Source organism: Martes martes (genome assembly GCF_963455335.1).
Source record: "Martes martes genome assembly, chromosome: 11".
Taxonomy (NCBI): Eukaryota; Metazoa; Chordata; class Mammalia; order Carnivora; family Mustelidae; genus Martes; species Martes martes.
Window position 1 is genome coordinate 8,375,157 of NC_137899.1, and position 72,089 is coordinate 8,447,245.

At 37.6% G+C, this 72,089-nt stretch overlaps 1 protein-coding gene across 3 annotated transcripts; it reads left to right on the forward strand.

Moving 5' to 3' along the window:
- Positions 1–16,699: 16,699 nt before the first annotated feature.
- VSTM2A (V-set and transmembrane domain containing 2A) lies at positions 16,700–42,562 on the forward strand (the record flags this gene model as incomplete). 3 transcript variants are annotated; one of them, XM_080819008.1, is made up of 5 exons in its annotated part: positions 16,700–16,778; positions 18,609–18,775; positions 19,981–20,031; positions 23,329–23,665; positions 42,474–42,562. In XM_080819008.1, the coding sequence occupies 5 exons, from the start codon at positions 16,700–16,702 to the stop codon at positions 42,560–42,562; spliced, it is 723 nt and encodes a 240-aa protein (XP_080675134.1). The 3 variants fall into 3 exon arrangements, with proteins under 3 accessions (XP_080675134.1, XP_080675135.1, XP_080675136.1); XM_080819009.1 differs by lacking the exon at positions 42,474–42,562 and adding an exon at positions 42,352–42,428; XM_080819010.1 differs by lacking the exon at positions 42,474–42,562 and adding an exon at positions 42,214–42,260.
- Positions 42,563–72,089: the final 29,527 nt, after the last annotated feature.

Genomic DNA, 72,089 nt, shown 5'->3' on the forward strand with positions numbered 1-72,089 from the left:
CTCTGTTATAGAATTTGTCAGAGAGAAAATAACTTAAGATAACAGCTAGCTGTTTAATAACTCATGATATATTCATGACTAATCTAAACATAATTGTTAAGAACAAATGAATTAAATAAATATAAGATAAAAGTTTATAAATGAACTTTTCAGCAATATTTATTTTATAAATATGTGTAGTTTTCTGAGTCTCTTTGATAACTTCCACTCTTAGAATTTTGCTAAGTTAAATTAAATGCTGGGAATACATTTAATGTCTAGATTATATGTAATAAGATAAAATACTGAAACAGTAATGGCTGAATGTGTCTAAGTTTGTCTACATTTGTCTTATCACAGAGAAACTAAAGGTGTTTGTGTCTGTTGGGAAATATGTCTTGTGCCACACTGAAAGATTATACTGTTATAAGGAGGCGTCTAAAAATTATGCTTCTAGAAATTATGAAAATGCGTTTATAAACTTAAATCTAAACAATGCTGGTATAATAGAGATTTTAAAATTGCTTACTTTTTAGTTTTTGCTAGAAATTAAGGTTTCTAAGGATTAAGAATTCTTACTAATATGTACAGTTAAAGCTACTGGAAATAATAAGAGAAACATCTCTGTATTCAAGGAAAGTAAAACATACTGTGTCAAAGAAAAAGAAAGTTATAAAAGTTTTGTGGAAAAGGAATCTTTGGAAAAACTTTGTGTAAGTATGTGGTCTTACTTTTTAGCTAAGGTCAAAATGAATTTAATTAAGTGAATGGGCTTAAATATCAAAAGTAAACATGCTAGATTAAAATTTGGTTTTATCTATGTTAAAAAGACAAAGTTTTCTTGGGCTATTGGTCTGTTTTTGATAATAAGAGATTTTTTTTTTAAAGATTTTATTTATTTATTTGACAGAGAGAGAGAGAGATCACAAGTAGGCAGAGAGGCAGGCAGAGAGAGTGAGAGAGGGAAGCAGGCTCCCTGCCGAGCAGAGAGCCCGATGTGGGACTCGATTCCAGGACCCTGAGATCATGACCCGAGCCGAAGGCAGCGGCTTAAACCACTGAGCCACCCAGGCGCCCCGATAATAAGAGATTTTAAAGGTATTTTCTTTGCTTTTAAAGTCAGCTGCTTAGAAATATTTTTTTTTAAATTCTGTGTTCTAATAAAATAATGCCCTGTACTTAATGTTGTTTTAATCAGGTCTTTGATTACTTTGGAAAACTAAATCTTGTCAATGTTAAAAGAGCTAAGCTTTGCTACCAACTATATAGCCTTCTGTATTTTCCTTAAAAACTCTTATTTTTTGTAAATAAAATCATTTCATAATAATTTCTGACTCTATGTAATCAAATGTTCAAAATTTTTTTTGATATTTTTTACAAACTTCCCAAAACTGAATTTCTAAGTGAGATGTTTTTAACTTAGAACTAACTTTAATCGTGGTACCTGGTGGCTCAGTGGTTAAGCATCCACTCTTGATTTTGGCTCAGGTCATGATCTCAGGATCGTGAGATTGAGCCCTGCATTAGCCTCTGCACTGGGCATGCATCCTGCTTAAGATTCTAAGATTCTCTCCCTCCCTTTCCACCTCCCCCTCTCCCCTACAAGCCCTGCTCTCTCTCTCTGGCTCAAAAAAGAAAAAAAAAATTAAATAAAATAAAAAGAGCTAACTTTAAGATATGAAATATTCCAGAGGGTCACTGGAACATCTTAAAAGATCTGTTCTCTCTTCTTATTTAAAAAAAAAAAAGATATTAAACTAATTAGGTTTATCTGCTATGTTCAGCTACATGGGAAAGATTGTCAAATAAGTGATGATGAAATTCCTAGGTTATATCGTGTGAGTGAATAGTATTGATGTAAGTGTCCTGGGAATTGTATAAAATTCCTAAAATTCTGATATGTCCTGGTATAATGTTATCACTTATAATTCTAGTTATTATCTCAACATGTTGTGTGTCACAAAAATAGCCAAATTTCTGTGTCAATTGTATTAAAATGAACTCACATCAGATCTTTGATCACAAGCATTTTTAAGTCTTTTGTCATCTATAAGTATTTGTTTTATTCTGTTTTATGTGTTTCATCTTCAAAGATATTCACGGAAAGGAGTTTTGACAAAACAGGTGTCTGATAACTTTAAGATTGTAAAACTAAATAGGGTAAGAATTTCCAGAACTCATTAAAAAATGTATTCAAGCAAAACAAGTATTAAAGACATGGGACTACAAACTAAAAAAGATAATTATAATTCTTTATGACTTTTTGCTTAAAATATAACTGGTCCTCTAATCTTTTGTTTTCCAGATACAAATAAACCTTTCCTCTTAAACTAACCATGACTTATAACAATTTGGTAAATTATACTTTTGTAAGGAAAATAGAAAATTCACCTTTCTTCCTCTACCTGATTGCTCCAGAATTTGGAAATTCTTTTTTTTTTTTTTTTTTAATTTATTTGACAGACAGAGATCACAAGTAAGCAGAGAGGCAGGCAGAGAGAGAGAGGAGGAAGCAGGCTCCCTGCTGAGCAGAGAGCCTGATGTGGGGCTCAACCCCAGAACCCTGGGATCATGACCCGAGCTGAAGGCAGAGGCTTTAACCCACTGAGCCACCCAGGCGCCCCCAGAATTTGGAAATTCTTAGTGAGTATTCTTATTTTCATGGCAATGATGTAATTTATATAAGTTCAATAAGAATCTGTTTTCCTTGTAATAAGACATAATTAGAAACATTAGTTACAATACCAAGGCTTTGGCTGAATGTCACATTTGAGAAAGATATAAATAGACTCAGATACAACCAGACGGGTTTCAGAACCTAAGGCTGGCTTGATGGAGCTAATAAAACTCCTTGAAAAATTCAGCCTTGCTTATAGAGCACTTGTCAGCCTTACTAGGTGAATCAGGAGAGTCTCTTCTTAGCAGGCAGAGGAACCTCAAGATATTTTGGAGATCTAGAAAAGAGAAATTCACCCAGATGTAGAGGTATTGCAGGCAGAGTCTTGGCTGTGGTTTCTTTGCTTTGAAAATCTTTTAAAAGTTCAATCTAATACTGGGTGTTATATGCAAACAATGAATCATGAAACACTACATCAAAAACTAATGAAGTATTGCATGGTGACTAACATAACACAATAATAATAGTAAAAAGTTCAATCTGAGATTCCTTATGAAAAGTTCCAACAAAGCAGATTAAAAAGAACTTACATAAATCAATCACTATTCTTCTAGTTATTTTAGAAATAATTAGGCCAAGTTTATTGAAACTAGATATGGTTTGTAGGTGAATTAGTCTTAGGGTTATCTTTGATAAAAGTGGGGGCAATCATAGTATACTTCTGTGGATATCAAATTTTATTGCTATTAATTATCTTTTTCTACTTGTAAAGTGAACTAGATTCTGCATTCTTCTAGTTTCCTACAATATTTGGCTACTAACTCTCTAAACTAACATTTCCAAATTTCTCCCACCCTTCTAGCACAGAATCATTACAAACTAAAACTGGCCTTCTCCCAGCATCATGTAGGCCAAAGCTGGACAATCTGATATACACTCTAGATAAATCACCACAACAGCTCATGTATAGACAATCTTCATGCATGTTGCTGTGTGAGCTGCTTAGAAAGATTACCAGAGACATTCAAACTATAAAACAGAAAAATACATCAGACTGCCACTGCTTGCCATCACTTTGTCTAAATATCGTCCAAGTCAGACATCTAAAAATCTTCTCAACTGGTTGTTTGCAGAATTTAGAAACTGGGGTTAAAATCTGTCCCAATTATTAATCTTTTTGTTTTTCTTTTATTTCTATATAAATGCATGCCACAGGCCTAAGTTTGGGAGACCACCTTTATCAACACCTCCTGAGATGAGACACAGCTGTTCAACTGCACTAACCTGTTTTCAGGACTGAGCCCAGTTCAATGATATGCAGCAATCCACCAGACCGAAGGGGTTCAGAATGAGCCTTCCCAAAATATTCCACGTTGGCACATGGATTATTTTGAACAGAAGGCAATCAAAACCCACTTGACTCAAGAATAGCTTTTACTCCTTTAAACTACATAAAAGAATTTAGATAAGAAATCTGGCCCCAAAAGAAAACTATTCTAAGAGATAACTTCTTATCTGAATGACCTTTACTGTATGGCAGGACAAACATTTAATTACCAAACACTTGCTTTTCTTATCATCTTGTATATCATCTTCACCCACTTTGAAGCCCCAGACCCTTAGCTCATTCTCCAGCTCCCCAGATGGTATATAAACCTCAATTGCTTGGCTTGCCCTTGGGTCTCACATTCTTACGGGGTGGGGGGGGTGCATACTAATGTAATTAACTTTGTTTTTCTCCTGTTAATCTGTCTTATGTTAATTTGATTATTAAACCAGCCAGAGAACCTAGAAAGATAGAAAGAAAAAAATTTCCCTCCCCAATACTTTTTAGAGCACCATTGGCAAGATCATAACTTAAACAAAGGCAGGACACAACAAAAGTTAGGTAGTGCCCTACAGTTTGTTTTTATTTCTCTGTAAAGACCATTGAAATACTTCTTTTAAGTATGTAATTTCTTTACATATTTAAATCATCCTTCAACTGTTAATGTTGCCCCATATTGAATTCTATAACACTTTCCCTACCATAAAAACAATAGGCAAACATTACCAACTCTATTTCCCACAAAAATAACACAATTTTATATGCCTTACTTCAAACCCAATGAAAGGAAAATAAATCTAAAAGTTGAAGAAGAATCAAAGTGAATTATATGTCAATTTATTATATAAATTCATTAGTGATACAGTATTGTCAGTATTTCATTTTACACACAAAGGATAAACATTTTAATTATCTCCAAAGAAGAGATGTTTTAAATAGTTGATCTTTAATGTGTACACAGATTTACCAAAATTGTCAGTCTTGATTTCAGTTGAGGCCATCATACCAGGGTCCTAGAATTGAGCCCTGCTCCAGGCTCCACACTCAGCAGGAGTCTGCTTCAGGATTCTCCCTCTCCCTGTGCCCCTGCCCTCTCTCTCAAATAAATAAATAAATAAACCTCTTTTTTTTTTTTAAGTAAATTATTAGCTTTAATTCTGCAGGTACGTTTCTGTGTTTGGTGACAGGAAATTAGATGAGCTTTTCTTCTGATACTGTCTATGTAATATTCAGAGTGAGAATAGAGCATATTTGCACATCATAAAAGGACGCTCTTGTGGTTGGAGGTTTTAGGAAGTTGACAAAAGTTTGAAATACTGGGGCGCCTGGGTGGCTCAGTGGGTTAAAGCCTCTGCCTTCGGCTCAGGTCATGGTCCCAGGGTCCTGGGATCGAGCCCCGCATCGGGTTCTCTGCTCAGCTGGGAGCCTGCTTCCCTTCCTCTCTCTCTGCCTGCCTCTCTGCCTAATTGTGATCTCTGTCTGTCAAATGAATAAATAAAATCTTTAAAAAAAAAAAAAGTTTGAAATAGTAATTGAAGAGAATGTGGAGTGAGCCAATTAAAATAATAGATTTGTTAAGATTATGAAAATAATAATGCTACAGGTGTCATTAAGGGCCCATTTGAAGCTGGTGATAATAAATGTTCAATGATGCCAATTTAATGGTAATGATTTTGGATTTCTTGTTGCCTAGCTTTTTATTAAATAAAACTGCAGAAAAGATAAATATCCAAATCAGTAAATTATCACCCAGAGAATACCCATATAACCAGTTTCCAGGGCAAGAAGTAGAATGTGACCAGTTCCCATTGGACTCGCTTCATACACTTCTTCCTTCCCCAATATTGTCTTAAGCATTGTAGTATAGGTATACCTGTTTTGTTTTGTTTTGTTTTGTTTTAAATTTTATTGAGTGGTATGCTGTAGCACATATTCTTCGGAGTCTGACTTTTTGTGCTTATGCAGTGTATCAGTTTTGTAGTCTACGGTTGTGTGTGTCAATTGTCTTTGGTATTTGATACATGAATACACCACAGTTTATCTATTCTATGGTAGATATACATTCGGTTACAGTTTTGAGTTATTAAAGGTAATGCTACTGTGAATATTCTTACACAAGTTTCTTAGAGTACATATACATATTTTCTTATCACATTTGTACATGAGAGTAGAGTTGCAGTTCACAGTGTAAGTACATCTTAAACTTAACAGATATGTCAAACAGTGTTTCAAACTGGTAGCACTACTCTCACCAAATTGCATGAGTTCCCCTATGTTGCCTCATGTGTAGGTCAATGATTGAGAATTTCATTTTTAAAAAAAATTAGGTATTCTGTTGGGATATCTCATTATACCTTTAATTTGCATTTTACATTACTGTTAAATTTAACATCTCTTCATATTTTTATTGACCTTTATTCTCTTTTGTGAAGAAGTGTAAGTTCTTCCATCCATTTTTTAAAATAATGTGCTTTTTTTTAATCTATGGAAATCTTTATATATTCTGGCTATCAGTGTTTTATTGGTTATGTGTGTTCCAACTCTCTATTCCACTCTATTTTTTTCGTTCTTACACAACTAATGATGTCATTTGGTGAATAGAACTTCTAAATTTTAATGAAGTCCAACTTACTAATCAATCTTAGTGGTGCTGGTTTTTGTAACCTGTTTAAGCAATCTTTCTCTATACCAAAGTCAAGAAGATTTTCTACTGTATTGTACTCTGGAAACTTGAATATTCAGTGATCACAATTAGGTCATAGTCAATCTGGATTTTTTTTTCTATGTGCCATAAATCAGAGACTGTATTTTCCTTTATTTTTATGTAGATAGCTAATAGTCCAAGAATCGTTAACAGAAAGGATTTTTCTTTGACCATGTATGTGAAATCTCAGCTTTGTTACATACAAAAGTCCTTATACACACCAGAAGACTTCCAGCTTCTTTATATTAATTTCATTTTTTTCTATTTATAATCATGCCAATGTGATAATGTCTTGGAAAGTCTTTACACTGTCTTGATATATCTACCAGATCAGGTATTCATTTCTCTTTTTTCTTTAATCTTTGTTATTTTTGCATTCAAAAATTTCCAAAAAGAATTTCAAATTAGCTTGTCAATTACCACAAATACCTCTTGACTTGATTGAAATTAGATAGATACATACATTCTTTTGTCTTCTAATCCATGTAGATATGAATACTCATTCTATTTAGACTTTCTTTTACTTCTCCCAATATGTTTGTGTTATAATCCATATAGAGATTCTGTGAATTTTTCATTAATTTACTCCTGAACATTTGATAATTTTATTCTATTGAAAATTCTATAATTTAAAAATAATTTTGATATTCTAACCTGTGTTTTTAGGATACAGAAATAAAGTTGATTTGATATATTGACTTTATACCCAACACTTTTTTTCAAAGTTTACTTATAAAAATCTAAAAACTTATATTTTGTATTTTCTTCATATATAATCATATCAACTGAAAATATTGACAGTTTGTTTTAATCTTTTCTTATCCTTACATTTTTATTTCTTTTTCTTGCCTTAATATATTAGCTAGTATCTCCAGTACAATGTTGGATGGTAGTGAAGACTATGGGCATCCTTGTCTAAGTCCCAAACTCAGAGGCACACCTTAGTGTTTTGCTATTAAATATGATATTTAATGTTAGTAATTAATAAAAGTATTTTATAAGGTTAAGGAAGTTCTCTTCTATTTCCTGCATAACAGGAACACTTTTTACAGTAATCATTAGTGGATATTAAATTTTATCACATTTTTATCAACTTATCATGGTTCACTAAATACTCTGAGAAGCCAGCATCCAAAACTGAAAGTGACTTTAAGAGTTTATCTGTCTAGGTGATTAAAACTTGAATTTAAAGATGGCCTGCATTGAGAGGTAAAAATAATGAACTTCCATAATATGAAGGAAGATATTCAAAGTTAAACATAGGAATGTGGTATGTGTTTATTATGTGAAACACATTAACCTACTCACTCTCTGTCCCCTGAGAGGGCTCAGAAGATACCCCATTCACTAAGACATTGACAAATACCTCAGTCAAATATCACCAAGTTCCATGAAACTGGCTCTTTGGGGTCAGTCTTCCGTAGGGCATCATTGTAATGAGTTCTTTACGGGAATGATGACTTTGGGTCTGCAAATAACCACAAAGTTAAAATAATAAGCCAAAGGAATGCCATGGCAATCAGAGGGCCTCGACCTTCAGAGATTGGCCAATTGATCATGACAGACTTAAAAATTGAATACATGACTATGTTTCTAAGTATTATTCAATCTATACAAGTGGAAGGGGGGAGAACTTTTGTTTGAACAGAAACAAGTCAATACCAAAAATAAATTAATTAATTAATTAAAAATTTAAAAAGTCTTCTCACCAAGACCCCAGATACAATTTAAATAAAAAAATGACAAGTTCTACCAAACCTTTTTCTATAACTCCATGCTACATAGAGCATGACTAAATCAAATATGGAACGCTAGACCGTTATATTGGCCCCCATTCCCATATACATTTCATGAATATGGTCTCATGGCCCAAGTGTATTTTTTTTATTTAGTCTTTTTGTTTTGAACTAATACGAGTTTTTCTCTCAAACACCAGTTCCTTATTCTTCTGGGTCATAAATCACCATTAAAAAAAAAAAAAAAAAAAAAAGGCCCTGAATAGAGAAGTCTCCAGGTCCTCTTGAAGAAGTCTCCTGATACACCAGTGCCTCGGGACCTAAAATGCTACCATAACTTACCATATTGGAGGCTTATGGAAATCAGTCCATACACAGAATCTTGGATCTGATGAGCCTATGTACCAACCTCGTAGTTAGCTCCCTTGTTTCTGAATGGTGTTAAGGAAGATATATTGAGGAGTTTTCATGATCCTTATAGGACTCCTTGGCAAAAACAAGTAAGGCTAAAAGTTAAAATGATAGCACACTGAACTGAGAGACGGAAATGAAATCAGGAGTGAAATATGTCTGAAGAGAAACTGGGATGAATTTTGTGAAATAGTTGACCAACTAATGTGGGAGTTGTGGAGCAAATTGCTGAATGGATACAAGGTTTTGTAAGTGATGGGGGGGGTATATTTACTATTTCTAAGACACAACAGATCTAGGAATTGGCCGAGTCCACAATGAGACAAAGGAGGTGTGTGATTGAAGCAGGGTGAACAATATTTTATTTGATAAGAAATTAAAGACCGAGAAATTAGTATTTTGAAAACATCTTCCAACTGAATGTTGAAGTAACTAATGGTTAAGGGCAGGGGACACTTTAGGGATTAAAAGATAAAGTGTTGAAATCTCAATAAACTAAAAAGGGGAAGATGTTCTAAGTTGAATAACATGAGCTCCAAAGGGACACAGTTAAATTCAACTGGAGAAATTGGGTTGGGAAGTTCTAATCTTCAGTTATTTGAAGTGTTAGAGCAAAAGTGGTCTACACAGGTGAAGAAGTTTCTGGTGGTATGATATCAGGTGAACAAAACCAGGCTTTTGCTAAGCACCGAATGGGTACAAAAGACAAAAATGGTGGTGAAGAGGATGAAGATGTAGGAAGTTTCCTAATATTAGAAGACAGAACTCTAAGGCGCAGTAGAGAGAACCAGAGGAGAGCGCTGGCTGGAGCACAGGCATAAGGGCCGCATGGAGTGGAGAAGGCTGGCCTACATCTTCTGGGGAGGGCAAGAGGATACAGCTTGCTGGATACACATGTGGTCGAGTAAAGTCAATTGGCTGAAACAGTACACGAGAATGAAGGCCAGCTACCGTTTCCCCTTTAATCCTGGAATTTACTCCCCTTTTCCCTGTCCCATCCCACCCCCGAACTTTACTGCCACAGCACTTTGTGTGCACACACACACGCACACACACACCCCCTTCTCCTTTTATAATGGAGTAAGTGAACACACTTTTTGTAATTAATAATCAAGCCCTCCAAACGTAAAACAAATCCCAGGAAAGTCTAAAGACCTCCTTTATCTTTCTAGTCCCTCTTTTTTGAACTGCAAAGTATTTTTCCCAAAGTATAGTTTCCTGTACATAGGTTTCTTTAAATGTAAAGCCTTTTTGCTTCCTCTTAGCAACTACCAGGACTAATTGGTGATTCAGCCCAGCCATCAGGGGCTACTCCCACAGGGTCTCTGGGTTTCTCCAAAGAGAATGTGAGCGGACTCCTACTCTCTGTATTTAGAACATTCTGACTTGGGATCAAAATTTTCTTTCATCAAACGGCAAATGCCTTCACAACGAAATCCTGGCCATTTATAGGAGTCTTAAATAGTCTTTCGTCTTATACCTTGCAAGTTACACAGTCCTGATTCTCAACTTGATACTGAACCAAGGGCTCTATATTCCTCTTAAACTAGGCTGGTCATCTCATTTATCATCCAGAAAGGGCTGCTTTCAAAAGCCAAAGTATGTGCTATTAACAATTATGGGAGACAGTTGACATGAACCAAGACCATTCTATATTTTTAACCAACCTAGGACTTGTGTGATGTTCCTTTGGGAAAGGTACCAAGTTCTTAAGATGACTGGGATCGATTATTTAAGTTATTCAGCCCTTCCTCCTAGAGTCGGACTAACTCCAGTTAAATTTATTACCATGTAAAATCACTTATACCCATTTATTAACATACCTCGCTTAGTTTACTTAGTGATGAGTGTGACTTCCATACATGGTGGAGTCAGACCAAAGCCCTTTTCCAAATATAACCAACTCTGTGCTAGAACACAGCTAAATCTGTTACAGAACTCTCTGTTACCTTGGCCCCCTTCTTATAACATCTCATGAATCAAGTTTCGAGGTCCTATTTTTTTTCTTTTTAAATTTAGTCTTATTATTTTGAACTAACATCAGTTTTTCTCTCAGATGTCAGTTCTTTATTCCACCGGTACAAATGATTATAATTTGCCACCATTTGCCTGTGGGGAAACCCATACATTTCTCCTGAAAGATCACTATAAGGGTAATAAGATTTTGCTTTTTATTCATAAATAAATAGGATAAGATCTCAGGCTCCTGAGTGAAAAATAGGAATAAATGAAAATAAAAATAATAGTTAGCTTTTCCTGAACACTTTCCATGTATCTGACATTGTCCTCACAAAGTATGGAACAGGAAATGTTATTCACAGGGCAACTGGGTGACATTTGGGCAAGATAAGTCACTTGCTTAAGGGCATAGAGATAATAAATGCTACAGGGAAGCTTGAACCCAGTCCATAATTTTCAATAATTGGAAAACATGTATACTTAAAAATGTTTTAAATTAGGAAATATGTATACTTAAAAATGTAAGGCTAGTTAAACATTTGTAAATTGCTTTGTTTCTTGAAAGATGTTCAATAGCATTACTATAAATTATTATTTACTTTCATGCATATTGTAAACATAAGCAAAGAATTATGGGCAAACCAAGAATTGTAGACTCTACTAAAAATTGCTGCTTTACTTGTTTTTTAGTTTTCTTTCCCCCCAAAATTATCTGTTGCACAAAAATAGATGTAGAATGTAGTTATTCATGTCTAATCAAACCCATGGGATTTTTAATGAAAGAAAGCCTATATTGAAATTTAAAAATATCACAAACCCCAAGTTTCAATTGCAACATAATTTTGAAGCAAGAAGAAACGTTCCAGAGAGGGTAAATGCAGCGACAGCAGATTTAGCTCCTCTTACTTGATGGCTTCTAGCTATTGATTTTTTAGATTTTTTACTAAGGGTAAGCACCCAGGTTCATGTTAACTTTTTTGCTAATGAAGAAATGAGCAGACACGACTTATGTTTGATCATGAGCCCATTGTAATCTTTCCCAAGAGAAAAAAAGGAGAAAGGTAAGGGTCCACGGGTTTTGTGGAGGACATCTAAGCAGATCGTTATATTAACTTTTAGAGAAAATATGACACTTCCCTTTGCTGTTTGCAGAGGTCTCATCAGAACCGGATATTACAGTTTGAAAGTGACATAACATGACCTCATGAATAATTTGAGGTTGGACTTTGTGAACTACGACTACAAAGTTACATAGAGATTCACAGAATAGAAGCTAGATCTAGGTAATTTATATTTTGGTCATGTGTTAAAGGAAAAGATAAAGGGAGAAATGCCATGTAGAAGACCAAAATGACCAGTGGCCATAAAATGGGCAGTTAGTCAATATAGGCCACCTGGCTGTTTACAAAGCTGATCTCTTCCAGTGACCACTGGTTATTCTTCCTCTCTGGACTGTTTATTTTATAAGATGCAAGATGTGAGACAACCAGAAATTATATGGAGGAGAGTCACAGACTATTCTCAGCATCTAGAATTTCAGGTGACTTGTGTTCTGGCATCTAGGAGAGAGATTGGGTGCGATTGATTTTCTTTTTAGTGGTCATTTTTTCAAAATAACCTATAAGTCAAGAGCACGAACAAGTTTTGTTTGCTTGCCCTAAGAGATTTAATCCTCAGTCTTTCATTTTAAGCATTTTTGATCTTAGGATCTTGACGAAAGAAAGTCTTGATTTGGTTTTGGGACACAAGTGAGCAGCCATCACTTGTAGTCCCTGGCCTGTCATATGTAGAAAGAGCAGTATGGATTGATTGCTTACTAAGCTTGATTCCATTTCTGAAATCCATTCATTTTAGGAAGATGTGCTATATACATGTACAGAAAAAGATGTCATTTGTGTTGTTTCTGTTGTTATTATCTTGTCCTTGACTCTCTCATATCTTTGAAATTGTGACATGTGGAGGAGACCATACCCCAGCACTACCAGGGTATCAACTTCTATAATTCAATGGAAAACAAATTTCAAAAGCTTATCTTTGGTTGATACAAGTTAATGACTTTCTCCTGACTCTTGTTCTCTTCTGTTGAAAGAATTTCTCTGTGGGTTTTTTTTACTGCTTCCATATCTAAAGAGGTCTATTTCTTTTTATTTCCCCAAGTGAGAAAAAAAAGTACTCTAGGCATAAGGTGACAGGTGAAAATATTTCTCAAGGCCCTGAAATATTCTCTCCTATGCAGTTTTGAGCTTCTCCAAAGGTCATATTTGAGAACACAGTAGAATGAACCTCTTGGTGCATGGATGGAAATTATGAACAGTTCAACTAAACCTTCTTGCCAGAGATGTGACAAAATTGAGCTTATGCTTCTGGATCTATAAGGATGATCATCTAATTTCTTAGATGGTTTTATTTTAGAGGTTATTTCTAAATAAAATACTTAATTTGGTGTTTTCCCATTATTGAGACAATTTTAAAAGTTTACACTGGGCACTTAAGCCCCAATTTAGGACAGATTATGCAAGTAGAATATGGAAAATAATTTTATCATGAGCCTTTGTGAGTGAAATATGTTTTCCCATCAAGTTCAAAGTGAACAAATGCCCCAAAGCTGTCTTAGGAGAAAGGGGCAATGCAGTTGATAATCAGAGATCTTGAAGAACCCCTCTCCTGCTTAGGTCTTGGGTGGATCAAAGGCTCTGAAAGTGTTTGGGAAAGATTGTGAACATCTTAAGTCAACAGTGTTTGAAAGATAAAGTTAAATAAGTTTTTATATATAAGAAAAGAGTGCAATGCAATCTAAATAAGGTACCAAAGGAAGGCAATGGAATGAACTCGAACAGATTGACTTACACCTTTGGGAGGACCATATTGAAGTAAGAATTCCTATTACATATTATTTCAGAGGAAAAATAGTGTGGCGATACAAATATTTAAATTTTAATAGAAAAACAAAAACAAAAGTTAATTTAGAAGGCAAGAAAACAATTTAAAAATGAGATTTAAGATTTTATTTTTGGAACATTTGTTCACAGATAGGTTTTTCTTTGTTTGTTTGTTTGTTTGTTTGTTGAAGAGATTTGCAGTCATTTTTATAGGGTAAGGTACCAGCGATGATCCTTTTGGAAAAGGAGAAATGGAAAGAAATTGTCTCTCCCATTTCTGGATCCAAACAAGTAATCTGTCCTGGTAAGTTACCACCAATTTTATAGGAGAATGTGGTGTTTTATAAGGACTTATAAAAATAGTGGGACTTTGTCTCAGAATTTTGACATTTTGATATATTAGATATATTTACTTTGTAATTAAACTTTCTTATCATTTCAAACTGTTATTATAGAAACATTTTTGTCTTTAATAAGGCAAATGTCCTAAAGGAAATAATGCAAGCGTGTTTACCAACACTATTTACAGTCCTTGAGATGATACAACAGTACCATTTCATACCATACAATACATACAATATAAATGATATTTAATATAAAATTATTGGTTTCTCTTGGCAAAATTGAAAATAAAATACCTATCAGGCATTTTTCATAAGAAAAATCCTTTTCCAACTTGTGTCTTCCTTGTTACTTTATTTCTTCCTCTTTTCTTCTTTCTTTTGTCGCTTAAAAGCTTAGAGAGTAGTTTGAGATATTATCTGTCTTATAAAAGATTTTCTCACACTTTTACACTTTTTCAACTTATTTTTATTGTACTTTTATAGTTACAAAGATGAAGTTCCCCTTGAGAGAATTTGAGGTGTTTTTCTAAATTAATTCAGAACTTCCCTTGCTTAAAATGGATGCCCTTTTCTTTATATTGGAAACTGTTCTAACAGCAGATAACCTTGAAGTCAGGACATTTTCATGACATAGTAATCTCATGTTTATGTTAAATGCTTCAACTAAAGCTAAAATCATGAAATAAACACTGAGCATATCTTGTTAGGAATAAAACTTATATCTGGAGAGAATTAACCTCTGGGGATTTAATACCTGCAAAGTTTTGTTTATTTTCCAAATAATGTTAAGTATGGCATAAGTATATTAACTTGGATTGTTTCTATATTCTGAACACATTCTCCATGAGAGAGTATTTGCAGATAAAGAGACTTGTTTTCTTGAAATGACATACTTCAGAATCTTTTGCTCAATACAAGAAGGATATGGAGTCCTGTTGGCCTAAACATAAACAGATGTAAAATATTCCCCAGGACTTTCTCCAAATCTTATAAATCTTATATTGTGTCTCTATTCACAGTGAAAGGTAAATATATCTTCAGAAAATAAATAATATTCTATTTTATAATATTTTCTGATCATTTCTGTTATTGTTGCATTCAGCAGTAGAAGGCTAAGTGGCTTAAAAATCCAACAGCTCTCTTAAGGTTAATTTCTTTCTGGTCAGTGAAGGAATTAGCCAACTACAAATTCTTTACCAGTAAAATGAACATACATATACTGCACTGGTTTCCTGACAGCATTGTTAAGGCTGAGTCATATTTCGAAATAATTTTGAAGATTTGTGGTATAGTTGCATAGAAATAATAATGGGAATAAAATATCTGGTATTCTGCTCAGATAGCAAATGACTTTAATTTTGTTAAAAAGATCTAAATTCACTGGCTTATGGTTGGACTTCATAAGGACAAATGGAGTCTTTAACATACTGTTTGTAGATTTTTAAGAAGAAATAGAATATCTCTATCTCAAACCTTCTCCAGGGCAAATTTGTTCCAAATTTTAAAACTTACTGTACTTTTTTTTCCTAAAATAACATTCTTTATTCATATACCCTAAAGAACATTAAATAGTTATTGTCATGCAAAAGAAAAGCAAATAAACAGAAAAATCGTGCAATGAAGACCTTCCTGGTATTTAAAACCCCTCCCCCATTCCACAATACAGATGGGAGCAGAGAAGGCAGAGGGGTGTATGAATTTTTAAAAAATAATAAAATAAAATAAAATAAAAGTAATCATAGTATGGTGGGCTTTTCTTTCTGGAAAATTCTCTCAGTACGTGACTTTTTATACTTTTTGTCTTTTCCATTTGCCAGCTAGAGTGGTATGGTGCCTGCAGGAGCTGTTTCTCCTCTATTGGAGGCTGTTCGGCAATAAATTCGTGAGGAATAATAGCATGTGATCCTTCTAGTTAAAGCAGTTAATAACTGGTTAAGCGACATTTCCCTCAAATGACTGTTTTCATCGCCCCAAAGCAGTCTCCTTCACCCCATCCCATTCCTCCCCTCCTCTTCAATAATGCCCCAACTTCCTCCCCAAATCTGCAGCTCCCAGCCCCCAGCAACCCTACACCGCAACCCTACAACTGTATTGTCCTCTTAAGCACCGAGCGATCCCGTCTGCCGAGGCAAGAAAGATTCAATCGATGCGGAAAAAAAAGGCACATTGGAAAAAAAAATAAATGCTCCTGCTCTCCAGAAGGAAAACGTAGACGGAGTCGCCAAGCCCGGAGCCTGCGGCGGGCTGCCCGGCCCGAGTTCCCGGCAGGTGGGGAGCTGTCCGGCGCGCAGAGAGTTAAAGGCATCATCGCAGCCATTAGAGGGAAAAGTTGCGGCGCGGCGAGCCCGGCGAAGTCCTCCAGCCCGCCCCTCTTGCCCACTCCCCACTACCCGAGCTGGCTCGGCGTTTAGGGAGGGCAGTGATCACGCAAGCCGGAGCAGCGGGCTGACGTTGGCCGAGCTGCCAGGTAGCTGAAAGCAGGCAGCGAAGCCGCGGAGGCACTTCCCCGCGTCGCAAGCCCGAGTGTGGACCCGAAGCCTCTCCGAATCCGAGCCAGCGGGTTTTAACCTTCGCGAATTGCACTCTCCTCTCCCCCAGAGCCAGTCCCCGCGGAGCGAGCAGCAGGATGTTTGCAGTGTCGCGCGCAGGGCTCTGAGACTGAGCCTCTGAGACGTTTGCATTCCTTTCTTTGGGGGCTTTTTGGCTGTTGGCTACACTGATGTGACCCCCCCCCCTTTTTGGAATGATGGGGATCTTTTTGGCATATGTTGGATTTGTTTTCTTTTCCGTTTTATATGTACAACAAGGGCTGTCTTCTCAAGGTAAGTCTGTGCTCGTTGGCAAATATACATTTGCTTGCAGTGTGTGTGTGTGTGCGCGCGCGTGTGTGTGTGTGCGCGTGTATGTGTGTGTGTTCTCTATATTCAAAGAACGGCCAAGCAGATGTAGTGAGAGTCCTAGCAAGTAACAGTGGAATAGTGTTCTGTTTGGCGTTTTTCCTTAAAGTTTATTAAATAGTAGGCAAGCTAGATTTGAGAGCAAATCTACTTGGTTCCTGACAATGAAGTGGGTTCCCGGGTAAGCGCAAACACAGGGGTGTGTGTGTGTGTGTGTGTGTGTGTGCCTTGTGTATGTGTGCATGCACTGGGTAACCACTCATGCATACATAATCATGGCAAACAGAACTGGGGACGGGGGGCTCTCCATCGCCAGTCCTCCTCAGTGTAGGCAGCATTGGTTTAGTTTCCTTTTTCTGGGTCCTTGCGACTTCGTTTGCATGTGTGTTTATCAAAGGACAGACTCCTCTGAGGACCCATAAAAAGGCACGACTTGCATTCCAAGCAGCCGCGGCGGCGGCGGCAGCCTGCTGAATCCAGTTCGGGACTTCGCAGGCTGCAGTGATCGTTTCAGCACCATGAACAGATCACATCTCTACTGCCAAAAGACTGCATCACTTCTGCAAGCAGAAATGCCATGTTCCTCCTTCCAGCTTAAACAGAAAAGTCCTTTTCACGTCAGAATGTCTTCTTTAACATCTGCTACTTCCTTTAAGTACAAATACAGTTCCACGCCACTTGAGATCATTTTGATATTTCCTAAAATTTTGAAAAGACACACTGATGATGCCTCTCTTTAAAAAGTGGGGTTAAAGTGCATCCACCCTGAATCAGTCCTGCAGCCCCTCAGTCCTCCTGTTCACGAGTGTGCATTGTAACCGTGCACTTCCATCAGCCACAAATCTTTCCAAGATTACTTTTAGGGAAACATCAGCTCTTCACAAAGTATCCCTTGGACAAGAGAAGAACAACCACCCAGAGCATTCCATGTTAAAGAAATGCCTTCGAGAGTAAGGGAACATTTCATTTTTGTGAGTTTCGCCTTAACTCTGAATTTGTAGACAGGCAGTGTCAAGACTGATAGTGAAAAGACTGAAGAAAAAAAAAAATCTCTGGTGACTTCAATACAGTCTTTACTCTGAACTAAAACCAGGTGTGTGATTCTCAAATGCGATGATGTATGGCAATTTACCATACAGCTTGACGAAAACACATATGAAGGTTAATCTAGAAAGAAAGAAATGTTCACAGCTTAGAAAGTGTGCAAATTGTTTCACTGCTGTGGCCTTAAAATCACAATGGCTAATGATTGTTTTGATAGATCAGGCATGTGCATTTTGACAGGTAATCCTGATCCATTCTCTCTGACTTGAAACAATGAGTTAGTCATAGATTGTCTAGAAACTTAGAGGAAGAAGCTCTCCCTATATATCAGCTTGGCGGATTTATCAAAGATGTAGCTCATTGAATCCCTCTGTAAGTTTCGGGTAATGCTGCAATCTGACAAAAGGCATATGGATCTTACCATGGGCATCTTGGCTAACAGACATGAGTTATTTGGCATGCTTGTCAACCTTTCCATTATTCTGGACTTCATCAACAATAAAGTTATTTAGGCGTGATACCAAAAATGAACAGGAATGAGGCAAAGGAAAGGGGGTTGGGGAACCAGGCAAAGTTGGAGAATTCACAGAGGGGTTTTGTCGCCTTTTTTTTTTTTTTTTTTAAGTCCAAGAAAAATAGCGAGCTCTCAAGGTAGGAGACGTTGACAAGAGTGGTGTGGGTGTTCCAAAAGAACGCATTTCTGTTTTGCAGCAAAATTTACCGAGTTCCCGCGGAACGTGACGGCGACCGAGGGGCAGAATGTGGAGATGTCTTGCGCTTTCCAAAGTGGCTCTGCCTCGGTGTATCTGGAGATCCAGTGGTGGTTCCTGCGGGGGCCCGAGGACCTGGAACCCGGGGCCGAGGTGGCTGGTGCGCAGGTAGCGGAGTCGCGTCGCCCGCAACGCCCCGTGCGTCGGTCCCACTCACTCCCTCAGTCTTCTAGGTGCACCCAGGGGTACTGGACGTCCCTGGGGACCCGCCTGGCTCTCTTAGCGTGACTGATGCCAGGGAGTGAGCCGGAGTGTGTCCTGGTGACATTACGTTAAAACCATGGAGGAAGTCAGGGTGTGGAGTGTTTCCCGATTAAAACTGGGAATAACCTCCTCCTTTCAGTACCGGCTGTTGTTCAGCTGTCAGGAGGGGACTACTGTGTTGTTACATTCCAGGACACCCTCTGTCCTCCTTCCAGGACGGTGGGGTCGGGAGGGATTTTTCTGTGTCTCCATCACACACACACACACACACACACACACACACACACCCGTCAGTTCTCACGACTGAGGTTGGGAAAAAAGAGATTGGGGGGAGGGGGAGAGAGAGAAGAGGGGAAAGGAGGGGTAAGAGGAGGTGGGCGTTGGAGGGAGGGAAAGGGGGGAAGAAAGTGGGGGAGAGGGAGGAGGGGCGGCGGGAAGAGGCGGGGAGGTGCGAAGGTAGAGGCAATAGGGAGTGAGCTAAGGAGGGTACCGGGGCTGCTCTTGAACACACTAGAGAGGAGGGCGGAGGGGAGGGGGGCGTAGGGAAGGGGAGGTGTGGACAAAAGGAGTAGGGACTGGGGAAGGGAAGCAGCGGGGAGAGGACGAGAGAGCGGGTCGGAGCCGAGACCGGACAGTTCAGCAAAAGACGCGGCGGACTTGTCCAAGCGAAACAAGGAAATCTGGAAGAGACCCCAGGGAGGGGAGGCCGGCCGGGCAAAGACGCAGACTCCTGTCGGCGCCAACTTCCCCTCGCGCCCGCGCCCCTCCGGGAGTCCGTCCAGCCCTCCCGGGCCCGGCGTGTCGCGGGTCCAGATCCCAGCGCGCGCGACTCGGCAGCGCCCCCGTGCGGTCCTGCCGCCCCGCGCCGCGCGGGCCTCAGCCGGGGACCTGCGGACCCGCGGGCCGGGCTGCGCGCGTCCTGGTGGGTCTCCTTCCTAAATCACCCCGCCCGAGACGGCCCTGCTGCCCCGGACCGGGTCCCGCCGAGCCTCACCGAGCCTCACCGAGCCTCACCGAGCCTCTCCGAGCTGGCTGGGTGCTGCTGCGTTCCGGATCGGGACGGGGACCGTCGGGGTCCCGAGTCTGAGCATCGTCTCCTTCTCCCGCAGGTGGAGCTGGTGCCCGACCGAGACCCGGACAACGACGGGACCAAGATCAGTGTGAGTATCACGGCGACAGGCGACAGGGGACGCGCGCCTTTGTCAGCTGCCCGGCAGGCCCAAGCTGAAAATTGGGAAATTTTAGGTTTTTCAGAGCTTTTTAACTTACTGTCCCGGAAAAAGGCGATTTCACGAACGCAGGACAAGGTCCAGTTTTCTCTTTCTTACTTCACTGGGCACACAAAAATTGAAGCAGATTTAGAGTCGATACAATAAAATTATTTCAATATCGTAAATATTTAAACAATTACTAGAGAATTATTTGCCAGCCAAGAGTGTGACATTTTTTTCTTACTCTTCTTAGCACTTACATAACTGCAGGGGTATAGGACTGCAATATTAATATTTATTCAAAGTCATAGAAATAAGTTTCCTTTAAGAAGAAGTAAAACACTGACATATGAAGACCTTTCTAGGCAGGAAAAAAATATGTTGAAATTGTATTGAAAACAACTGAATTTTCAATGTGATTCATAATGTATGCAATGTATTCCTACTGACAATGCTCAAATCATAGAAACATAAAACCATAACGCAACATAAATATAAAACATAATTGGAGGAGGTTGGCCTATTGAAAATATAAAGATGTATTTTGACTTTTAATAATTCTATGTGAAATTAGAAATAAAAAGAAAATTGTATTTTTTTTTAACTATACCACCAGTGAAACCTCCTAGAATCCCTTTATATTGATAGAACTGGTTAACTAATTCATAAATAGTAAGCAAGTTTTCATTAGAAATGAAATTGTTATATAAATTCAGAAAGTACAATGTCTGCTTAGTATATAGGCTATAAATATATGTATAAATATATATTCCTATTATTTATTCATTTTAGGAATCTAAAAATCTAATGACCTTCATTAAAAAAGAAAATTTGTTCTGGAGCTGTTACAATAGTGAAAAAGTGGTATAAGATTGGAGTTACATAACAACTAAAAGTATAAATATATATTGTATTAACATAACCAAATTCTGATATAAATGCATAAATATCAAACAAAAGTACGACATAAAACAAAAACTACAGTTTATATTCATAAACTCACTGACTTTTTTAGAATATTTCAATTCAATTATTATGATATTACAGAAATTATTGTTTTCATACAGTGCTAGAAAGGCTTTACTGGTAAAATCAATTATTGACAATACTGACCTTAAATATTTTGTTTTTATAGATATATAGGGGCGAGGTTGTCTACTGACGACTCATGCTTTACCCCTCAGCCATGACTATATCCTCCAAAGACCAATAAGGAATAGCCCCACACATCCTGAACTAGGAAGCCATACAGTTAAGATACGTGATCATGTACATAGCTACTCACAGTATTCTCTTTATTAAAGATCATAAAGTCTAGTGAATCAGCAAAAGTTCTAGTTACAGACGGAGATAGAAAGAAGTTTAATAGGGTGACCTTGGTCATGTGCCTTAAACCAACAGTTGTTGACTTAGAATTCTCAGGAATGCTTTGATCAAATATTGATATGAGCTTTGCCTCCTTAAGAGGCAAACTTAATGTTTCCACATTAATCCAAATGAGGCCATTTTCTTTTATTATGAGTAGTAGTAGTTTAGAGAGGGAGAGAGAGAGGGAGGGAGAGGGGCAGAGGGAGAGAGAATATTAAGCAGGCCCTAATGGCCCATTGCAGAGTCCGGTGTGGAACTCGATCTCATGACACACGAGATCATGACCTGAGCTGAAATCAAGAGTCGGAGCTTACCTGACTGAGCCACCCAGACACCCCTAAATGAAACCATTTTCTAACAGGTCCCTGGATGATTCTAATGTACAATTAATGCTGAGAATCCAGGACCCAAATCCCCAAGCCTCAGTTTACTCTACTGTAAAATAATAATCATACACAATTCTAGGGACGCCTGGGTGGCTCAGTTGGTTAAGCGGCTGCCTTCAGCTCAGGTCATGATCCCAGCGTCCTGGGATCGAGTCCCACATCAGGCTCCTTGCTCGGTGGGGAGCCTGCTTCTCCCTCTGCCTCTGCCTACCACTCTATCTGCCTGTGCTCTCTCTCTCTCTCTAACAAATAAATAAATTTAAAAAAATAATAATAATAATCATACAACTACTCCAACTATCTCAGACTTTATTAGGAAACTCAACTGAGACTATATTTAAAACTGTTAATCCCCATTATTTTCAGAGTATGGCTATATTAATATGTAATTTCGCATACAAATAAATACAGGCTACAGTTATGGTTCAAATATTGATAAATATTTGTATATACAACTCTGTATGTTAAAAAACAGATGACCACTTCCCAAGTTTTCTTCATTACTTATGGCCGTTTGAAAGTGTATGTCTTCTTCACTTCATTTCTCTGTCTTTCAAAATCATGCACATCCTTGAATCCTAAGAGTCTTTTGAAATCCATCATCCTGTCAGTCATGGATAATATATGATGTATGTCAAATCTAACTGTTCTGGTAAATATGCGTATGGCTATATAAGTGTATATGTATAATACACATAATATAAACTTATATATAATATTTTAATATTTATATATAATTTTGCTATTAATCTGGCATCAAGATTATTAAAAGAAATAAGAGAGCCAACTTTAATTTTGAAAATTAGACCAGTGTCTGATGGATGGTATCTCCAGGTCCAGTAGCATAAAGACCCTGCAATGGCAGAGGGTATGTACTCTGACCATAAGACTCCAGGTGATCTTAATCTGTACCTTAAGCCATGCCACCCCATGACTGTTGGTAAGACTGCACCAAACATTTGAGTAGAATATTAAATGTTCAAAGTTATTTTGTCAGTACCTTTAGTAAGGCATCCCAATGTGGGGATCAAAACACATTCTCGAACTCTGTTGTGAGCAACCAAATAATTTTGTGATCTCTCAGAGTTCCCTGTAGCCTGCAGTGAAGGAAAGAGGCTTTATAAACAAAGTCATTGACCATATTCTGTTTGTGCTTCATGTGACGGAGCTCTCCAGGCAGAGGTCAATCTCGTGGTTGGAAAATGGCAGGACGGCCTCTGGAACCTGGGAAACGGGGACCACGTGGCCAGTAGAATCTGGCGCTGACTGGATGGAACTAATTATTCCGTGATTTTGTGAAGCCAGTTGTTAGTGCAATGGGATAAATATGACTTTCGGATTTGACTGTTGAGAAAATAAATAGCTCCCTGACTGTGGCTTTGAGGCTGTTAAGACCCTTTAATTTTCCAACATTAGCAAGCTCGCGAGCGAGTATGGGAACAAAATCGTTTGATGTAGCGCTTTATTTTTTTTCCCACCTGCAATTTTTCAGACAGTGAAAGTCCAAGGCAATGACATCTCTCACAAGCTTCAGATTTCCAAAGTGAGGAAAAAGGATGAAGGTTTATATGAATGCAGGGTGACCGATGCCAATTACGGAGAGCTGCAGGAACACAAAGCCCAGGCCTACCTGAAGGTCAATGCCAACAGCCATGCCAGGAGGATGCAGGCCTTCGAAGCCTCGCCCATGTGGCTGCAAGACATGAAGCCTCGCAAGAACGTCTCCGCGGCCATTCCCAGCAGCATCCACAGCTCGGCCAACCAGCGAATGCACTCCACCTCCAGCCCTCAAGCGGTAGCCAAAATCCCCAAACAAAGTCCACAATCAGGTATGGAAACCCATTTTGAGCCTTTCCTTTTACCACTCGCAAGCCTTCCCACAGGAAGATTGGTCAAGTAGAGTAGACAAGTGCATTATGTGTGATGGTTTTAAAAATTGGAGACCTAGTTCAGTGGAAATAATGAGGGGAGCTTAAGGGTTGCCTTCACAGAGGATGTGAGTTGCCCTGTTAGTCGCTGCCAGTGCTTCATGTCCAGGGGACCTGAGAGCTGGACTTTTTTTTTTTTCCCCCTTCTGTATTTACTCATTATAAGGTCAGTAAATCATGTAATGTTGGTTGCATTATAAATGCTGGTTCATTTTCTCTGCAGATTTATGTATTGATAATGGCCCAAATTAAGAGACTTTCACTTAATCAAAATGTAAATGAAAGAGACAACACATTTCCAGCAGCCCATAGCTTTAAGGCAGGATTGTTCTCCAAGGGCTTTTGATTTTGAAGGGGAAACTTCAGCTGCCTGTGATGAAAGTGTTGATGATAATGGGAGGAAGTGAGGGGGGATGAAAGGCAGTAAGTGGTGCGGAGATAAGGCAGCTCCCGTAAATGTGCCTTCGATGCCAATTTAGAAGCTTAGTCACACATTTCCAAAGTCAGCTGTGCAAGTTAAAGCTGTTCTGAATGGCATTAATTTATGCAATCACTCAGCCAATGGAAACTCATTGAAGGTCTAACCTTGATGTGGGATAAAGTTTTCTTGGAATGAGCAGTACCCTGCACGACCCTGTGACTGTTCTGTATTTTGTTCAAACACTTGACGTAATATTACAGGATGAAGGGAGCATAAAAATATTTAATTTATCACCCTTTCAGCTTTTCCCCTTACAATTTATCATCGAAGAATTATTGATATTACTGTTGGTAACAGACAATTACATTGCTAACGTTCAATGTCACTTTAGCCATTAAATACAAAAACCTGGTCATTTCATTAGGATGATTTCAAATACATATATAATATATATAAAATATTTGTTTGTGAACGGCACTTTTAAGATAATATGTGCCAACCTAGGTTTCCTACTCATGCATCACGTGCTAATGGATATGATTCGGAGACAGCTTGACTAAGGGTCCCTGGGAGTTTGCATTGCCTTTAAATGTAGGTGAGCAGGTATCCCAGCATCCCTTGGTCATGGCAGTTTCTGCCAATCTGATAAATAAGTAGCTTAGTCTCTCAGCCTCCCTAAGGCTCCATTTGTGTGGCTTTGTTTCATTTTCCTCTTTATCATCATTTTTGTTTTTCAAGTTAAAGAACAAAACCATAGCTAGAATGTATATGTGCATAGATACCTATATGCAAGTATGTCCACATAGACATATTTGGCACACAGAACTACATTTATATATGCACCTAATGATTAGAATTTTTGTAGTCATGTTTGATAAAGATTCAGTGTTTTTGGAGACATTGTCCCCCTCTTCCTCATGCAAAAACAACAAAGAAAAAGAAGCCAGGTGCTATAGGCAAAATCACAGATTAGCTTCAGCAGACAGTTAGGACCGTCTTGGTGAGAACTCCTAATCATGAAAGTTAAATTGTTAGCATACCAAGAATATCCAAACCAGATATCAAAAATCTGTTTCATTGAATAAAATCAAATGGATTACCTATTCCAGTAGAGGGTTCTAAGCAGGGAATGAAATGTCCTATTTCTACATTATTTATTTTTGGATGAAATAATGTACGCTAAAAATATCTATTTTAACATATCCTTCTTGGTGTTGTGATGGGAGCTAAATGGTACAGCTCTCGATATCCTCTAGCAATCTTCAAATAGAAATCACTGCTTTTCTTCCACCACACCATAAGCCTTCCTTGTTGGTTTCTCTAAAGCAAGATGGAAGAAGTGGTGCTGACTTCATGAAAATGTATATGCTTCCAAAGCTATCTGCTTACAGCAAAGATGAATATGAAATAAATCAAAATCTTTAACTTCTATTTTTTTTTCTACCAATGAATACTGAAAGATATTTTCAATACATTTAGTAATGCTTTTTGACTTTTAGTTCAGAAGCTGGGGTTCCTTAGCCACCCATCCTATCCATGTGTAAGTTTCTGTGCTTGCACAACTATTGTATAAAATACAGTCTCTGGGGTGGGTATGTATAGGGTAGATTCACTGTAATACCTGCATCCTGGTTTATAATTTTGCTTTATGATATTTCAGGTTATATCCAAATAAAGCTGATTTCAATACTCATGCTTCATTTAGTCACTCTCCATCCTTTTGAGAGCTTCTATGCCAGGCACAATGACGCAAAAATGGGAGACATACTTCCGCTCTTCCAAGAGTGTATATTTTTATTTGTGAGCAAACAAAATATTTGTAAATTCCATTGGTCGTGCATCTTTTTTTTTCCTCATAGTCTAGTAAAGGCAAGACATGATGAAGACATAAAAATTAAAATCTTGCTTTTACAGGCCAAGAGTGGTAGTAGCCATTTTTTTTTTAAAGATATTTATTTGTTTAACAGACAGAGATCACAAGTAGGCAGAGAGGCAGGCAGAGAGAGGGGGAAGCAGGCTCCCTGTTGAGCAGAGATCCCGATGTGGGGCTCGATCCCAGGACCCTGAGATCATGACCTGAGCCAAAGACGAGGCTTAACCGACTGAGCCACTCAGGTGCCCCCTGGTAGTAGCCTTGTGTCTGTTTTCACTTGCTGCAAGGAGGCATGCTTCATTCATGGTACATGTGTTACAAAAGGCTAGTTTCTCTGGCCTTTTATCTTCGTGATAGTCTTAGACTTAGTCAATTAAATTCCTTAGGCTGAATTGCTCAATTCTTAATTCACAGTATTTTTCTGTCCAAGAATTTCTGTCTCTATGTAGGAAAAGTATTAGCTGAAATTAACTCGGTATATATACATATATATAATGTCCAAATGGTCATATAATTAACCAGTTTTCCTAAAGCAGAAATTTACACCAAAAAAAAAAAGATGGAAAAAGAATATTTCTATACGCCACGAGATAAAGACTTAACTGTCATTTAATATAGCTAGTCCCATATTTTCCAGTATTTTTGCAAAAGTTAGTGAGCATGTGACTGTACCCTCCTGCTTTAAACTGTTTACTTTTGTGACATCTCTTTTTAAATTCATTTGATACTCCCCAATTAAAGCCAAAACAATGAGGAAAAATGATAAACAGAACTTGGCTTTTGCACCCCTCGAGTTCTATTGAACGCGCTCCAGTTTCGTGCACGGGTAACTAACATGAGCAGAAATGTCCTGTAGATGCTCCGAGGAGGACTCCCTGATCCCAGCACGGAGCGGTTCCGTTCCTCCTTCACAGAGAACGCTGAGATGTACTCGAGCCTCTCCCCTCCCCAAACACCTCCCTATACTAGAGCATCCTCTCCTTGTGTCTTCCTGTCTCATCCTCCTTTCAGAAGCCAAAGGTGCCCTCCATAAGCCACCCCTCCAGTCTCCCCCGTTCCTGTCTTCTTTCCCTGCCGCTGACTCCTCCCCAAGCCCCGGAAAACTGGCAAACCAGGCTGAATCCCGCGCCCACGTGCTTGCCCCCGCCGCACCCACCGTCCGGCAGGGGGCGCCACCGCCCACTCCCACTCCCAGCACCGCCTTCCCTCTCGCGTCTCGCCCCGCGGCTTGCTGGGAGCTTCTGCCCTCCAGCGTCCTCTTGATTGGCTGTTAGAGTTCGACCTCCCTGAGCACGTCTCCCCGCCCCGCCACGCCTCTCTCAAGTGTAGTCCTGTTGCTTTCTCAACCCCCTGCTCTAATCATCCATTTTTTAAGATCTCGACTGCTAACTTTCCCCCACGAAATCCCTCCACTCACGTTTGCAATTCTGATTTCTCTCCGGAGAGCCAGACGAGGGTTCACTACGGTCCCCCAGGACAGCTCCGCATGTGCTCTCTACAGGCGCTGTGCCAGGGTAGGGATGGCTGCACCCATTGGGGTGTGGTACCTGTCCCCCCCCTCCCCCCACCCTAGGCTGCTCCGTGGCCGCTGTGACAGTGGGGTATGAAGTAATGCTGTGCAAGTAACGCAATGTCAAGTCCGCACTTAGCCTTTCCAAGGCGGGCAGCATCTGCTGCGACCTCTTGGAAGCCAGGCACCGGGTATGAAGTGCAGCCACCTGAGACCCCTTACAGGGAAAAGCCCGAGCCGCCCAGCCTTGAACTTCAGGCCCTGCTGCTCTGCCAACCAGCACTGCTCAGCTGAGCCCAGCTGATACTCCTGAGAGATTTAAAATATATATACACACATATATGTATGTGTATATATACATATATGTGTGTATATATACATATATACTGACTCCTGAGAGTTTTAAAATATATGTATATACATATATATGTATATACATATATATACACACACACACATATGCGTGTGTGTGTGTGTATATATATATATATATATATATATATATATAGTTTGAGGGTACAAGGTTTTAGGGGGGGTCTAGGTTAGGCCCCTGAACCCAAATACACAAAACTGAGTGTATCTTAGCCTCCTCGCCAAAAAGAAACATTCTTCCTCTGGCGCTCCTAAATTCTCTTAATCATCTCATGCAAACACAGATCTCGTGGAAACCTTGATAACGTTCTTATTTCCTCTTCCTGTGGTGGCCACAATGAATTAGATCCTCGGTCCCGCTTTCCCCAGCTCTTGCAACCGCTCCTGATAATTTGCCTGTTTCAGTTCTAATGCACCGAACAGATCACAACAGAGCAAGTATGAAATAATTACTCTTTCCAAACCATCACAAACTTTCCTGGTCTAATTTCCAGCCTTGTTTCTCCGGAGTTCCCAATCCTCACGCCCATAATCTTCTTAATTAGTATTTCCTCACGTTTTCAGGATACTGTCTTACCTCTGTGACTTTGCAAATGTGTTATCTCTGCCTGGGTCTTTCCCTCTTAGCTGAGCTCCCCTCAAATGCAAATTCTTTTATAGAGCTTCCTCGGATCCTCTTAGAGTAGGTTGTTTCTTCCTCTAGGGCTTGGCAGCAACTTGTTTACCTTTCCTTTGAAGCCATTGGTGTGCCTTGTAGTGTAGGATGTTTTCCTGGGGGTTTTCCTCCTTCCCGGGCCTCTCGGGCACTTGGGTTAGTTGGTCACCCAACCCAACGATGACTTCAAGGCTACAAACACTACAATTTGCATTTGGATTCCTCCAGGTGCCTAGAACAAGTGGAGTTCATGTTTTTGGTTTTGTTTTGATTTGTTTTTTAAGATTTTATTTATTTATGTGCCAGAGAGAGAGTGTACAAGCAGAGGGTAGCAGCAGGGAGAGGGAGAAGCAGGCTCCTGCTGGGCAGAGAGCCCGATGTGGGGCTCAATCCCAAGACCCTGGGATCATGACCTGAGCTGAAGGCAGACGATTAACCCATTGAGCCACCGAGGGCCACCCAGGCTCCCCAAGTGCAGTTCATGTTTGCAGGAGAAAAGGGAAACAGGAGAAAAGGGAAACAGGGACAGGAAATCTTTGTTTTTATCTTTTTATCCTTATAATTATATTTGCATAAATACTGCCTCTATTCCAAAACTCACCGAGACTCTAAACACTGTTTCTCAAAGTGTCCTGCAGACAACTTAAGCCAGACTCACCAGGGAGTTTGTTAAAATTTCATATTCTAAGACTCCACCTAGCACCTCTTAAATGAAAGTCCCTGAATCTAGAACTGGAAATAGGCATTTTTATGTGCAGCAATTTATGAAAATCATTAGCTCTAAAAAGTTCTTAGGGAGGAGGAAAAAATTTGTGTCATTTATCATGAGATAACGCAGGCATGCGTGTGATGCCGCAAAATACTATTTCATAGAAACTGGTCTTTTGCCATTATTTATTTTCTGGTATTGAGGTGGACTTTTGTGAATTTGTTCTCTTCCCTCCTGTGATCGACAGCCGGCCCTTGTAAGAAAACCAGCCGTGGCTAAGGGGTAGTTATGTTTCTACGTGTGGAGTCTCTAGTCACTCAGCTGGGATGCTGGTTCCCTGAACTCCAAAATATGATTACTGTGTTTTCACCATGAGGTGAACCTGAGCATTGAGAGGCAGCTGTTGCCACAGCTGTTAGAAGGGAGGCGCTCCCCAAGTTCCTCTGCGGCTGATCAACATGGCTGCTTTCCAAAAGTGACCAGATTTAGCCAGCATGGTCTTGAAACAGAATTCAAAGGTGGTAGGAGTGGGGGGGGGGGCGGGGCGGTGTCAGATGAAGGGCTGAGGGTCTTACAGGAGGCTGTTTTCCTCATTTAAAATATGAGGAAAGGGTGAGTTACATTTAGGTAGAGAGCCAATAATATAATTTAGACCTTAATGTTGATTTTGGTTTAAATGATCCAACTTGGCTGCTTACACAGGTTAAATTAATTTGATCACTGTAATTCTATCAGTTAAATGGCTGCTATGTAAATCAAGCATCTATGAATAAGACGAAAAATAGATTTGAGGCAGTGCTTTAGATAATACAGTCCACGGGATCTGCTAGAGCTGTGTTTGAACCGGAATTAAGTAGATTAAAAGTCCACACTGGCTAAATTCGCTCACAAACCATATTTAACTCGCTGAAATTGAGTAACTAGCTGAATCCATAAAATCAAGGCCCAGCTACGTGTTGGAAGGGCTTTTCGGTGCACCCTTGGGCACATCAGGGTGCCTTTGTGGTTGTCAGGAGCTTTGTAATGGGGGAGACATAAAGCAACATTGCCAGAGTTGTAAGCTCTTGTCTCTGATGATTCCTTGAGATTTCAGAAAGCTGCTAGAGGAGCAGCTATCTGCATAGACAACCAAAGGTTTGAGAAGTTGCTGGAAGACTAGCTTCTGTTGGTCATAATAACACATGGCCTAGAAGAGACAAGAGTCCCTTCTCCCAAGGAACAGCGCTGCCGCCTGTAGCCTGCCACAGGTGCATTCACTTCAGCCTTGGAGGGCCCTAGACACAGCAACTGAGGAGGAAGGCCCCGCCCAAGTTATCTCCATCGCTCACGGCGGCCATGTTTCCCTTTCCTCATGTGTTAAATGGGAACTGCGGTAGAAACCTCATCAAGTTTGAGAATTAAATGAAACCATATACAGAGAAAGCTTGGCATTGATCAAGCCCTCAATAAATGATAACTGGCTGCTATATTAATATTGCTGCATATGTTTTTTTTATTATTCTGATTATTAGGAGCAATGAGGTGCTGAGAGTAAATGGTCTATACCACCTAGCTCCGCGGTGGTGAATATTTCCCACATTGGGTGTGTGTAGGTGAGGGGTTGAAGAAGGTAGACTGAGTCTTCATTCCTGGCTTATGTTTTATCATGTATAATTTCAGAACTTTCTTTTTTACTTCTGTCACAATGCCATTAATTGATGATAAATTCTCCCCCATATAACCATACTGAATTTATTAGCCACCAGCTGTCTTGCCCAAGGTTGTAACTAGATCCTTACTGTAAAGTGTAATAAAATTCCAAAGGACTGTTGAGAATTTGAACTGTTTGGCCTGAATAAACAGCCCGTATTTGGAAATCACAGTTATGCTCGCTGGCTAAACTTAATTAAATTCAAGCTTTCCAAAAAGACCCTCAGAATTTTTACAGTCATAAAATGACCATAGATACATCTGAAAACATAAGCAAGTGAAAACAGTTAAAAGCCTTAAAAAGAAAAAAAAAATGGATTTAGAACCCAATAAGCCCCAGCTTGTTTGCTGAGTGAGCTGTGTACAAAATATCTCTGAACCTCAAGAGCCTAATTTATAAAACAGATCTTAACACATATGCCCTAAGGGCCATTTTCAGCATTAAGAGACATGATATATTTTAAATATATATCAGAGTAAACCTGGCAAAGAGTTAGTTCAGCAATTGTTGGTTCCTTCCTCTTTACCAACAGGATGTGAAAGCATATTATTAAATAGCTATGATTTAAAAGGGTAATAAAGGAACATAAATATGAATAGAGGTGAAAGAAAATAAGCCTGGAAATCTCTCAAATTATATAAAATAATATAATATCTGATAAGCTAAAAAATATAAGAATTAAGGAAGGATTTAATTAATAAATGACAAGAAGAAATATTCTCATTTATGATATGTATACAAATGAACTCAAATTAATTAAAGAGCTAGGCAGAAAAGAAAAATCAGAGAAAGATTAGCATAAAATCAGGGGCCCTGAGGCTTTGAAGATTTAGAGTTACAAAATATACAAGTGAAAAGAACATTTACTATAAGTAATTTAAAACATTTGTTTAACTAAATCAAATTTAAGTAAAAAGTCATACAGCAGACAAGGAAATATGTGTGTCTAATACTTGGGAAAAGAAGAAAATAATCTGAGTTTTACATATGCTATGATTATGTAATCCATTCCAATGACTTAGAGATGCCATAATAAACTTAAATCAGTTCTCTATTTGACAGCAAAACTGAAATAGAAAATATTTGGGGCTTAATATCTAACTTTCAATAGTAACAACAACAAAAAAAATATAAAATATCTAGTTTTTTATAAAAATAATCTCAAGCAGTCTAAATAAATATGAAGACCATTAGAACACTTTGTTCAGAGAGTTTAGGTTCGAATAAATGAATGAATATGGATGTTTTGGGATGGACAATTCCAATTTTAAGTGTGTTGGATTTTTCAGAATTATTTATAGACTTCATGCAGTCACAGTCAAAACCCTAGTTTTTTTGTTAAAAGTTGACACATATAATCTTGGCGAAGGTTTTTAGAATCAACGTGTATCATCGAGGTTAGAGAGACTCGGGCATTTTGCTATATGCTTACTTGCACGGTGAATTGGTACTTTGTTTCTGGAGGAACATTTATCTGGAAAGATCAGTCACAGGGCTTTAGACTGCGTGTGACCCACACATACCTGAGGTGATGCTCCTGGGAGGAAATTCCAAACAGATCAGTAGTGAAACAAGCCCAGACGCATGAGTGGAGATGCGTTTCACAGAGGCCTTCCCGAAACAGCATATAGACAAAAGACAAAAAGTAAGGGACCTACCTAATGAATATGTTACAAAAAATTTTTTAAGTTTTTTTTTGTTTGATTTTGGTTTTTTTTTTTTCTGACAGAGAGAAAAACATCAAGAGCAGGAACACAACCAGGGGGAGTGGGAGAGAGAGAAGTAGACTCCCCACTGAGCAGGGAGCCCCATGTGGGGCTCGATCCCAGAACCCAGAACCAAAGGTAGACGCTTAAGGACAGAGCCACCCAGGTGCCCCAATATGTTAAAATATTAAAATCATGCAGTGAATATTATGCAGGTTCTAAAATCAAGTTTTAATGAAATTAGATAAGATTCAATACAGAATACAATGTGAAAAATAGAGGATACAAAACATTAAAGTAAAAAATACAGAATACAAAACTTTAAATCAACCTGAGATACTTGTGTTGAAACTGATAAATATATGAAAATGCACAACAAAAGTCAAGATGTTATGATTTTTCATTTTTCATTATTTGATTATTTTGTGTCTATAAGTAACATTTATACAATGATAATTCATTGCTTTTGTTATATGGAAAAAAAACATTATTTAAAATTTCCTAGATTTAAAGATAGGCTAATGAGAAGGGTGCCTGGGTGGCTCAGTCAGTTAAGCATCTGACTCTTGATTTTGGGTCAGGTCATGATCTCGGGGTTGTCAGACCAAGCCCTGTATGGCATCGGGCTCCACGTTCAGTGGGAAGTCTGCTTGGGTTTCTCTCTCTCTCTCTCTCTCTCTCTGCCCTCCCGCACCACGTATTCTTTCTCTAAAAAATAAGTAAATCTTTAAACAAAAAATAGACCAATGACAGCTCATGAGAGAGAAAACAAACTAGTGAACAAATAAAATATGTCCAACAAATTTAAAAAGACAAAGTAAAATAATGAGTGTGATTGTGGAGGTCATGACAAATTAAAAATATATACACATGCACATGTATGTACACATGTGCACATTTACATATACATGTACCCGTGTGTGCATATATATTCAGTAAACATACTACTATGAAAGTGGTATACTCAGAAATTGCTAGTACCCCTGAAATTAAGAACACTGTGTGTTTTTTACTGGGAGCTGGATGGAGAACCTGCCCATCAAATTATTCTTTTTGTTTTTCTAAATATAATGAGTGTGATCTTGACAAACTTATTTTAATTAAACTAATCAAGCACATGTAAAGTCCATAAATTAAATATCATGCAATCATTTTTCCTCTTACTAGTATGACTCATTCAGCCCCGGATTCAGAGGGAGTGCAAAGCCATGAGCAATGGTGCAGTCATTGGTACTGTCAAGGAAAATTAGTACCCTGGAAGATTTATAAAAGATAATTATGTTTTATTTAATATGTCTTTTAAAAAGTCTGAGAGAGCATTTTTGCATGAACTTAGAACCCTATATGCATTTAAAAAAAAACCCAATATAGGTTAAACTGTAAGTGCTGGAATGAAAGCAAGTTGTAAAACTAGGAGTTAGGATTCCTCATTCCACAAAACTGATAACTGTGGGGCCACTGGAAAGATAAAAAGTAAGAAATTATATGAAGCATTTTTATCATCTTCATAGACACGAGCATTTTAATAAAGATGAAGTAATGCCATCACTCTTCATTTTAAAGTAGAAGGGTCTGAAACATTGTGAAATGAGGGGAGCCTATTATGGGACTGATTTTCTTGTGTTATTTATATGTTTTATTTTACAGACACATTCTTAGCAGCATCTCCTTCAGCCATCTGGAACACGTTTGAGTTTTAATTTTTCTGATTAAATAAATTTATTAATTTTCTCATTTCTCTTAGCATTGTAAATGGCTAATTTGAAAAATACTACACTTAGGGAGCAAGCCATAGAAACACAACTACTAAAAAGGAAAAAAATCCTTGAGAATGTAAAAACTCAATTTTAAACAACCTGAAAATATAACTATTTTGAAGATATGAGCTATGTCTTGATATTTTTGGTGTTCTTGCGGTGTCTAGTGTTGTGTTCAGCATGTAATTAGGGTTAAATAGATGCTTAAGGATTGGTGATGATGTTTTGGTTTATGTATGGTACAAACCACTTAGGATAATACCACTGCTCAGAAGATACATGAATTCTAATGTAATTCAGTCAATCTCTAACAAAACAACCCCAGACAGCTGTGTATTAATGGAGAATACACTTGGGTCACCCTTCATTGCATACCATGACAACAGTAATAATATTCATTTATTTAAAATATCATTTATTTAAAATAAAATATGTGATATTTAATATCACATTATGTTTAGGAATTTTGATGAGCAGTCCAGGGCAACTATGTACTTTTATTGTATCTGCATGCCTGGATGAAAATGATATGGATTAAATATATATATATATATATATATATTGCTTCAGCTCTGTTAATTACTTAATTCTGCTGGCTAAGGTCGTTTCTGTTATGAAGTTCATTTATAAAACATTCTAATTTAGATAATTTTGCGATAGCTGGATTAAGGAAAAAGGTACAACCATTGGCGCAAATTTGGAAAATATATGGGTAAAGCCTTAAAACATTTTTCTCATGTTAAAATAAGTGTGTTTTCTGAAGCTATACCATTGGTGTTTTTCTATATCCTGTTGGCATTAGGTCCTCAACTAATTTTTTCCTCAAAAGGAAACACTGCTGAACAATTAAAATTAATTTTTAAATGTAGGCAAATTACCATATGAATTCTGTTGCTATCTTTCCTTTTCAACTTACCTAAGAAGATCAGTGAAAATTGAAATCGCTGATTTGCAACTTTTTTTTCCTTCTCTTTCCTTTCCTTCTGTGTCTTTATGCTGAGTGTCTCAGTTGCCATTTCTCTAAAAATGCGAGATGTGTTTCTTTGATGAGGGATTCTTCTCTGTTAATGTTGGAGAGGGACATCTATGACACAGTGCAGCAGGACTCTAGGTGGAAAGAGAGCCTCTGCTTCTCCAACGAGTGAGTAATGGCTCAAATAGGATCATACAGCTCGCTTCCCTCTCCACTCAGCAACCAGTAATTCTCACCCTGGTGCAGTTTCCATGAGCGTTCTCGCTCATGAGCGTCCCCACTCAGGGCTCACTGGTCCAGCCCGCTATGACACAGCCGTCCCATATGGACCCCAGTTGTCCTCCTTATTCCCTCTACTCTCCACACTGAATGTGCTTATTTAAGCCCTTTGAGAAATTTGGCATTGCTGGACAATACTGTCAGGGCGTGCGTAGTCCCTAACAGGGAATATGACCATTCCAACAAGATGTGGATTAATATCTACCTTCGCATTATGAACAAAGACAATGCCGATTAATAATGTAAACACACATACAGAAGGCATCGTTAAAATCCACGAGTAAATAGTTGCAAAGACCCGAGCAGTGTTTATTTATGTGCTGGTGCATGTAGTGCTAATAATAAATCATTCTTACCCATGCATTAAAGGAGTTATTAAATGTTTGCGGTATTAAAAACTTCACTCTGGAAACATTCTGTTTTCCACTAATTTATATTGGTCTCCATTCCATTTTGCCAAAGCAGCTCATATTTCTGAAGATTTCCAACAGGCAGAATTGAGAGTCTAGGGTTTGCAGGCATGAAGAATCTCCAGAGGAAATTGTGAAGCACGTTGTTAGCTTGTAGACTGAAACCCGACTGGTTTTGAATTTTCGGCAGCATCTCCTACTAGCTGGGTAAACTCAAACACATCGCAGGTTCAACAGCCTTGGCTCCTTAATTTGGAAAATGAGTCCAGTAACTTCATGAGACCACAATCAGAGGTAAAGACATAATAGGTGTTCAAGAAATATTTGCTCAAGCTGTGTGCACCAAGATCGGTCTTACTTGGATGAATGCGTTACAATGAGTGTGTTTTTTGAGACACACGATGGCCTTAGGTGGGAGGGGCCATCACTTGACCTGTTTCTTCTCAGGTCACTGTAGAAGGTAGGAACCCTGATATCCTGCCACGGCCGAAGTCTGGAAAATTCTGTGGTGAATGGTGTATCAGCCATGCACCTTGGCAATTAGACTTTGTGCACATGGGCACCTGCACTTTTTTTTTTTTCTTCCCTCAGCTACAATAAGAGGTTTCATGACTTGAACAGAGGTGTACATTTGCTGACGGAAAGCAAAGAGAAAAGGAAATTTATACAGCTGCTGCCAGCATGCCAGGGCACAATAAAATAGGCAATTTATGTATTAGGTCAAAATGAAGCACACTTCTTTTAAAAAAATGGATTTCTGGAAGAAATTGGCACTGGATCCCTAGGAATTCTAATAAAAAGATATTCTTTTCAAAAAATTATACGATAAAATCATCCTATTATTTGACCTTTCCCCTTCAGTAGTGATTTAGTATGTGCACACCTGAATAAAAATGACATTAAAAGCTAGCTCAAGTTTTCCCACACAGCCATTCTCATTTCTTAAAGCTGACATCTGTAATAAAAGAGAAGTATGTCAAAGGGTCTGTCTGTTCCTAGAGCTGTAATGGACATGCCATTCTTTATAAACGTGGCCTCGTTACAGACAAAATTATTTGACTGTTGCTTCTTTTATTATCGGAGCGTTTTCAGTTTTGGGTTTGTTCAGATGATAAGCCTCACCAATACTTTTATAAAAGAGAGACTCTGGAGTGAGACTGCGGAGACCCAGCAGGAGAGAAATTGTTTTCTTTCCCTTTTCTTGCTCCTTTTGACTCCACTAGTTCCTCAAGCAGGAAAAAGAAGAGAATTATACCCAAATGTATTGGCCCTGCGTTAATTGTTTCTCGTATCTAAGCGGGTGAGAAGTTGTACTCACATAGGAGATTTACCTATCAGAAAATATTCACAGCCACGAGAAAGCAGATATGGGAAGAGCTGGCATAGTTTAGATGGGATAAATTGCCCAGATAGTTGTCTAAATGCCCCCACTTAGTTCTTTGAATTCAATACCCATATCCCCTTCCGATGCTTTTTCTGGGGAGACCAGAGCTCCGGTGGTCTTTCTCACCCCATCACCACCTTGAGGTCGCGCTTTAAGACAACCCACTTTCTTAGTCCGAGGCTATCAAATGGAATAGAAAGCTTGGGAAAAAAGAAGTTCTTAGAAGAGGACATGTAGGAAGGATGGTGGGGCCACCTTCTACTCAAATATTTAAATGAATCTGGATGAACCTATGTTCGTCTATGGTATGAAAAGTCTATGGTATGAAAAGTCCAAAATACTATGATGTTGTACGACATTTGGTACACCGTCTAGGGCAGAACAAACTTTATGTCTTATAAATGTTTAGGAAAACTGAAAGTCTGATGATTTTGTATCGCATATTTATCAACTCAGAGATGGGGAAAAGAAACTTCAGATCTTTTCTTTTTTTTCTTTTTTCTCAGAAGCATGTTATAGCCAGTGCATTTGCTCTGAAAACATTAGTGTACGTTCAAATAATAGCTTCACGTCTTGATTTAACAGATGCGGAGACAATGGAGCATGGTTGTTCGCCTCAGGGAATTTCATAAAAAAAAGCCTGTCCTTATTCTAAGTTGATCTGACTTGCATTTCTTTGCTTTACTACCTGTTACCAGGTAACTTAGGGTGAGTTACCCCATGTCACTGAGTTACGTTTTCCTGATCTATGCGTTTACTAAACGGAACTGTAGAGCGGATGAACTAAGACAAGGTATGCAAATTACCTGGTACATCTTCCTGCCACACAGGCGATGCCCAGTGGGTCTTGGTCAATTTGGAAATTGATGTGGACGGGAGGGTTGCTACGTTGTTAAACAGGCCCCGTGTCTTCCAGCCTCATGACCGTGGGCGCAGGGCCGCAATGGCAGTGCTGACGGAACCCTTTGAAAAGGAAGGTGGTAGAAGGGAGCTAAGTTCTTCTATCCTGCAGACAGATGAGAGGGGCAAGGCGGACTTCGCAGTCTGGGAAGTGGTCCTGAGCGAAATGAGGCAGGGAGATGCGGGACTGAGCTGCCCCGTGGCGGTGGTTCTCGCGATGTGGGATAACTACAGCCCATCTCCCCTGGGCTGCACAGGATGCCACGGTCTCACTCCTGTGCTCTGATTGCTCTTTGTTTGTTTGTTTGCTTGTTTGTTTGTTGAAAGCAACAGATGGGGTTATTTGTTCTTCTTTGAAATAACAATTACAGCGAAGATAAGATGTTTGAGGCTCTTCCTTTTTCTTGTTCTTCTTTCATATTTCTCCTTAGCCAAACTCTCTTTTGTCACAGTCAGCCTCTTGAGAGATGCTTGCTTTTCCACATCTCCGTGAAGGGGATGTGACACTGGCGGGTCGCATCAGGCATAAGAAGAGCGGAAAGCAGGAAGCTAAGTTTCTGCGGTCTTAGACTTCTAAGAAGAGTATTAGACTTTTCCATTTGCAAAATGGAGACAAGACCTTTCCTGTGTTACAGAGGCTTGGGGAATTACACGTGGGAGAGCACTGTGGAAATCTTTAAGCATAAAAACAAATGAAAGTCGTCATTATTAAACAGAAGTCAAAGGACATCCTGAAATGGCATTCTGAGTCAGAGAGAAATGTCTAGGTTCTGTTAGGCTGCTCTTCGTCTGGGCACGCTATCTGTACATTTTCTTCGCATAATTTAGATAATAGTATCCATTGTCTTCACAGGAAATTTTGTGTAAGGGGCAAAAGTTATAAAACTCTCAAGGCATTGTCAAAGACATTGAGAGTCATTAAAAAATGGCTCAAGTTTTGTCCTTTGCCTTTAAAGGAGCTTACAGTGTAATCAATGAGATAAGCGATGAATGTAATGAATTACAAGTCAATGTAGGCTATGTTAAGGCCATTGGAGACTGGCTGGGGGGAACACACAAAACGGATGCAGGTTATTTGAGGGGAAGAGTTTCTTAAATTCGTGGTCGTATTAGGGAACAACAGGTCACCCTGCCTGGCCTGGGCATAAGGCAAAAGAAACCAAATAAAGCAAAACAGGCAATCTAACACAATGTCTGCCATACTAATATGAAAAAAATTACACAAACAGTTTATGCTCAATTTAGAAAATGTAGAACAAAATGTATCTTATTTGAGATCTTGGAAATGAGAGGCAGCAGAAGAAATTGGAACTCAGGGCTCCCAGCTTCAGTCCTGGTTCTCATTATTTCACAAAAGTAACATGTTTCTATCAGTAAAGATAAGAATAAAGTATGATGAGTGACCAAAGTTTGACTTAAAAGAAAACACAACTTTCTATAGAGTATAATAACATGTTTGATAATAATGTAATATTCAGAATGGTGTATATCTGAATGGAAAGGCCTATGATGAATATTTGTTAAAAGAACACAGGGCAAATGACAGCATTTCAGAGTCTTAGATTTTACTAAGCCTTTGGGTTTACAAAGATACAGGAGTCCCTGTTTCTTCATTCAAGACCTAAAACAGAAAGTAGAAAAAAACAATCAGTGATTTGATGATAAAATTGCCTTAGAATCTAATGTACGGGGGGGGAAAAAGCTTTATAATGGTCCTGACAGAAATACATTTCATTTAATAGAATATGCTAGGAAATGCACGGACCTAGAGTGGATGAATGATTACCAGAAAACAAAACAAAACAAAACAAAACCAAAAAAGTGCTATATCACAATGGCGTATTGCATATCTGATGGTACTTCAAAATTTTAGTAGCCTTAAAATACTCCTCACCGTATGGTATTGGGTTTCTTTCCGATTATACTGCTTATGTAAACTTTGTTTTAACTTGCACATGCTGGACATAGTATAGTTGGAAATGTTGGGTCCAAATGACATAGCTGCTCCCTTCATATCTTTTTGGGAATGAGGGGCTCAGGCATTTCCTATGAAGCATTGATTATATGAGGAAGGGGCAGGTGGTCTATAACCGGGGCAAGTGTGAGCTGATCCCCAATGCCCACACTGAAAAGGAAACCATTATTTCACAAAATATCTTTTTTGAAGAGTGAATCATTTTGCTTGCTTTTACTGCTCTCAGCATTTTTTAAACCTTTACTCAATATCAGACATATTTTGTGTCAAGTGCAGTTGGCTGTTCTAAGAGCCATATAATCATTTTCTTCTTCTCTTTTCCTTCCTCCCTTCCTGCCTTTTCTTTCTTAATTTTCTTTCTTTTTTCTTTTTCCTTTCCTTTTCTTTCTTTCTTTCTTTCTCTTTTCCTTTCCTTTGTTTCTGATTAAATGAATCCTGTCAAAGAATTTCTCTTCAAATGATCATAAGATTATATATTTAATTTTGGAAAGCTCTGATGGTAGTGGTTCTACATAGATTGTACGTATTTCCCTTGCATGAACTTTGTGCTGAGAGCTGCACATGACCACTACTATCACTTTTGTATTGTTGAACATTCTTACCGACCTGAATGAAGGCACCCTGTAGAGACTCGTCATTAACTGCAGGGTCTTCAGCCATCAGGTATCTGTGAGGAGATACTGTGTTAAATATATGGTTCACTACCAATCAAAGACAATCAAGTTTGTTCACTACCAAACTCTGACAATCAGAGTAACCTAACCAAAAACAAAAACAAAAAAAACCCCAAAAAACAAAAAACACCTAACAACCAATAACAACAACAGAGGTAATGCTAGTCTATTAAATGGCCATCTTAGAACCCCCAAATGTTTATTCTGCAGTGATGTTTTGAGAGCTTGTGTTTTTGCCTCCATTTTTATCATTTGGCAATGTGGACCTGAACATGATTTAGGGGAAATAATTCAGAAGATTGAATTTCCATACCCTTACCCCTTCAACTTGTTTCAATCTATCTCCAATTAAAAAAAAAAAAAGAAGAAGAAGAAAAAGAAGAAGAAAGAAAAAAGAAAGACCCCTCCCAAAAAAGAAATTCTTTGAGCTTCATCACATTTTTGTTTTCTTACAAATAAAGGTATTTAATATATAATTAATAGCTAGAAGCTTACTGAATAAAATGTATGACGAAGAAAATGCAAGAATACAATTTAGTTCTCTCCCTTACAGTGTCCTCAAGCTCTTTCAAAAATTTCCAACTCTTGATAGCACTCAGTTTTCCTCAGATTTTAAGATAAACACTTGAGGGACGCCTGGGTGGCTCAGTGGGTTGAGCCTCTGCCTTCTGCTCAGGTCATGATCTCTGGGTCCTGGGATCCAGCCCCGCATCAGGCTCTCTGCTCAGCAGGGAGCCCGCTTCCCCCTCCCTCTCTGTCTACTTGTGATCTCTGTCTGTCAAATAAATAAATAAAATCTTTTAAAATAAATAAGAGTAAACAATCGAGAAAGATCTTTCTCTAAAACAAAATGCCCTAATGCACCCATCCCAGAACACATTCTCCCTCCCCTTGAGAAGCCTGCTGCTCTCAGTTCTGGTTATACTCCTTGGTTTTATGCTTATGCAGTAGTAAAACAGGGGATGCGTTTTCTCTGTACCAATAGAGGAATAGCCAAATGACTATAGTGAATGATCCTTAAAGAATTACCTAAAGGAAGAGCGTTTGGATTTCTTCCTCTAAGTGTTCCCAACCATGGGATGGCATTGTTTGAAAACAGACAAAACAAAACAAGACCAACTTCCTGGGACTGAAATTCTTTGTATGTGTTGTTATTTGCAGTGCATGCCAAGACATTCATGAGCACCAGAGCCAAGCTGGCGAGCTAATTAAATATATATATGTATGTGTTTAAAACAGCCTAATAAGGAGCATTGGAAATCTTCAAGATGAGCGAATATCTTATAACTTCTTCCGCAGGTGCGAGGATAGCTACAAGCCATGGACTTTCTGTCCTGCTTCTTGTTTGTGGCTTTGTGAAGGGTGCTTTGCTTTAATCTAAAGTGCTGACTTTTTTCCAATATCACTTTCTCTTCTTAAAGCAAAGAGCAAATCGCCTGTAAAATCTACGGAGCGGACAGCAAAGTTGACCCTAAACTCCAAGCACCACTCTGCACCCACTGTTCTCTAATTACCTACCCAAGGAGCGCCTGCTTCCGGAAGCATAAACGAAGAGGCTATCACACGCTTTGTTCATAACATTTTCTTGGGCAAATCACTGATCTTTTATTTCAAGAAAATTAGTGTGAAGTGATAGGACTTTTTCTAATAGCAAGATCTATTTTTTTTTTTTTCCTTTTCCTTCCGCTACTTAAAGCATCATCTCAGTGACTGCTCAGGGGTTGGCCTGAACGTCATCGGTATAGCAAATATTTACTATGGATTTCCTACTAAAAGACACATTATCTGCAGGAAACAAACAGGAATCAAAAAGCTACAGAACATAAACTATCATCAAACAAAACCCCCGGTTTGGGGCAACAACAAAATCGTCAACACTGCGAGTCAACAAGGAGAACGTTATTTTAAATAAGACATAATAAAAGAGTTGGTTTTTTTTTTAATTTTCTTTTTTCTTTTTTCCTTTTTTTTTTTTTTTGCCTTTTTCTTGATTACAGTTCTTGTTCAATGGTGGCAAGTGCTGATTACGGCCAATCCCTGTCAATCCTGGGAGGTTTCTATAAATACATTTTGAGTGTTCTATATTTCGATGTATTTTAATTCATTTTGCAATTCCTGTATATGCAAACTTGACAACTTCTGTAAATTGCTTATAGTACGTGTGATATAACTTCAAAGTAGATAGACTATGACCCTCATGCAAGCTGATTTTTATCATTAAATATATAAATATATACATATAGAGATCTATATGTTGGGCCACCAACCAACTTTTTTTAGATAAAGCATTTGTTTTTCACTTATAATTCATATATTGTGTGAATTTTGTAATGCCTTGTTTCACTTCCACAGGTTTGACAGCTGCAGATGGTCTCTGTTGCCCTCTGCTTCCTTCTGGAAAATGCATATTCAAAATTGTATTGGTCTCTGATAAACGAATTAATTTTGTTGTGTGTATGCTGTGTTGAAATTTGCGATGTTCCTTTATATACGGTGTTTATTGAGGTTTGAGGGTCTCTTGACTCTGAAGAATGTACACTCTCTGGTTTTGACAGCTATCCCTCTATTATTATCATCGTTATTATTTTCAAAAAGTAAGGTTGCTTCTAGAAAATTTGCCTTGGAGGTGAAAGTGGAGAAGGTGAAGTGGTCACCATGATTACCCAAAGTCATGGAAGAACACTTCTTGCTGTGGCTAAAAATGCTGCTTCCTTTGACATTTATGGATTTTTGTAGCTTTGTCACTCTGTTATTTGCTGCTAATTATATTTTAATGTCTCCTAATTAAAAATTAAAATTTGGTTGTTGACTAAATATAATATGCAAAAGATGACTGCAAATCCCCAACTAAAGAAGACAATGTGTTCAAGTGTTCACTGGTTAAGTGAATTATAATTTCAAATATTGCATTCTTATTTTTGGCTTTATGATAATTCAGATTATTTTATTTGGAAACTGTTTTCTACTCTAGCAAAGAATGATAGGCAAAAATTAATGTGTTCCAGATACACTAGAATAGATACAGATTGAGACAGAAATGACTTAAGTTTTCCTTACAGAGAGATTCTTCCATTTTCTTTCATAACAAAACCAGAAGATCGTCTTTGTAGGACCAGCAGCTCATAGGCAAAGGTCCTAAACTGAAGCTTGAAGGCAATGAATACCTCTGCTTTTCAAAGGTAAATGCATTGATTTTCTGCTGTTCAGTTACAAGCAGTGTGCATATTTTCATAATATCTTAACATTATCTTTGAGAAATAATGTTTCAGGCTAAAACTTTTATTGACTTCTTTTTGTCCATTCGGTTTATTATTTCAGTCTAACGAGAAAAATAAATAAAGAATTTAATTACGCTATTTTATTAACCTAGAAATTTATTTTCTTTCAAAATTTAATACTTAAAATGCATAAATTAATGTTAGATAAATATTTATTAAGTCTATCTGGCCTCTAAAGATCACATATATTCAAGCGTAAATTAGCTTACTGATTCAAATTCAGTCAGGCTGGGAAAATCCACCATGGAATTTACTTTTACCCAAAGTTCAGGTCATGAGATTGGTCAACTCTAAAGCAAGACAGACGTGTATCTGTATCAATGATGTTTACCATGCTCGCTCGTAATAAAGGATATATGCTGGCTTGGGAAGAATTCTTGCTAGATTCATTGTGTCAGTGTCAAAAATAATGAGGTCTCCTTTGTCAGTGGGATTCTGAGAGTCTGGCTCACTGACCACTGTGAGAAACAACATGGCACACTCTTTCTCTCTCCAAACTTGAAAAGTTAATGTGTAAACTTTAATATTGGATAGAAGCTTTAAAAAAATTAAAGAATCTATCTAGCGTTTTTCATCTTGTATCGTGTACCTCTGGGACTACTACTCATAGGTAATCATGACTAGAATCAAAGATTGAAAAATAAATTATATGATTTTCTCAACCTTGATTTCTAAGGTTATGAAATGTTTTCCAGAAGAGGAAGTCACAAAAAGTTGAAATTACTTACCTGAATTCAAACAAACTCTTTAGTTCTTTCTTAAAGACTTACATATTGCTTACAAATGAAACAATGCAAATGAAAACCCTTGAGGATAAAATAAAATAACAAAAATCATCTAAAGCAGGAGCTCTTAATCTGAGTTGTAAACAAGCTTAGTGAAGTCTATGAACCCACAAAAATTACATGCATCTTCTTTATCCATTCATCAGTTGATGAACATTGGGCTATTTCCATAATTTGGCCATAGATAATGCTGCTATAAACATAGGGATGTATGGATCCCTTTGAATTAGTGTTTTTGTATTCTTTGGATAAATACCTAGTGGTGCAGTTGGGTCAGTGGGTATTTCTGTTTTAAACCTTTTGAGGAACCTCCATGCTGTTCTCCAGAGTAGTTGCACCAGTTTGTACTCCCTCCAGCAGTGCAAGAGGGTTCCTTTTTCTCCACATGCTGGCCAACACCTGGTGTTTCTTGTGTTGTTGGTTTTAGCCATTCTGACAGGTGTGAGGTAGTACATGTGTATTTGTTCCATGGAGATGGTCCCTTCCATTCATTAATTCTGAAAGTGATTTGATTATGATTTGTTGACTGAAAAGAAGAATGCTTAGATGTTTTTGATCACCTAAAAGGATCTGATTATTATTTTGAACTAATTTACCTTAAAGTTCTTATAAGCGAGACATGTTTAGGGAAATAGTAAATGTAATTTAAGAAGTAAATGTAATTTGAGATAATACATAAACTGTAACGGTTGTGTCTTAGAGTTAAAACTACTAGCTACAAAATACAATGCACATAATTTCAAATATGAAGCCCAAATAATTTTAATTTTTAGGCTTATTTATTTATTTATTTATTTAAGTAATCTCTATACTCCATGTAGAACTCATGACCTTCAGTCACAGGGTCTTCTGACTGAGCCAGCCAGTTACCCCCAAATAATTTTAATTGGAGAACCGTTCATTAATAAGGGGAGCGGTCTGTCATTTAGAAAGTGTTTTAAATTTCTTTGCCCCAGTGATGGCCTGGATAAAGTCCTTTCCTTTACCCGGGGAAAGACATACAGGAAACATCCAAAATCAAGGGAATATAAGACAGTGATAAATTCTAAGAAAAAAAAAAAAACAAACCCATTAGGACAATAGAAAGGACCATGACTGGAAGTGACCAGGGGAGGCTGCTCAGAGGAGGCAACATTTAATCTTGAAGAACAGGAAGCTTGTCAGGGGAGGATCTGGGAGAAGCTTCCAGGGAAAAGAAACAACAACTTGCTCAAAACTCCAAAGGGACGTCCATCTAAGCTGGCTCATGCATTAGAAGGAGACAAGGGTATAGTGAGGGGAGTATGGCAGGAGATGAGATCAGGCAACGGAGAGCCAGAGAAATGAAGCAAGGGCAGAGGAACCAGTTTGTGAAAACTCCAAGGTGAGCTGTTTTTCTGAGATCCAGACACAGACTATCTCCAGACCTGACTTCTTATTGTGTTTAGTTTTGCTTGTAAGCAAGCGTCTTTCGGGAAACAAAATTGAATCTCTCAAATAGTCGAGTAATGCTTTTGTGTTGGAGCTCAGGGATCTATTAGGTATGAAGGAATTTAACAGCATTTTAATGCTAATTTACAATTGATAGTTTAGAGGAGGAAAAGAAAAAAATTTGAGAGGTAATCGGGACTGCTTTTAGTACAGAACTGAAATAATTATAATTACAAGTATAATTTGAAATAAAAACATGTATATGAATTGAAAGTGCACACAGGTTGAAATAAAAGAGACTCCTAGACACTTGGTAGAATGTTGTCATTAAAAAGATAAAGGGAGGGGAAGATCTCTACATGTACAGAGGGAAAAAAAAGTGATTAAAAAAATAGGATCATAGAATCCTCCACAATATAAATCCCAGAAGACAATGGATTAAAGAGTACAGTGGGAAAAATATTGTGACAAAATAATTTTATATTTAGTTAAGTTATATTTTCAGTGTTAGGGAAATAAACAAAATAATTCTGAGATAGGCAAGGTTCATAGAAAAATTGTACATATCTACTCTTGAGGCTATGCTTACCAACTATCTGTTCCAACTAAGAATCAAATATAATTGTAAAAATAAATAGGCATGGGGGTGCCTGGATGGCTCAGTGGGTTAAGCCTCTGCCTTCGGCTCAGGTCATGATCCCAGGGTCCTGGGATCAAGCCCTGCATCAGGCTCTCTGCTCAGTGGGGTGCCTGCTTCCGTCTCTCTCTCTCTCTGCCTGACCTTCTGCCTACTTGTGATCTCTCTCTCTCTCTGTGTCAAATAAATAAATAAAATCTTTAAAATAAATAAATAAATAAATAATAGGCATGATATAAACTCTGAAGCTCTGAGCTCTGAAATTGTGTTAAATCCAAAGAGTCATTGAATATTTTATTATATTTTACTGTATATATATGAAAAGAAACAAGTTTCCAATATAGTATTTACGCTTATTGTGTGCATGCAGTGAAATGCACTCTAATATTTTCTATTTTGTTCTGTTTCTATTTTTTGTTAACACTTGTCACAGAACATTAAATAGATTTTATAACCCAAAATCTGAAAAAAAAAAAAAATCACAGGTGCATTTTATTCCAAAATTTAGTACAAATGGCAAGCATAACTAAATGGCAGTATATAATATAAAATGGTGATTTAATTGAGTTCTAAACTCTTATTATATTTTTAAAATCTAGGAAGTCAGAGATGACCCAAGGGGAAAAGTATGTCTGCTTTCTCCTGTATTAAAGTGATATGACACATATTGGGGGTTAGGGAGTAAAACTGATGAGGTCCTTCACAAGACATTTCCTTCTTCAAATCTTTAAGAACTACATTGGAGAGATAGCATGCCAGCATATTTGAAGTCTACTTCCATGGCTGTCCCCAGACACCAGAGAAGTGGTAGAAGACATTAGGGTAGTAGTATTTAATCTCTAGAGGAAAGGCACGTATGGTGATAGTAATAAGAAGCAACCCCAGGGAATGCCTGAGTAGCTCAGTAAGTTAAGTGTCCAACTCTTGATTTTGACTCAGGTCGTGATCTTAGGGTCATGAGATTGAGCCCTACCCAGGGTCGGTACTGGGCGTGGAGCCTGCTTAAAGTTCTCTCTTTCTCCGCCCCCTCCCGTTCTTTCTCAGAAAGAAATGAAGAAAGAGAGAGAGGGAGAGAGGGAGGGAGGGAAGAAAGAAAGAGGATGGAAGGAAAAGAAAAAGAAGAAAAGAAAAGAAAGAGGCAACACAATCTCAGAAAGGTAATCAGAATGTCTGACCTAAGTTTTGAATAGTTGATTGTGGAATCAGAGGAAAGAGAAGAGCAACCTTCTTGAAGACACACTTGATCTGTGGGATCCACCTTTTCTTCGAAACAGTTTTGAACCACCGCACTAAAGTTGCACTCCTTACCCAAACCCATCATCAGAGTCAGATTCATTAATAGATCACTGGCCCCAACAATAATACTTCACATGCATCCTGGGAATATTACTGTCAGCATCTCCCAAAGGAACTGAGGCATTTAGAGAGTAAGTGTGCATCGAAGAAAGAGATATATTCAGACCTGGTGTGTTACTGGGCAGTGACTCAGAATTAATACTATATGCTGGGGACCTGGGCATATCTAGTGAAAGATGTAAAGGGCAGCAATTCATAGAATATTTCCCCTAATCTCTGTTGGCCATGGAGACCACTCTACCCACCAGTAGCTATTTCCCCAGTTCCTAAACACACAGTTGAAGCGTCCGATTTGAGCGGCAGAAGAAAGACTCTGTATTGTTTTTCTGTCCAATTAGCTAATGGCCATGTTTCTGAAGGACTCTGGAATTTCTCCTCTTTACCAAAATAGTCCATAAGAAATTTCAGTGGCAGAAATAAGTGACACTATTAAAGTCATGGATAAAGCATGTACCGCTTTCTTTGGTAGTACAAAAGACAGCTGAGTCTTGAGTCCAGGTTAACACAGGCTTAATGAGGTGCTGAGTGCAATTGTAGCTGCTGGTTCAAATATGGGTACTTTCTGGAGCAAATTAGCAGAGCTCATAGCACATGTTTTATAGCTAGTAATTTGGTGATTCTCTGCTTTGTTTTAGAAAAAAAAATTATCTAAATAAATAAAAGGATTGTTTTGTTTTACCTAGCAGAAATGAAAGTACCCTTTTACCTTCTTGCCTCAAAATTACATTGACTCTCCAGGCCTGAGCCACAATTTTGTTTTCTTCACCAGCCCCTCAGACATCCTATCGATCTTTTACATTGATGGCATCATATTAATAAGATCTGTAGATCTGAAAAAAATAGGGCTATGGTGCCCTTACTAATATGTATGCACTATATAGGATGAAAGATAAATTCTAAAAAATATAGGACTACAGTGGCTTCAAGTATACCTTTAAACATTCAAGGAAACATAATTCCAGTTTTTCACAAAATGTTCCAGTGAATAGAAAAATATAGCACATTCTCCACCTCTCTCTTAGGGAATAGCATTGCCTTACTAGAAAACTTCATAGTAACAGTGGGAGAAAGGGCAATTACAGGTTAATCTAACTCATGAATATAAATGCAAAAATCAGACACGGAATTACCAAACAAATCCATCAACATAGAATACACCACATAGAATAAACATGGTTTATTTTCAGAATGCAAAGTTGGAAAAAACCAAAGATGAGATTCTCAATGGTCATATAGTTTCCAGAAGCAGACACTGAGACAGGATCTGAGTACAACTGATTTATTTGTGAGGTTCGAGAACCATGAATCAAAGAGAAGGAAAGGAGACAGAAGATGAATGTGTTGTCAAGTCAACTACCATTTCAGGTAACTGGAGTTCAATCCCATGAGGAAACTAAGCACCTGGTATAAAACACACACCTGAGTTCTCTCCATCCCAAGGAGAAGCTGCAGTATTTAAATATTAACTCATGCCAGTCATTGACTGAAAATGGCAGCCCTGTGGGGAGGAAGGTAAGAGGATTTATTTCCAGACATTTCAAGCCTGTCTTGTGCAAAAAGAACAGACTTTTTGCAGCTTCAAAGACAATCTTTAGGAAAACAACTTCAGCTGTCTGCAATGGGGAATTTTCTTGAGCATACGGAAGTGCTGAGACACAACGGATGTGGATCATAACAGAACCTGCTACAACATTAACAGAGGAAGAAAGTATGCATAGATCTCAGTAGATGAAAGAATGGCATTTGATAAAATTCAACATCCATTCATGATTAAGAACTCTAGAAAACTTGAAAAGTCTTTCCTCCCCTGGTAATGTCTATTTTTAAAACTGTTGTAGCAAATACCATACTCAATTATGACACACTGAATATTTTTCCTTTATATTCAGAAATGAGGAGAAAGACAATGAAGCCCATTATCCCACATTTATGTATTATATATGTATGTTCTTAGAAGTATTTTAATGATCCAGAATTGGGAAGAACACCAGTAGTCATTAATAGGAAAATATATAAAGATATACTATGTTCATGAAATAATATACTGGGTAGCAAAGAAAATAATCCAACTAGGGCTATTTATAACATTATGGATGAATTTTAAAGCTATAATTGATCAATTAAAGACAAGGGATATATATGGTAAGATTCTGTTTATACAAAATTCAAGAATAAGCAAAATTGAATAAGTGTCTGAAGCATGCCAGAAAATTTCTTCTAAAATAGAGAAATATGTCACACCTTATCCTTTCTAATACTAAAAAAGTCCAATGTTTCATGGTCCTGTTTGGATTTTGGAAACACACACACACACTACAGTCCATTGTGCTGCTCTGATTTATTGAGTCACCTGCAAGTTTGCCAGATTTGAGTGCCCACAGAGGAAAAGAAGGTTTTTCACCTGGCCCAGGTCATGATGGAAATAGCTCTGCCCATTCACCCTTATAGCTCTACAGGTTCAATTGCATTCCAGGTATTCTGTTAATATATATGGGATCTGATAAAAATATTGCTAGGAGAATCACTATGAACATTGTTTGATTTTTGTAGGAAAGCCATGCCTACTGTGACAATTTCTCCACTGACTTTTAAGAAACCATTTACCACTGTCCCCTGGTACAGATTAAATAAAGATGGGATATCAGGCAATTATGCCACCTGTCAGAAGTTAGTTTTACCTATAAAGTCCAGCATTCCACAACAGTCCACCATTATGTAGCAGTAAGGACGTATCAGAGAACCTCCCAAAAGGTACAATGATTACACAAAAATGTCACACTCTCAGTTTCCATATCCTCGCCATAAGCATTAATCCTTAATCAACCCACATTATAGTGTCATGAAGAATTAGTTCTCCATAAAGGAAAAAGTTTAAATTCAACTTATGGATGATTTTGCAACCAGAAATTCCCTTTTTAAGAGATATCTAGAGACCATACAAAACTTGACTTGAAATATTCAACAGCAGATTTTGACAATCAAAATAGTACATACACATGCTGGTACATATTTGATATGTGTATTAGAAGTGATAAAGACAGCATTCCAAATCACTAGTAAAAGAATGATACTATCAGCAATTGTGGAATAATTGGTTAACTATTTGGGGAAAAAATAAAGCAAAATAAATTAGGAAAGAGTAAATTAAATGACAATATAAAACTTAAACTTTAGGCAAAAATTCAAATCAAAAGAAGAACTAAGGGAAAAAGATTTCAACATATATGACAAACCTGAATCAATATCTTTCCATATTTGTAAAAACTTAAATCAGTAGGTGAAAGGAAAGCATCTCAGTTTTTCAAAATGGGGAACAAATAAGCAACACTTTTCAAGAAAAGAAATATAAATAGCTAATATATATGAAAATATTCAATCTTACTAAAAATAAAAGAAAGCAATAACAATAAGATCAATGTTTTGTAAGCATAAATCTGAATTTGAGTAAAGTGGATGTTCTTAAATGTTTTATTATAAAACAAGAGAAAACTGTACAAATTGTATTCTCAGCCCAAGAAGGTAAAAATTATCATTTAAATGAACTACAGGTTAGGGTGCCTGGGTGGCTCAGTGGGTTAAGCCTCTGCCTTCGGCTCAGGTCATGATCTCAGGGTCCTGGGATCGAGCCCCGAATTGGGCGCTCTGCTCAGCAGGGAGCCTGCTTCCCCCTCCCTCTCTGCCTGCCTCTCTGCCTGCTTGTGATATCTCTCTCTCTGTCAAATAAATAAATAAAGTCTTAAAAATAAATAAATAAATAAAAATAAATGAACCACAGGAAGGCTCCTGGGTGGCTCAGTCATTTAAGTGGTTAAGTGTCTGCTTTGGCTCAGGTCATGACCTCAGTGTCCTGGGATGGAGTCCAACATAGGGCTCCTTGCTCAGGAGGAACCTGCTTCTCCCTCATCTGCTGCCCCTCCCACTGCTTGTACTATCTCTCTCTCTTTCCCTCTCTGTCAAATAAATAATAAAATCTTAAAAAAATAAATAAACCACAGGATAAGCAGAAAGAATAAAGATAAACATAAAAATAATGAATGATGTAAAAGAAAAACCTTAAAAAGCATATATCAGGGAAAGATGAACAAATGACAAAATAGGCGAAATTCTGGGTGATGGACTCAGAAAACAGTGGAAGAAAGTAAAATGTTAAGACAAAACAAAAGACAAGACACTAAGAGTTAAGAGTTAAAAAAAAAAAAAAAAAAGGTTGCCTGGGTGGCTTAGTTGGTTAAGCGTTCTGCCTTTGGCTCAAGTCATGATCTCAAGGTTCTACCTGCTCAGCGAGGAGTTGTCTTCTTCTGCACCTCCCACTTGCTCCTTCTCTCTCTCCCTCTCTCACAAAAATTAAACAAAATCTTTTAAAAAAACACACAAAAGAATATAAAATACACCTTCGATAATTTATAGTAAGTTCAGTGGCGTGAAAACTCAGAATGGCAATATCCAAATCAATGGAACCACAGGAATGCTGATGGAGGCACACATCCCTTGAGAACCAAAATCTCCAAAAGACCAAGATTTGAAAGGGACAGAAATAAAGACTTATGTGAATGGGTAATTATGTATAATAGTATGAGGAACCACTCCCCTTTCCAGTCTTGTTTTCTGGACCTTTGTGCACTGACTTTGGAAAAACCAACACCACATATCGGAAACTGATTCAAATCATGTATTATCTTTCTGCATGTTGATACCAGCTAGGGCATAACTGAGTCTCAGTGACCCATGTCTTTGTTTTATCATATAAAACCTTCTGGGTGATGGGGTATGTGGTAACACCATTGGATTCTATGGACATGCATCCTTTGGCACACTTCTTCTGTGGAATGATTCGTTGGTCAGAGACATGATGTTGGGATGATAGCACAGGCAAAAGCATTACCTAAGGGAAGGAAATTCATATACAGAATTCTTGTATGTTCCTGACATAACAAATGGTCATCCCTTTCATGATGGAGAGAATCCAGTATAATCAACCTACTACCTACCAGGTCTTCCTGGGAGTGATGCCTTGTCAGGGGCTCAGCACTGGTTTTTATTATAAGCAAGATGGATACTCATGAGTGTGGCAGCACCAAGCAGCCTTTGTGTGAGGAAGCCCCAGTCCCGGAGCCCAGGCAAATGTATTAAGTAAGATGACAAAGGATAATATAAGATTGTGATATGGCTAAGAAAGTAACGATCACCTCTATAGATGATAAGTGATACTTGATGAAGTCCAAAATTCTTTAAGAAAAACTCTTTGTAGGGGTGCCCGGGTGGCTCAGTTGGTTAAGCATCTGCCTTCAGCCAGGTCATGATCCCAGGATCCTGGGATCCAGCCCCACATCGGGCTCCCTGCTCATTGGGAAGTCTGTCTCTCCCTCTGCCCCTCCCCCCTGCTCTTCTCTCTCTTTCTCACTTGTGCTCTCCTTCAAATAAATAAATAAAATCTTAAAAAAAAAAACTTTGTAAACTTGAATTTGAATTTTGAAATTTGCTCAATAAAATGAATAAAATTTATCTTAAACCAACAATAAACAAACTATTAGAATTTAAACATTGTGAACACTTTCATCAAGCTAAGAAACCTAACCAGGATGCCTGTTATTGTTGTTTGATATTTGTTGTTTGATAACAGTGATTTGATAATCTAGCTAAGCCAGTGTAAAATGCAAAAATAACAAACAAAAACTGAAAAGAAAATAACCATCGTAATTTGAAGTTAAATAATTATCCACTGAAAAGCACAAGAGGGTGAGTGGCATATATTAAGGCTAGTAATTGACTATAACATGACAAAAGATAAATATTAATACATAAACATATTTTCCTCATGCCAGTTAGAAAAGCATAATGAAAAAATAAATGCATTCACACTGACAACACACACAGAGATTAAATAAGAATAGCAATATGAAGAAAGATATCAGACCTAAATGAAGAAAACAAACAAAAAATACTGAGGACACAAAAGAAAATTGGAAAACATATCATATTCCAGAAAAAGTATTTATGAAGAGAACAATCCTTCCCAAAGCCACACATTTCCAAACATTCTAGCTAGGATTTTTTTTTTTTTTTGGAATTTTGCCAAATTACTTAAAATTTGATCTTGAAAAAGAAGTGAGGGAAAATACCCAGGGAAAAAATTTTTAAGAGTAAAGAATGCAGAGTGACCCTCCCAGATAATGAAAGTATAATAATTGAAATAACATGGTTTGAGCTCAAATATTGACAGGAAGATAAATAGAATACAATGAATGTTCTAGAAATATTCAAGTGTATATAAAAATAATTCATGATAAAGGTGATATGAACAAACAACTGGGAAAGCAGAGTTATTCAATCAGTAATTATGATTTAATGAAGAGGAGGTTGCATAGTCACTATTCACCATGAATTCATGAGTATTCTAGGTGGATTTGACAAATAAATGGGGAAATAAAGACAAATGAAAAAGTTTGTGAAAAAACTTATAAGCATAAAGCATTAAAAATAAGTAACTATAAAGGAAATTAACATAAAATACAGAGAAATGTGAAATTTCTGTAAGAAAGACAATTTTGAAAGGTAATATCTTGGAGAAGCAAAGAAGAAACCGACATTATCCTTAACATTAAGAACATCACAAATATGAAAAAAAGACATTAACTCTTCAGTTAGAAAGTTGGCTATAGACATAATCAGTTATTAGACTTAGACAAAAGAATGTAGAGGAAACTGATTATAATAGAACATTTTTTATAAAGCTACTATGAAAATTTATTTGGAAATAGAAACATGGAAGGAATATAGATACTAGATTCTCTTTCTGTTAACTCAAAACCTGTAGACATATATTTCGTGGGTGATCCATGGCATTTAGTATTATGGAGACAATGTCTAAAGCCAGACTGAATTTTATTTCTGGGTTGGCCAACTGCTTTTCCCCCAGAAACTTTTAAGACTTTTTTTTTTAAAGTCTTACAGTTAAATTTGCTGTGAAGATAAGTATTTTTCTCACCCAAATTATCTGTTCAACCTTAGTTTAAATATCAGTACTCTGTCATTTTTGTTGTTGGAATACATAATAGAAATTTTGAATCCATTTGTCCAGAATAACTGTTTTTAGCTTAAAGTCTGAGCTCATGACAGATCCCAAAGTGTGCAAGAACCTATGCATATTCCATACTGCCCAGCTATTAAGCACCTGTCTGACAATGAACAATTTAGATCGTCCCCTTCCACCTGTTCTTACACAGAGCTCTAAAGTGAGTTGTCCAGGTCCTGGCACATAGCAGGTGAAAAGTAAATATTTCCTTCTGTTGTTACTTTTGATGACCATGGCGCTATAGACTAGCCCAGATCTCCAACTCTGTGTCCTCAACACGAGGGTCATTTTCTGATACAGTAGTTAATTGACAAATAGGGAAGCACAACACAGTGATAAGAAGGATGACTCAAGTCAGCACAATACTGAAGAAGAACAAAGTCGTAGGACTGACACTGCCTAACTTCAAGACTTATTAGAAAGCTACAATAATCGAAACAGTGTGGTATTGGCAAAACAGACAAATAGATCAACGGAGCAGAATTGAGAGCCCAGGAATAGACCCACACAAATGTAGTCAGTGATTTTTCACAGGGGAGCGAAGGCTATTCATTGAAGAAGAGAGATTTTTCTCAATAAATGGTACTGGAACAGCTGGGTATCCACCTAAAAAAAACAAGGGATATAGGTGCTGATCTTATATCTTCCCTCTAAATTAACTCAAAATGCATCTAAATATAAAGCCTAAATGTAAAACACAAAACTATAAAACTCCTAGAAGAAAAAAATAAAAGAAAATATAGATGACCATAGGTTCATAGATTTGGTGATGAGTTTTAGACACAACCCAAGCTGTATACTGAAAGAAAAAATTGATAAAGTTTGCTAAAATTAAAAATTCTGTTTTGTGAAAGGTAGTTACAAAAGAATATAAATTCAAGCCATGGAACAGAAGAAAATATTTGTAAAATGCATATCTGACAAAGAACTTATATCCAAAATATAAAAATAATTATTGAAATTTAATAGAAAAAATTTAAATATGTGCAAAGGATCTGAGTGAACACCTCACTATATATATATATATAGTGAGGTGTTATATATCTTTGTCTATATCTATAAATACAGATATCTATAGATATAGATAAAGATAGATAGATAGATATATACACACACATATATATATACATAAAATCTCCTAATGGCAACTAAGTATATGAGAAGATCTGCAAAATCAAAAGTCTTTGGGGAATTCTGAGTTGAGATAATGAAATACTGCTACACACCCATTAGAACACCTAAAATTCAAAACACAGACACCACTGAATACTAGTAAGGATATGGAGCAACACATACTCTCATTCATTGCTGGTGGGAATTCAAAACTTATGGCCATTTTGGAAGACAGTTTGACAGCTTCTAACATAGCTAAATATACTGTTACCCTATGATTCAGCCATTAAACTAAGTATTAGCCAAATGAGTTGAAAACTGTCCACACTAAAACCTGCACATGAATGTTCACAGCAGCTTTATGCATAATCACTAAAAACTGGAGGTCCCTGAGATGTTCTTCAAAAAGTACAGGGTAAATAACTGTGGTACATCTGTGCAATGGAATAAAATTCAATGATGAAAAGAAATTAGCAATCAAACCATGAAAGGTACAGAGGAACTTTAAATGTATGTATTGCTATGGGAAAGAAAAAGCTGCATGCTCTACGATTCCAACTATATGACATTCTGGAAAAGGACAACAATGGAGAAAGTAAAATATGGGGAGGATGGAAAGATGGAAGGGTGGAGTACAGGGGAATTTCAGTGCAGGGAATCTATTGTGTGTAATACTGTAATGGTGGTAAAATGACATTGTGCGTTTGTCAAAACCTATAAAATTGTACAACACAAAGAATGGTTGCTAATGTAATTTATGGACTCTAGTTAATAATAATGTATCAATATGAATTCACCAATTGTTACAAATATTACACTAATGAAAGATTTTAATAATAGGGAAAACTGGATGGGGGCAAGAGAAACTATATGTTAGCTCTCTGTACTGTGCGCACAATTTCCTGAAAACCTAGAATTTTTCTAAAAATGAAATCTATTAATCTAAAAAATAAGGATGACTGAAGTGTTTTAAAATATGTCAACACAGTTTGTTGTCTTTAAAAAAAAAATCAAGATACTTAACTACAAACTGACTTGGCTCGGTTAAGGTCAAGGGTTTTGATAGGGTTGTAACAATCACTCTTCTATTATTTGTATGTCTTTAAAATCACACGCCACTGTTACTAATTAAGTCATGAGGTCAGTATCTCCAATTAAAACTCAAGTCAAAAAACAAATCTTCACAGACCAAGATGCACAATATACATTAAAATTTTAAACTACTAAAAACTGTAAAACGATGATAACTACGCAGAGAAAACTGTAATATAAACAATGAGCCCTTAGAGCATAACATTATATGTATGCCTACATCATGCATAGTTAGGAATTCCTTTGCTGTAACATTTCATTCTGTCTGCATCTCAAAGGTTTGAAAATGTGAATCATAGATCTTTGATGACTTTTTTAAAGATTTTATTTATTTATTTGAGAGAGAGTGAAAGAGAGAGAGAGAGAGCATGAGCAGGGGGCAGAGGCAAAGGGAGAAGCAGACTCCAAGGCTGAGCAGGGAGCCTGATGAGGGACTCCTTCCTGGGACAACAGGATCCTGACCTGAGCTGAAGGCAGACGCTTAACTGAGCCTCCCAGGCATTCCTTATCATAGATCTTTGGGTAGATGCTAGTGGTACATTTCATAAGCCCCCATGAATCGTATTTCTGTATTCCTAACGTAGTGTAAACACTTGCCTGGGATAGAAATGCAATGCTTGCAAGTAAATAAGGAGGAAAGATAGCCAAAAAAACAAAAGGATGAAGATGCATTGATTAGGTTCTTTAAGCAAATGTCTGAGTTCATTGTCTAAACTTGATGGAGCTCTGAGTATTCTAACTTCTAACCAGCCTTTTCACAGCCCCAAACTTTGGGGAATCAAAAAGACAGTCAAACTCCCCTGGGTTTGACCTCTATTTCAGATTTTTGAGAATAGACAGAAAGTGTTAGATGCACCATTCGTTGCCTTGAAACTGAGCTCATTTCCACCTCTGCCTTATGAAGATTTTTTTTTTAAGCATCTATTTTGTAAAAGTATTGTTATGGATGAGGCTGAGGTGTTTAAAATAGTTTGTATACTAAGGCAGGAATGCCTTGTTTTTGTTTTTGTTTTTGTTTCATGACAGCCTTGTTTCGTTGTTAAATTGGCTGCAACAATGTATTTTCTCATATTCCTCAGCACAGATGTGTACCTATTTCTAGCATGGTTGGAATGGTCAGCATTGGCGCATCATTTAAATGTTTGTTGTAACGCTTCCTTGCATTTTATCATCTGTGATTTGAGAGTGGTGAATGAAAGTGATTTACATAAGCTTCTAAAATTACAGCTGACTGTGAAGACATTAAATGTGTTCTCAGCCGAGAGTGACACAACTTTCTGTTATGTATTAATTTGATCATCCTTCTTTTCCTTACTCTTTCAGGGAGTAAGGGATGGAAAAAAGGAACTCATAAATTTGAAAAGAATGTGTGTTTGGGCATTGGGAAATAAGTTTGCAAGTTGCTCTTGGCATTGGACAACGATAAACATAGCACTGGGAGACCTATCTTCAAGCATTATAGGAAGAAATTCAATCAGAAATCTCTACAAACTAATTACTAATTGCACTGATAGTAGGAGAAGTGGAAGAAATAACGTGGCTGATCCCAGAACTGAATTACCAGCAAAATTAGACTCTGAAATACATACTGATGCACTACTACTCATTCCAGGTCCATTGCTGTTTTCTCCATAATACCCAGTAAAGGATGTAAAGATTCAATAGCTTCATGAACTATCGCTATAAGGCATTAACATATCTATACATTTTATAATGCCTACATGTTTATTGTAAATATCTAATAAAATAAAGAACGTGTACACAATTATAATTATATATGAACCATCTATTATAAGCAATTTAGAGCTTCAAAAAGTCATGTAATTTCTTAAATCCAGTTAGACACCAGTAAATGTATCCAATGAATGGACGGCATGACTTTCCTTAAAACTTGTCAATGTCTCTGATTTGCCAGTAGAACATAAATTACATAAACTGGCAGTCAGAGCTCTCTGAGGTCTGGATTCACCCTCCTGCCTCACTCTTATCCCACAATGATTCTTCCCAGATACCCTCTGGTCCAGCCAAAGCCTTATTCATCACCCTCACACATTACAGTCCACGAACACATCTCTCAAGCCTGGGGCTACTTCTAAAGCATGTCGGGCTATTTCTAAAGCATGTCTTCTCTCCAAATAACACCTGTCCATCCTGTTATTTTGAAGAAGCAGCAGGTGCTATGAGAGTTATACTGTAACGTCCAGGCCAACAACGTCTGCACTACTGAACGTCCTCACTACTGAAATAAATACAAATAATAATACTGCAAGTTGCCTTTCCACTCAATCTTCAGCTTCTTTCTCCCCTATCTTGTCACTTTTCCCTGTGTGTTGGCCTGCTCCAACCCTGGTCTGTCTTCCCCACTCTCTGCTCATCATATTCATTATCTTAAACTTCAAATTATTCCTCTGGGTTTATATGTAAAGTGTTATTGTTATTGGGTGTGTTTCGTTTTAGGTGTCTCATTTCAAGACACAGACTTCAGGGAATTTAAATGACACAGCGAAGACAGTACAGAAGATGGGGAAAGACAGGACTCTGAGACACTCTGTTTCCTAAGCTGGTGTCTTTTCTCCCATACTGTGCTCTCTTCTATAAAAATGATGCCTTCCACCAGAGAAGTAACATGCTGGTGATGAGACACTTAACCTCCCTGATCCCCAATTTCCTCATCTGTCAGTGGGAATTATGTGTCCTGCCCTGCACATCTTATGTGGCAGCTGCAAGGAACAAAGGAGATAATGCACGTGAGGGAGTTTCTGAAGTGCTAATAAAAAATTAAAAGTGTCACTTTATTATCTTGACATGGAAGACAGCTGAAGAGCACTGGGATTAAAAGTACCAGATTTAATCTCTTTCTATACAGGTCCTTACCGGAGACTGAATCTAGGTTTGGATTCAACGGATGTCGGGTGTCGGATCTGTGATTTCCCAATTCCCAATTAAAATGACCTTTAAGGTACAAAAAATAAAATAAAAAAGAAAATGGCCTTTAAGTTAGCAAAAGAAGTATCAAATTTGCAAAAGATTAAGAGTGTTTAGGAATTCTTAGAAACATTTCTCCTGAGACTCCAATAGCTTACAATTTGAGTCAGAAAACCAGTTGTGCCTAGATTAAACTGAAGTCTTGTTAGAAAGTTCCAAAACAACATCTATGAACAGTGATGAAAACAAGTTCTATTTCCAAAGACCAAGACTGACTGTGTATTGCCAGGATTTGCAAGCATTTCCTTTCACTGTAAAAACAACGAATCGGCCCTCAGAGTCTGCCACACTCGCGAGCACCCTCCAGCCCTCTGTGCTCCCTGCTGCAGCTCACAGATAGAACAAGGGTTGTGAGGAAAAGAGCAGTGGGTCCTCTGCTAAGAGCCAGCTGCTCGCGGGGTGGCTGGAGAACTCCACTCTCCACAGGGGAGGACTTGACCAAGGAGAAGATAGGCAGAGTCCTGATGTCCCAGCAACCTGGGACCTGTAGGTTTTCAAACTCTGTCACTTTCTTTTCAGTGTCAATCAATAAGCCAGGTATCAGTAAAGGATGATCTCATTTCAGTCCAGCAGAACCACACTATATCAACCCCTGGACGTTTAGGTAGGGACTTTGCTTGTCCAGTAGCTGCAGAATGGAGATGAGAATTCATAAAGGACCAGGGTGGGAGTCAGAAGGGCTGAGACTAATCCAGGTACCCTGAGAGCAAACAGCAGCTCTTGGCAGAGCTTTGTGAGTTCAAATTTTGCAAATAGAAAACTCAAGTATAAATAAATTTAAAAAACAAATGAACCAACAATAGTGGAATTTATTAAAGGGGGTTCATGTTACGGGGCACTTGGGTGGCTCAGTTGGTTAAGCAACTGCCTTCGGCTCAGGTCATGATTCTGGAGTCCCAGGATCAAGTCCCACATCAGGCACCCTGCTTGGCGGGGAGTCTGCTTCTCCCTCTGACCTCTTCCCTCTCATGCTCTCTCTCTCTCTCTCTCTCTCTCAAATAAATAAATAAAATCTTAAAAAAAAAAAGAGGGTTCATGTTGGTTATAAAAATCGACTAACTATGTTACCAGTATTTTAAAAATAAAAGTTGTAACACAAAGCCCAACTATTGGGAACCAATTCTAAAAGTGCTCTCGAACAAATGACCTCAAACATGTGAAAAATAATCTGTGTACCAGTTCAATTGCTTTATAATTGAACTATAATCTTAATGAGTAAAAAACATTTAAAAGTTTGCAACACCATGGAAAATTATTGAAAAATATAAAAACATGAAATTTTATGAAAAATGTGATGATGTTGATGGCTAATATTATTAGGTATTCACAATGTGGTAGGCACATTTCTAAGATATTTACATATTACCTTCTTTCATTCTCATAAACATATGGTGCAGGCACTGTTTCTTTCCCCTTTCTTAAATGAGGAAACTTAGCTTCAAAGAGGTTAAATAACTTATAAATTAATGTCACAGAAAGATGATATGGCAGAATGAGGATTTAAAGCAAATTATTCTGGTTTCAAATTCTTATAATGACTATGTTGTATTAACAGTCGTAACATATATATATGAATATACATATATGGCACAATTAATGCTGACATGACATAAAGCAAAATATTACTGGTCATTATTGTGAAGTAAAATAATCAAGAATATTAATAGACCTTCCTTTCAACTTAGTGATTTTTAATTATAAAAAGAATTAACCTACTAATTCTAAAATGTAAAAGTGAAGTCATTTTGTTAAAAAAAAATTGTTACCACACACCCACACCAATGTGGGTGGAAGAATTAACATATACAATATAAAAGATACCATCTGTACAGTTGTGTAGTCAAATCAAATCAAAATGGATTTTTTGTATGTTGAAGGACTGTGTTGGTTCAGCACTGAGCTGTCACCACGTTGACTCAACTTAAGGGATTCACCTTCCTATTCTTTATATTTAGGGCTTCTTTATTCTTTTACTTGTATTTTAAAAGTGATCTAAAATCAATATGTATTATATATTCCTTAAATATCAAGGAAATAATGGTAAACTATGTTTTTAAACCAGATAGGGTGAAAAGGTAATAATATTCAGAAGAAATGAGACCAGTGAAACCTATAAGTAAATGATGCAAGATTTACTCATGAGTATACAATTAATGTGAATTTGAACTTCTCATCTCTTAGGTATTTCTTTAAAGTTTTTATTTAAGTTCCAGCTAACATACAGAGTAATATTAGTTTCAGGTGTACAAATTAGTGATTCAATACTTACATGCAAACCATGTGCTCATCACAACAAATGCCTTCCTTAATTCCTCTAACCTATTTCACCTATTTCACCCAGTGGTCCAGTTTAATTCTTCTGCATGTTGCTGTCCAGTTTTCCCAAAACCATTTGTTGGAGAGACTTTTTTCCATCAGATATTCTTTCCTGCTTTATTGAAAATTAATTGACCATAGAGTTGTGGGTTCATTTCTGGGTTTTCTCTCTTAGGTAGTTTTAACAAAGAATGAATTTTAAGAGCATAGGTTCAAGCATCCATGCATTGATGTCAATCCAAAGTCACTTGGTTTAGTGATGTTTCTTAACCCCAGTGTCTCAATTTCCTCACACACAAACTGGAGATAATACCTCATAGACCTGTTGAGACTTAACAAATGTGATGTTCATGCAAAGTTCTTAATTAGAAAGCACTTGTGTTCAGTAAGTGTTCAAAATCTGTTAGCTGTTTTTCTTATTTAGAAAATAAAGTAACAGACAATAAAAATAGGCAGCATCATATTTTCTTAACAATATTCTCTTACAAAACACTAACTTTTGTGTCACAGATGAAAATGAAAAGACTAGAACTTTGCTACTCAAACTGTATTCTTTAGATAAGCAACATCTTCATCACTTAAGAATCTGTTAGAAATGCAGAATTTCAGTATGTTCTCTTCTCCACCCCCCCCCATCTGAATCAAAATCTGCATTTAACAAGACCTCTCAGGAGATTTGAATGCATGTTAGTAACGCTGTGTACAGAAGAGGTGGCTTGCTTTTTATGTACCTTGTCCTAAATACCTGAGCTCAGAGACTCAGATCACATGCCTCTCCTCCTTCCATGTTTTCTCCCCTAGACCTCTGATTATAGGAATCCCAGCTTCCTTTGATGATACATGCCTGCCTAAGACAATCACCTCTCACAGCTTCTTTCACAGTTAAATTTCAATTCAACTGCTAAAGAAAATATCTGCCAGATAAACATGTAGACCAATGTAACAGAATAGAGAGCCCAGAAATAAACCCGTACACATATGGTCAACTGATCTTGGACAAAATGCCAAGAACACATCATGGAGATAAACAGTGTTTTCAGCAAATGGTGTTGGAAAACTGAATATCCACATGCAAAAGAAATTAAATTAGACTCCCACATTAATCTATACACACTATTCACTTAAAATGGATGTAAGACCTAACACTGTAAAACTCCTACAAGGAAACATATGGAAAAATCTTTTTGACATTGGTCTTGGCAATGGTTTCTTGGATATGACGTCAAAAGCACAGACAATAAAAGCAAAGATAGGCAAGTGGTACATCAAACTAAAAAGCTTCTGCATAGAAACCAAAACCAAAACCAAAACAAAACAGCAACAACAACAAAAAAATCAACAAAATGAAATAACATCCTACAAAATGGGAGAAAATATTTGCAAACCATTATCTGATAAGAGTTTAATATCTAAAATGTATATGAAACTTAAATGTTTCAGTAGTAAATAAATGACCCAATTAAAGAATGGACAAAGGACTTGAACAGACATTTCTCAAAGGAGGACATACAAATGGCCATCTTTTCAAACATGAAAAGATGCTCAAATAATGAACTAATCACCAGGAAAATATAAATCAAAACTATAGTGAAATATTACCTCACAGCTTTTAGAATGGCTATTAGATAGATACATACATGCATACATACAAGTTGTGGAAAAATTGGACACTGTTAGTGGAAATGTGAAATGGTGTTAGCAGGTATGAGAAAACAGTATGGAGATTCCTCAAAAAGTTGAAAATAGAACTACCACATAATTCAGCAATCCCACTTTTTGATATATATCCAAAAAGAATTTGAAATCAGGATCTTAAGGAGACATCTGTGCTCCCATGTTCATTGTAGCATCATTCACAATACCTTGAATTGCCATCAATAGATGACTGGATAAAGAAAATCTCTCTCTCTCTCTCTCTCACACACACACACACACACACACACACACAATGGAATATTATTTAGTCTTAAAATGGAAGGAATTCCTGCCATTTGCAATAAGATGGATGGTGGTAGAGGACATTATGCTAAGTGAAATAAGCCAGGTGCAGAAGGACCTACATGATTCCACTAACGTGAGAATCTAAAATCATCAAATTCATAGAAGCGGAAGATACAGTGGTGGTTTCCAGAGGTTTGGAACTGGGGGAAACTGGGAGTTGTTGTATAATGGGTATAAAGTTACGGTTATACAAGATGAATAAGTTCTGGAGATCTCCTGTACAATGCAATGTCTATAGCTAACACAGTATTGTTAACTTCAAAGTTTGTTAACAAGGTAGATCTCATGTTAAGCATTCTTAGCACACACAAAAAACAAACAAACAAAAACACAAGGGGACACAAGAAAACTATGGAAAGTGTTGGATATGTTTATTACCTTGATTGTAATGATGGTATCATGGCCTTTTGCCTACGTCCAAACAACAATTTACAAATATTACATATGTGGTGTTCTTTGTATATCAATTATACCTCACTAATGCTGTCTTTTTTAAAAAAGAAAATATCCAGAACAAGGCGATATATGAAACTTTGATTCTATTTTATTTCTCTTGCAAATTGCTTCTATCAGAACCTGAGTAAAATAAACCCTGCTCTCTCTGAAAATGATCACTGGCCACCATAAGGGCACAGTATGCCTTACTAAATTATGCTGTCAACTGGAAATTAGCAATTGACCTGTGGATCCCTTTTTAATAAGAACATTCCTGCTGGTATTGATTTATAGGGAGCATTATTTCCTGTTGCAATATGAGTAGTAATAATTTTTCCTTGGAGGCACCTTATGTTTTTAAGAGTTCCTATAACAAATGAGATTTTAACAAGGCAGGAGTGATTTTATGTGATTGGAGGCTGTTTATGCACTGGTGATTTGTTTAATTGAACACAATCTAGAAGACTCCAGTATTACAAATACACATCAGCAACAACTGCTGAACACATATCTGAAAACAGAAATGGAACCTGAGATAATGGAAACAAGGAGGCACTTTTAAACTCATGAGCAAAAAGGCACCCGATTTTAATCTGGAGCCATCTAGAACTCCCTAAAACTTCTTCAATTTCCAAAGTAATGTAAAAATCTTGACCTTTTCTAGCAAATATTTAACTTGCCGAAGAGTTGATTGTTCTGTGTTGACATGAGCAGGTGTTGAACTCCTTGGCTGATGTCCTGTGTCCTAACACAACTGTGATTTTATGCTCTTACTCAATGAGCCAGCCTCTTTGGTGATTCTGTTTTCCTTGATTACTTTGCTCACTGCTAAGAGACAATCTCATTGAAATGGATGAAAGCCTATTTCTATTTAGGCAGATGCCTTGTTAACCTCAAGCTTTCAAAAGAGAATATCAACCCTGTCCACAAGTTATTATCTGTGAAGTCATGAGGATTGGTCCTCATGAGGAAACATAGATTATGTACACCCATGCTTCCTGTTGGGGGCACACAACCTTGAGGTTGTCACTGCCCAGTATTTATCAAAAGCTTCACTATGATAATCCAGAGGAAGGATTGCCGTCTTCCTCTGAAGATGTTTGCCCTTCATCTCTAAGTCAAAGAAAATCTGAGAGCTGGTTGCTTGGACCACACTGTCCATGAGAATTCTTGTTGTTATTCTAGATCACTGTAACACAAAAGCATATATATCTAATGAGCATTAGTATAAAAATAAAGAAGCTATAAAGACATTAATAGAGCTTATGTAAATGATGGCTGTAAGGATTATTTCATGTACAAAGAATGTCCTGGTTGGTGCTCATAGCAGACTAGTTGTACATCTTCTGAAAATTGAGTTTACCTTCAGGAAACTGCATCATATAATTAATGCATTTTCCTTTTGCTTTGTCTGCTGAAAGCATGACATGTTGAAAACATGCTATGGCAGGGCACCCGGGTGGCTCAGTGGGTTGGGACTCTGTCTTTGGCTCAGGTTATGGTCTCAGGATTCTGGGATCGAGCCCCGCATCAGGCTTTCTGCTTAGCGGGGAGCCTGCTTCCCCCTCTCTCCCTGCCTGCCTCTCTGCCTACTTGTGATCTCTGTCTGTCAAATAAATAAAATCTTAAAAAAAAAAAAAAAAAAACATGCTATGGTTGATCCAGTTCATTCAATTTTCCTCACTCTTGGCACCACTTTATATTCCCATTTTAGTTTGTTTTCTGTTTGTCACCTCCACTTTTAACATTTATTATTTTCTAGGCTTTTGTTTTCTTTGAAGGTGCCATCAATCTTTTATGGAAATAGATGCAGCGTGTGTCTGAATAATAGGGATGAGTGACTGCCCTCAGGGAGACCACTCTGGCCACCTGAAGCTATTTATACTTTATGACAGTTCCTTCTCAACAATCCAATTAGCAACCACCATCTACATTGTATTGAGTGCTTTAAACTATTATTAAAATGAGAAAAAGACAATGTACTGATCAAACAAGAGGAAATTTGCTGGCCACAAACTGCTTTATTTCTGAGCTAAAAATGGGCAAATGGGAGAGAAAGAGGTATAAAGAGAGAAAAATGACTGATACATATTTACCTTCTCCATTTAAATGAATAAAATAATTTCTATTTATGAAAAAGTCCTCTCTTTAATAATACCTTAGAGGTACATAACTACTAGGGATTTTTATTCAAGAGATTTTGCATTAACAGAAACCCTTTTTGAGATGGGGGATAAATTTAAATCATTCCTAGAATGCCAAGTGAAGAAACTTTTTCTCCCTGAGCTTTATTGAGATATAACTGGCATGTAAAATTGTGTTAATTTTAAGGCATACAATGTGATGATTTGATATACATGTATGTTTCAAGATGATTACCATAACAAGGTAAGTTAACACATTCATCACCTTACATAGTTACCGTGTGTGTGTGTGTGTGTGTGTGTGTGTGTGTAGTGAGAACATCTAAGGTCTACTCTTTTAACCACTTTCAAGTACAAAGTACAGCATTATTAACTATAATCACCATGCTGTATATTAGATCCCTGGACCTTGTTCTTCTTATAACTGGAAGTTTGTGCCATTTAAACCAGCAAAGAACAGCAAATTGTGTTACATATTGCTGTCATGTAGAAAGATGAGCAATGAGACAGTGTCATTGGGATGGGCAACTTGGATCAAGGATGACCTTGTCAAGTGAGGTTTTGGTAGAATAATCAAAGAATAATCAAATAATCTACCAAATTCTTTGGTAGAATAATCAAAGCTTATCAGTGTGGGTTTAAAAGAGAATGAGTTAGGGGAAATTGGAGGAGGAGACGAACCATGAGCGTCTGTGGACTCTGAGAAACAAACTGAGGGTTTTGGAGGGGAGAGGGGTGGGGTTTGGGTGAGCCTAGTGGTCGGTATTATGGAGGGCACATGTTGCATGCAGTACTGGGTGTGGTGCATAAACAATGAATTCTGGAACACTGAAAATAAATTAAAAAAAATAAAATAAATAAAATAAAAGAGAATGAGAGAATGTGACATGGAAAAAGGAAGTACAAGAAATGTTTTCAAAAATTTATTTTAAATTAATGACAGATAAGTGGGACATTGCTGGGTTCAAGGGAGTTATTTCTGTTAAGAGTTTCTTAGGCATACATGTATGATGATGGAAATGGTTCAGTAGAAGGGAAATTTAATAATATTTATATCAAAGATGATTCGAGTGCATCCTTGAATTGGAAAGAGGGAACCAAATTAACTATGGAAATGGAGGAGCTGGTTTTAGGAGCACAGAGAGTTCATGCAGTGTAATAAAACGCAAGACAGAACCTTCACATACAAATGCAGGTAGATTAGGGTGGGGAATGTGAATATTCTCATTTAAAGTTTGTATTTCCTCATAGAAACAGAAATAAGAAAGAAAGTCATCACTTGAAAATGAATAGAGGAAAAAGGTTTTAGAAATTTGGGGAGACTTCTAAGTGAGTGGAAGAATGAAAAGATACAGGACATGGGACTTGATTGGCAGGAAGCACCAAAATCTCTTTTAAGTGTACTGGTCATGCATGTTTAATGTAAGGCGCATTATTACCGTTGCATGTTTTTCTCTGGTTACTTTCAGTTCCTTGGTTGCAAGTGTAAAGTTCATGGAGAATTTGAATGAGCTAGTGTGAGATTTATGGAAGTGACTACAATGTTTGACCCATAACTCTAAGCTAGAAAAGAAAGGAAGTGAGGCATGAGTGGAATTTGAAGGACAGTGACAAGGTCATGGGTCAGTTTTTGGAGGGCTCATTGAGATGATCGTTGTTGAAATTAGAATGTAGAGGTAGTGCGTTAAAAGAAATTAAGGTTGTAGTTAGAAAGTGGGACACTTAAAACTGAGCTTATGAAGGAGTTACAATTCCTGATGCTGAAACAATCAGGATAAAAACATGGGTGGGTTGACAGTAATAGTGAACAGGTTCATTGGAAAAGGAAATCTCGAGTCTGCAGGGGATTGGAAACATTTTCTGTGAATACACTGACGTAACAAAAAGTATGAATCATGAGTTAGAAAAGGAGGTGACAAATTAACAGCTAAAATATCCCAGGGAAGAGGGATAACAAGAAATAAGAGTAATACAGGATACACTGAAAAAGCATGAGCTAGCTTCAAAAAGTCTTGGGTCTTATGAGGAGGAAGCTGGGATAATGGTCTGGAAACAGTAATAAAAAAACATTACAGGCCTCTATTAGTTTGTTGTTGCATAACAAATGAACTCAAAACTTAAAGTAACAATATTCATTTATTATCTCTCATAGTTTCTATGAATTTAGATAAGCCACAACAGGAACAGTTAATCTCTACTCCATTAAGTCTGGGGCCCCATTCAGAAAACCTAAAGCCTGGGGTTGGAATCATGTGAAGTTTCATTCACTTCCTGGCCATAGAAGCTGTGAGCCTAGCTGGGACTGTGAGCTGTAGGACCTACATGTGGCTCTCCAGGTGGCCTAGCACACTGGTTGGGTTATAAGGGCAAGTGCTCCCAAAGGGAGATAAAGCTAGGCAGAAGCTACATGGTCTTCTACTGCTTAGCCTTAGAAGTTATGTGGCAACACTTCTGCTACATTCTAGAAACTAAAGTAGCTGCAAAGGTACAAGTCCAAGAGAAGAGAACATAGACCCCTCCCCCCACACACCCCCCAGTGAAAGAGCGTCAACATCCTTATGGTACAAACAGCACATGGGATGGGATATATAATGATATGGCCGTCTTTGGGAAATGTAATCTGCCACAGCCACGGAACTGAACTCTAGGATCAATTGTAGACGTGTAGAAAGAACACAAGTACCATTTAAGAGGGCTTCCGGGAAAACAACAAATGTAGTTACAGCAAGAAATTAACAAAGGAATAAAAGAGGTAGCTGTTGGATATGTGGAGCATTTTACAAACTCTACACTGTGGAAGAATTTGCCAAGTTGAGGAAGATGATAATCTGAACCACGTCAGAATATATATAGCCAAAGCCATAAAGAGGTAAGAGTCTGAGTGATAAACTCCTGAAGATTTTGGCTTCTTTTGGTAACGGAGGTAAACAAAGGTGGATGGCAGAATGGGATTAATCCTCCGGAAGGGAGAGGAATTGGTCTTATTAGGGGCACTTAAAGCCCTGGTGGCTGATCCAATCCATGAAAGGGCGGTTTTAAGTCTGGCAGAGGGATGGCAGGCGCCAAGAGCATTCAAGGCGCACCATGACCAAGAAGAATTGATCCCAATATAGCCAAAATGTTTTACATTAGAAAAATAATATAATCTACCTTATTAAGAGATACTATGAGGGAAAATTATACATTCACATTAACACATGCTGGAAAAGCATTGGATAATATGACACTAATTTATGACAAAAAGAATGCACTTAGCAAACTAGGAATCAAAGTGAAATTTGAACTTGATAGTGTGTCTACCAAAGACCCCAAGCAATTAGCTTACTTAATATTAGAGTAATTGAAGCATTCTCTTTAAAGCCAGGAACAATTCAAGGGTATCTGCTAACACTGCTTAGATATTAACAACATGGTATGAAAATGAGTAAGAGGTTTGTAATTATAAAGGAAGAAACAATATCACTATTTGCACATTATTAACAATAACATGGTTAATTACAAAGAAAATAAAAGGTGCTCCAAAGAAAAATTATTAGAACTTACTAGTAACCAGTATACAAAATTCAATAGCTGTCTATGCATCAGCAATAATCAATTATAAGATATCCTCTTACTACAGTTCAGTCCCAGTAGGAAAAAAAGAAGTATGTAGGGATACTGAAATACCAAAGAATATATCCAAAAGAAATGTAAAGTTGTTTAACAGAAAATTATAAAACACTTTATTGCAAAACATAAGACAAGATCTTTTTTTTTTTAAGATTTTATTTATTTACTTGACAGACAGAGATCACAAGTAGGCAGAGAGAGAGGAAGAAGCAGGCTTCCCGCTGAGCAGAGAGCCCGATGCGGGGCTTGATCCCAGGACCCTGAGATCATGACCTGAGCTGAAGGCAGAAGCTTAACTCACTGAGCCACCCAGGCGCCCCAAGACAAGATCTTAAAAATGAAGAGCAATTGGTTCTGTGTTCATGGATAGGAAAACTAAATATTGTAAAGATGTCAGTGCATCCCAAATTAATCTTTAAATTCAATGTAATTATCATAAAAAATCTTAACAGAGTTTTTCACAGAACTCCGGCAGATTGGAAATGAATGAAAACAGATCCACAAGAAGGATCATGATTGTGGAAATTCAAAGCATCAAGGATAATGAACAAATCTTAAAAGCCCCCAGAAAGGAAAACAGGTCACTTGACAAAAGACTGGCAATCAGTAGGGTGTTTGACTTTCCAGGAGAGTGTCAGAAGCTAGAAAGCAATATAGCATTGAGTTCAAAGTTGAAAAATCTCAAAAAAGAAGAAAAAGAAGGGGAGGAGGAGGAGGTTGGAGATCTCTTACCCACAACCTTCTCAGAAAGTTACTAGAAAATACACTTCGGTGGTAAAGAGTGGAAAACAGACAACAAACAGG